A 55,140-nucleotide genomic window follows, 5' to 3' on the forward strand; every position below is an offset into this window, starting at 1 on the left:
CTGTCGAATACACAAGTTAAATATATTGTCTTACACTGTAACACACCTGTTAAAAAAAGCAACACTTTATTAAACACCATACCCTTCCTCCTATTCTCTTCCCTTCCCTAAAGCATGGCAGTGGCTTGTGTTCTGGCATAGCAAATATGGAGAGTTTGTCAATTTGAATCGTGCGCCCGAAAGTAACAAAGCAACCTCATGAAAAATCACGAACAGCATCCTTGACTTTTTGTAGGTATAGTTCTGATACACCCTGTATAGTCTACTGACCAGTTAACAGTAAATTTATAACTACTTAACTGCAAAAAAGGGAATGAACAGAATGTAGTTCAGACTACAAATGCAGCTTGCAAAGTAGAAGAGTTGCTGACTGATGCTTGACTACATAGAAATGTCTAGTGGCTCTTCAAATGACAAATCATTCTTTGAAAACAAATACTCCCGAAGCAAATATTACAGTCCACTTTATTTTTCCTTAGCATTCTCTTGGAATTCATGCATGTATACTAAAAATATTACATTCAAGAACTTAATAATAATAATAATAATAATAATAATAATAATAATAATAATAATAATAATATTTGATTTTGACTGATGATGGTCTCTAGCAAGATCAAAACTAGTTTCATGAAATATATGTAACTTTTTTAAGGTTGCAATAAATAGTATTGAATAGGTGGAAACCTTTAGCTTTTGTTTCACATTATTTTACCCCTTTCCCAGGTACAACACATTAGTTAGGAAATCATTAGATATTGTAGTAATAGGGAGAGAAGGTAAGGTTTCATGTTTTGTGATCAATTCAGCATAACTTTTTATTACAAAACCGATTTTTACGAGAATAATTTTTCAAGAATGTAATACACACGTTTTCTCAAATCCAACAGTTCCAACTACACCCTTTCGAAAAACAACCTGACACAATCTACCTTAATGTTTACCAATCAGCTCAGTTTGTTTGGCTTCAAGAATTTTGTCCATTTCAGACACATACTGATGCCCAAGACTGACAATCTGATCTTGAGCTTCATGTGAAAGGTCCTCTGAAATGCTACTGTTCCTTTTGACCTGCTTTAGATATTTATTTTGTATATCTCTGATGGAATCCCTATATTTCACAAACAACATTTTTGCATTCTTTGCTAAGTTCTCTCTATGTTCCTTTGTAACTTTAGGCACTGGGATGAAAATAGTTGTACCATCTTGTTGAGGATTCAAGTTCATGCCCGACTTTTGTATGGACTCAAGAACAGCGGGAATGGCCTGAGGAAATGAAGTCATATTAATGATAACAGTCTTAGGATTTTTCCTCACAATTTGGGCCAGCTCTTGAAGCATAAATTCTTTACCTTCAAAAGAGACCGAGACTGTTTCAATTGAACCAACAGTTGACCTTAGTGAGAGATTCTTCATAAAGTCATCTTTCATATTATCTACAGCCTTCTGCATCTGGTTCTTCAGGGAGTCAACACTGATTACCTCTGACAGCCTTTCTTCATTTATAATGACAGCTTTTTTCTTTCCTTTATCGCTTTTCTTCTTATCTTTCGCTTTGGAATAGTATCTTGTTCCTACAAATGTAAGTCTCTGGAGTGATGCGGCTGAGCAAAACAATGACGGCTTCTGTAGTACTTGCTGAGCTGCCTTTTGATTCAAGTAACTCAGATCTGTGCACACCTTCCTTAGTAGTATACTAGCTGCTGACTTGTACTGTCCATGTCTGTAAATCTTGTGTGGTAAGGAGAGGGAAGACGGTAGCCTGTACAATGACACAGCAGCTGCCCTGAAAAGAAAGATAAAACTAACATGAATAACAGCTACAACAAGACTGCTTCTTGCAACAGGTATAGCATTTATGCCACACCACAGATATCGCATATCCAAATTATAAGGAAAGAACAAATGGACTGAAAGTATTAACTGACTAAGACAGGAAGCAGCGCTGTGACATCACCTCACTCCACTCGATCCTCCTCCCCACCTGCCTCCCTCGCTGTAGACATGTTTGGAGAGTTTGTGAAATAAAAACAGCAGCTGATAGGAAGGAAGAGAACGTATTAGCATGGGGGCAGTGGAGATTTAACATGTGAATTAACACAATGTCTTTGAGCTCATGATGCAACATACGTCGGTCGAGTCATAAGTTATGGCAACTATTTTTTTTCTCGCGAACAGGAGAAAACACAGAAAATCTAAGATATGCATTTGGAAACGTACGGCATGTACTTGCGAATGATGCCACTAGATGATGTATGTAAATAACAGTGTGGGTCTAAGCATGCCCCAAGTTCAGTGTGTGAGTGAGAGCGTCACAAAATGGAAGTCAACAAGCAGGAGCAACGATCATATATTGAAATAGCAGTTCTCCGCGGCAGAAATGCACGCCAATGCCATGCAGAGCTGTGACTATGATCTAATCCCCAAAGTCAAGAAGCCATTACGTGGACAATGGTTTGCTAACAAAGAGGACATTGTAACAGCATTTTGGAGAGAGGTGTCACACGTTAGCGATACACATGCAGCGAATGGTATTCAGCGCCTGCCCCACCACTGGCAACGCACAGTGGAAACTTTGGGTGATTATTTCGAAGGTCTGTAACCAGTGAAGACCTGTCCTTTGTACATAGTCTTGTGTATTTGCTGTCTACACCATAATAAAACAATGTTTACCAATGGCCTGTGTTCTGTCACTTTTCTACGAGAATCTCCTGAAGTCAGAATTTGTCTTCAGGCACTGTGCATAAGTACATGCCCTATATTTATCAAATGCACATATTAGATTTTCCGTGTTTTCTCCTGTTCGCGGAAAAAAAAAAAATAGTTGCCATGACTTATGACTTATGCAGTATCAAAAGGTTAAGGACTGGACATGGTTGTTGCAATAACTTCAGGTACAAGTGGGGTTGGATCAGTTCACCAATGTGTGATTGTAACCTGGAAGAACAGACGATTGAGCACCTGGTCCAACGCTGTCCTCTTCATTCGTACCCTGGCACTCCTGACGATTTGTTCGCTCTCACACCCGGTTTAACTGAATGGCTGAGAAGGATGGACTTTAAAGTTTGATTTTGCCTTGAATGTATATTGTATAAAATCAAACGATTAAATAAATAAATAAATAAATAAATAATGACTCGACCCTCATATTTTCTAGGTATTCTGCCTCAAACTATTCGCAAATCTATTCAGAGATTGTAACTAATTCATGGTTTGCTATGTATTGTAATACGATTGGGGTAATAAATTACCACACAATTGGCAGCATATAATTCTACAACTAAGTTTTAATTAGCTACCAATACTTGCACACTAACAAACAAGTTCACAATTTACATCTCAACCACTTACACACAAACACAGTCACACTGGTTACACAGATACTACACATTTTTTTACATTGCACGCAGTGCAGCGGTGTGTCTCAATAAACCAATGTCACCCATTTGTCAGTCACACACTCCAACAGTCTTCGTTTGATGTCCCTCGCTGGCCACCGTCAGACTCCACACTGACATACATACAGCAGACACTCAACTGGAGCACAATTCCGCGACTTTGAACACATCTCACAATAGATGATGACAGTCTCTCAGCACTCGAACACGGAACACTCCCTCACAGTACTGTGCTCACGGCAGTATGCATGCACACAGCACTCAGTACTCCACAGCTACACTGACTGTGTCTGCCTGCCTGTCTGCTTTATATGGACCAGGCCTAGCAGCTAAGATTCACCTGGAGCATCCTCGGTCAGAACACACTGGACCAGACACCAGATCATTCCAGGGTGCAATAGAGAGGGAAATGGCATCTCGCTTCATCCTTCCTGAGTGGTCAGCGCGGCTGGGACACACACACACACACACACACACACCAATAACCTGGCAAGACGTTCGTAACCTCAGCACCGAATAGGACGGAGTACTTAGCTCTATTCCTGGCTGCCTTTTCCCTGAAAAACTTGTTACTCATTTTTGGGGCAGGCTGAATGGACCTCATGACCACATGCCTCTGCAGAAGTCGAAATCTTGTTTCAAAACTTTTCAACTTCCTGACAGGGAATCAAATCCACATCCTTCCGGGTGAATCGAGCACCCCTTTACTGATTTCAGACCCATGAGAAAAATTCATTTCAGGCAGTTTAAGCCTCTCTTTCTACATCACGAATATTTTGATCTTTCAACATTTTGGTCAATTAGACATTATGGTTCATCGGCAGTCGGGTAATTAGACGACTTGGTTTCTCTGACATAATGGTCATACGATTGTGTTGCCTATATCATAGCAGTATTCATCACAACTTTTATAAAATCCCAAGTTGTAATGAAATTCCTGCACTGAAATTGGCACAAATAATTCAGTTCACAAAAACAAACTAATGCTTGTAAAAAAATAATTCTGCTACCAATTTCACAGGAATAATGAACAGAAAACCTGTCGTTACTGGCATTGTGAGAACAAAATGTACAGCAAGATGTATTACTGGTACGAGTCTTGTCAAGGAAGATATATTCGCTCATGGAACCATGGTCATTCTGCAGGTGTGAGAGCACAAGTTCATTGAGTAATGCACAATGGTGTCAAATGACACGCCGAGAAACATGTCAATGAGTCTCCGAGTGAAGTACTTCTTTCGACACCATTGCAGATCAATGAAGAGGAATCATAATGATGTTGCCAGAAAAGAACACTCTAAAACAACAAATAAACAGACCAATATACATGGTCCATTAATGGACATTATACATTTTCTAGCTGACTCATTTCTGGTTGCCAGAGTTTCGCTCCAGTGTGCCAATTTGGGTTTGTCAGTAACTAGCACACCTACCAAGATGTATGGCTAGTGCATATTATGGAAGCCACTGTGCAGGCTACTTGGAGTCACAGGCAGTGCCAATGCATTTTTTTTTAAATGCTATTTATTCGGGGCGTCGACCTAAGATCTTTTGCCCCTACTTTGTACCATATGTTGTGAACCTGCATGTATTTGGAAATGGCGGAAGTGTAAAGTGTTGAATCTGAGGAAAGAAACATTAAGGACGACACAAACACTCAGTCCCCAGGCCAGGGATATTAATCATTTACAAGTAAAAAACCCTGACCTGGCTGGGAATCGAACCCGGGGCCGCCGGGTGACAGGCGGACGCGTTGCCCCCTACACTGCGGGGCCAGACTGCCAATGCACTAAATCAGTATCTATATTAATTTATCAAATGAACAGACTACAAAATCAAGGGACACCAGTGAATCCTCGCAATGTAGCACAAATCCAGGTTACAGGGCAATAAACAATCACACGTAATGGTGACAGTTTTCTGCAACACGAATCTGGGAGCAAGGATCCTGACTGCAGCATAATATTTGCCACATTAATCACCTGTCTCAGAGTTCCATGATGTATTATTGTGACGGAACATTGAAAGTTACACCTCACCAATTTCAGCAGTTACCGACACCTCATGGTCGTTTCCGAGAGCAGTTTTTTCCACTTGTATACACTTGAACAGCAAGGAAGAGCGGGTTAACATACACCCATATAAAGGGTGATTCAGCTAAGTAGTCCACCTCAAATATCTTCTGATTCGTTAAAGATATGGACATTATGTTTTCAAATTCTTAAATTGTATAAGGGGCTCATAAAATGTTGTCCTATTCCTCTCAATCACATGAGTAATTACCAAGAAACTGGTAGCAACTTTGTTTTTTTTAAATGGGACAAAAGAAATTTCACCTAATGGAACAATTAAGAACCGCGCGACAAATTTAGTGATGTGCTTATTTTGAAAATCAGACAAGTACTTTTGGAGATACATGTGTGGGTATTAGATAGAAAGCGATGCACCAGTGGCTGTGATGTCCAGTGTACTGTCCGCCTGCATAACTCTTGCTTTGTTGATAAACATACATAGGGGCCTACCAAACGTATTCCATACATAGCCTATTGTGATCCTATTCATCAACACCATCATTGTACAGTTCCAGTTTCCCGGGTACTGTTAATGAGCTTCTTCCACGTCTTCCTGTCCATATACAACTTGTCATGGAGATCATCCACTGTCTATCCTCTGGTAACTAGATCAACCTTGATCATGCCCATCCATCGGGTTTTAGGTCGTCCTGCAGGTCTTTCCCCTCCACCTGTCTTTCCAAATTTATTCTGGCTCTTCTTGTAGGCTCCATCCTCATCACATGCCCGTACCACCGTAGTCTGGGTGTGCCGATTCGGTCTAATAGGAATGTCTTTATTCGGCTTGTGCATTATCAAAATGTGTGATGGTCAGCCAAACTCCATGGGCGAGTTTTGTTTCATTTTAAATTTTAACGTGTAAATGAATTCAATTTTCTCAGGTTTGCCAGTACTGAAGGAAAACAGTACTAATTATTTATCCTATGCAGTCAGATATTTCCGCTAGGATACAAGACGAGGTGGAGTGGGGAAAATCCTTACAGACATAGGCTGCATTTGACACATGCCACCACTGTACGATTACGTTCCATTCTTTCCAATGACCATGTCATTAATTGGATTTTGAAGTTGTTGATTTCATCTCGTGCACTAAGTAGTCACGAGAAGGACAATAAAGCACTTAAATGATTACTATTTCACTGTATTATCTGGACCTTTTTCTGATTCAACGACAATGAAACAAAAGATTTGTAACTCCAAAATGCTGTAGGCCTATTGTACCCTATAGGGCACATTAATACTGCAGGATGATACCTACCTGTTCTTCTGTTCTTGCATACGTGCTCCAGCTCAGCTACAATCGGCAGAAAGGGTCGTTAATTTTGGGTTCTATGACGAGAGGATCATGGGTGACTCAATACTACATTAAACTACGAAATGAGGAACACAAACGCACCTACTGACGTTTTGAGCACAAGTTGTGTATTCTTAACTCAACATTTCCTTTCCTTTATATTACAATTTATTGCACCAATCGTGCTAAAATGGATGCCCAACAGGCTCATATCATGAATAAGATAAACATCAAACAAAGAAAATTATTCGCTATCTGGTTGGTTTGTCGTGTGGAGACTATATAAGTGAACTCAAGAAACAAATGTGCTCTTATACGGAACAGCCACGCTGTACCTGCACATGAAGTATATGATGCTAGGGTGAGAACTTGTCATGCAGAAATAACGCCACTAAAAGATCCCCACATATATTTGGGAAAATACCCACACAAGATAATAAGTTTGAACCTACGACTACAGACATAACCGTTCTAATCTCGCATGAAATATCACTCCATTGTGGATGTGAACCAAGGTCCATTCAAACAAACATTATATTTACAAAAAATTACGGCTTAAGCAAGTTTTCTTAGTGCCTCATTTCCATCTACCGCCCTACCATTATAAACAAAGTTAAACAAAGTATGAGAGAAAGAGGGGATGAATGAATGTACCCTCGCACATGCTTGTCTCGCCTGCGGGAAGGAATTCCAGCCCTCGTCTTGTATTTTAAAAATGGCTGCGAGCCTCCCCACTGTGCAGGCAAGGTAAACGACCTCGAAGGCCTGGTCCGTGAAGCACCCTCACACAAACAAAACAAAAACATAACCCAGTTTCAAACATGCAGAGCTCCACTCCACCTTAACCTTGTCTCAACACATGACGAAAATCGCCACAATAAATGAGTGAGGAAATCAACATACGTGTCTGCACTATCCAACGTCCGTGACAGACCGCCCTGGGTCTCGATTCGACCACCTGGAGTATTACACATGTTATACATATCCATCTCGCCGTCCGCCTAATGCGACGTGTTCCAGTTAACCCTCAAGTCATGGGTTCAAGCCCTAATTTGACATATTACAAAGGGTCGCAAATATATGTGACATCGTCTACGGGTTATACCCATTACCCTCACATTCAATCCAACACCATATAAACATGGAGTAAACAATTAAATCCAGGCCGCATACGTGCTCTACATTGTGCATACGTATTCCCCTCCCAGCATATGGGTACTCTATCATGATTAACCTATAAATACAAGCAGATATCGACAGATGCCGTGCACTAAGAAACATTGATCTAAGCTCATGCCTAAGCTTCCCTACGACTACTATCATATGCTACCTTATTCCTTGCTTACCTATAGACAATAAAAAATACAATTGTGTATACCTAGCCTAAATTATATAAAGGAAATATCTTAATAAATGGCCTAATGGGCCGTAATCCTACTCCTTACTATTTTTACAAACTAATCACCGTATTTCTGCATAACAACCCCCCAACCCTACACATATATATTAATTATTGTTCACTTATCTATCATCTTGGAGACCTCTTTCCTCCCTCCGTCGGGGTTAAGCAGCCCTGCTCAGCCCATCATGGTAGCAATGTGGTCCTGGGTCGATCCTCTGCGTCCAGTCTCCATGGGTTGCTCGTTCATGAAGCCGTCTTCTTGAGGGATGACTCGTTCATGAGGCCTTCTTCTTGAGGTTGTGGTCGGCAGGTCTCGTATCACACGTCTCTTGAAACACAGCACGCGTCTTCACTGGAATGAAATGCCTAATTTATTAACAGCACAGCATTCCCGGTACTTTTATTTAATTTTCGATGCAAAAATCAGTACTGGCGATCTGCGACGTTTCAGTCATCGTTCCCCTTCAACTACTTAACCGCGCACGAAGGTATATAGGCAATATCTATTATCTGAAATCAGCAGCCTACTCAGTCGAACAAATTGTCCCTATCTCATGGTTGACTGATTCATACCCATACGTATATCAGGAATAGCACAAATGACTTTAGTTTATATTTGCACTTCTTCCACACCTCACAATATATTTACGTGGTTACCCGTACCTCTTCATGATGAAGTCTACACGTACTGCATTGTCTACAGTCGGTTAATTAGGCACTTGCGACCTCACTTGTAAAGCGTCTAAATACAATCATGCGATTGAATAGTTACTGGAAAGTTTATGAATCACCGATTCACTGAATAAACCTTAGCACAACCGTATTAAAGTAATCACCATCTTTGTCATAAACAAAGGTTTCTGGCGCGAGCATCAGCAGAACGCGACACACACGGACAGCGGCCTTATCATGGACTGATCACCTCCTTCCACCTTCCTTGCTCTTATAGAATCCAGGAACCCACGCGACTCGCTGGGAAGTCCCGGGTAACAACTTGAGATTGGCATGTGGCCTCGAAACATTTTCTCACGGCAGTCGGCCTCCCACGTAGTTCTTTATTCAACTATATATTGATAGACTTTGAGGTGTCTCTGGCTTCAGAAAATTCTGTCACCGATTCCCAACCTATTATTTTCTTGTAAAACCTTCAAATATAGGAGTTATGACTCAATTTCCATAGCGTGGTGAGCCTGTCAGTTCCCGCTGAAATTCTCTGTTAAGGTGGCACGTCTCTCCCCCAGACAGCACCCATCTCTCTTTCTTTCTTCCTCCTATATTCTTTCTTTATCGCACACGACCACGCCTTGCCTCGGGAATCCCCTTCTCGATTCCCGCTCTCCATATGGCATCACGCCCTCACAGTTAGCGTCCTGTTGCGCATTCTTTTATCAGCGTTAAATATCCATTCTTATAACCAACAGAATGGTACATTTGCTTCCCCACACACTAAAGAAAAATATGAAAAAATCATATTTTTTTGTATTTTTCTTTGCGTCAGATATTTAACGCTCGCGTGGGTATTTCTTTCATTCAGAGCCATCCTGTGGCATTTTCCGAACTTGTTCCAGTAGCTCCTCACGCTCCTTTCGAATTCTATAGTATGTATCCAACAAAGCCAAGAATTTTCTATTATTTCCCGAACATTCAGTGCACTCCACTGCAGCCATTTCTAATATTGCGCTGCTCTGCGGCGAGACTTCGTCTACCCTTCCTACGTTTAGGGATACTTCATTCGGATTGTGATCAAGGTTTTCACTTTCATCGTCTTGCATCTCCGGTACTTCGTCTGCACCTCCCACGTCTTCTTCCTCTTCTTCTTCTTCTTCGTCCTCTTCTCCCTCCATCTCTTCATTCTCGATGTTGTCCTCTATTGGCATTTGTCCTCTGGGAATATAAATTTTAATATTGGCTGCATTGAATACCTTCTCAGTCCTACCGTCCAAGCTTCGTACCCTGTATGCATTGTTATCGTAACACTGAATTATACGATAAGGTCCCACATATAGTTCGGCAAACTTGTGATAAAATCTAGCTGACGGTTGACTGGGAGCAGGGCGACGAATGAGCACTAATTCATTCACTCGCAATGGGCGGTGGAAACGCCTCTTTCTGGTTCGCCTCAATCTACGTTCCGCCTGCGCCCTCAGCTGTTCGGCCGCCCTCCTCACACACATCTCTTGTGACATTCTTGTGTCGGTGGGGCACGGTATAACACTTTGCCACGGGCGACAAGGGAAGATGTTGTGATGCAAAACTGAAGGAATTTGTGCCGTGGATTCGTGTCGTGTCGAATTGATGGACTCGGTTATGATAGGTATCACACTTAACCATTTATAGTGTTCTCGCGGACAGTAGATACGACAGTACTTAGCAATCTCTCGCATTATTCTTTCACTTGGGTTTGCTTCAGGATGCCGTATGCTGGATAGCACGTGTTTGATTCCCAGGCGTTCCAATTCTCTTTTAAAAATCTCAGAAGTGAACTGCGCACCGTGGTCCGATAACAAACTCTCAGGTTTCCCCATGGAAGGAATTATCTTGTTTTTCAACTGATTTAGCGCCGTCCGGGTATTCGCCTTCCGTACTGGACATAGTGTTACGTACTTACTGAAAACATCCATGCATACTAATATGTATTTCAAGCCTCTACTCGCTGCAGGAATTGGCCCATACCAATCTATTGCGAAAAGTTTTCTTGGCTCCGTAGGGAGTAACGGTTTCGGTTTTTGCTTTAATAGGTAGGGGTTTGGTTTCACCCGCTGGCATATATCGCAGGTCTTAAGTAGCTGCTGAACTGTAGTTCTCAACTTAGGCCAAACGAAGGTCTCTTGTAGCGTCGCAGTAACCTTATCTATACCGGCATGTCCTGTGGCATGATGTGTAAGCCAAATTAGTCCTGTCTGTAAATTGGAAGGTACCACTATCCGTAGCCGGGTGTGCTCTTCGTCCACAAATTTGTGCAACATGCCATTAAGGAAATGGTAGGATGCAGCCTTCTTCTCTGCTTCAATGTATTCTGGGGTTCCTTGTTGCAGTTCTTTCTTAAAATACTTCACCATGAGACTAGTGGCAGGGTCTTCTAATTGCTCATGCCCTATGTTTCGCAGCTGGTCTAAGACTTCCTGATCTTCCTGTCCCAGTGTTGTCAAGTTTATTGAGACTTCTGCCGGATTCGGATTACGGCTCAACGCATCTGCCAGTACATTCATTTTCCCCGGGCAGTGCTCAAAGGTTAAGTCAAATTGCTGGACATAAAGCGCCCATCTAGTAACGCGCCCACTCGCTAAATTTGTCTTTAATACAAAAGTAAGAGCCTTATGGTCTGTTCGGATTATGACAGGAAAACCATAAATATATTTCCTCCAATGGTTTAGAGCAGTGACTATTGACAGCATCTCTAGCTCTGTCGTGGTGTACTTTATTTCATGCGACCGTAATTTTCGGCTCATGAAGGAGAGATATGTTATTGAGTTTTCTTTCTCGGGGGTTTCTTGATATAGTACAGCACCTATTCCCACTTCTGATGCATCTGTCTGTATTACGAATTTGCGAGTGTAATCGGGATATCCTAGTTTCACAGACTTTGCCAGCAGTCGTTTAGTATTCTGAAATGCTTGTTCATGCATCTTATCCCATTTCCAACGATTATTTACTTTCAATAGGTCTTGTAGTGGAGCGACCGTTTCCGTGTAACCTGGACAATGATTTGCGAAAAAGAGACATATACCCAAGAACTGTCTAATATGCTTCACACGAGTAGGTGTGGGAAAATTCTGTATCGCGGCTATCTTCGTGGGGTTAGGCCTTACACCTGTTCCATCCACTACATGGCCCAAAAATAAGACACTTCTCTGACAGAAATGAGACTTCTCGAAGTTTATCTTAAAGTTGCTCTTATTGAGGTCTTCCAATAGCATGTCTATCTTCTTTAAGTGTTCATCCAGGGTCTTTGAACCTATTATTAAATCATCCACATATTTGAGAGTAAACGCCTTTACTTCCGGGCTTAGGTTCGCTTCCAGAGCACGGATAAGAGCGGAATTTGAGGTTTTTAACCCGAATGGGAGACAATTAAAGCGATACGTCTGGTTATCGAACATGAAGCCCGTCAGCATGCTTGTTGCAGGGTCTAAGACAATATGGAAGAACGACGAGGTCAAATCGAACGTACTAAAGTACTCCATATCACCGAATTTTGTCAATAAGTCTTTTATGGCCGGGGCACACTCATATTCGGGCACTAAGCGGCCATTTAATATACGCGCATCCAAACACAGGCGTATCGAACCGTTGGCCTTAGGAACCGTACAGATGGGGTTCAGGAACGGCGTGGCCGCCTTTGATATTATGCCGTTTCTCTCCATGTCCTCTATTATAACTTTGACTTGGGAAAAGAATTTTTCCGGTATGGGATATGGTTTCTGCTTATATGGTTCCCAATTTGTTACATTCAAACGGTATTGAAAGTTAGGAATTCTTCCTGGCTTCGAACCAAAAACTGTCGCATGCCGCTCCAAGATATCTTGTAATCTCTTCTTGTCTTCCTCCCCAATTTTAGCTTCCGCGATTTTCTGTGGCTTTATCGCCTCGAAATTTTCTCTCTCTGTTTCGTCCTCTAAGTGGGCTACCATAATCTCACACTTCTGAAAAATCCCTTTATAATCCTCGCATTCGAACGCTGGCCTGTCCTCATATTCACTCATGTTCCCGTCCTCTGCTGCAGTTAGCCAGATTCTTTCCTCCTGGTGGTAATCCTCATTCTGATTCATCTTAACTTCTTCGGGTATCGGACTTAAGTGTAATCTAATAACATTGTTACCCATGTCAATATTTGCCTGATGTTCACGAAGAAAATCTGCTCCTAATATCAGGTTATATTCCATTTTCATGAGCACTACACACGGGTGAGATATGACTGATCTGCCTATTTCAATGTCCACTAAGACTTGTTCCTTGCATACAGTTGTCTTATCTGGTACGATCCCTCTGACTTTCAGCTTAGCGATAGGAATGGAAGGAACACGTGTTCTGGTCTTTATTTCTGACAGCAATGCTTGAGAAATAACACTGATTGATGCGCCTGTGTCTACGAGGATACGTGTCTTTAAACCATGTATACGTGCATATATTATTGGTAATTCTTTAACTGTCTTGACGTCAATTTTAATGTGGTCGTCTAATAAGTCCTCAGGTTTTATTACCCAACTGTCTACTGTCACCGTCATCCATCCTTCTTCACTATTCTCTCCTTCATGGTTTAGGCTATCTCCATTTGTGGACCTTGTAGTTTTTTTTTAGCTCCCGCGCTCCCCCTGCTATATTCAGGCGCGTGAGGGTTCAAGTTACACCCTCGGTTTTCGTTAATGTGTTGTTGCATTTCCAGACTCTGGGCACCGCACTGTATCGGACTCGCCTGCTGAATGGCATTCCTCCATTTCTCTGAATTGTCACGTTCTTGCTCTAGCTTGTTCACATACTGCCTATGTTCTCTCTCACGTTCCGACTCACAAGGTCTGTAATCATTTCTGTGCTGTTGATAGTCCCGCCTTCGATTCTGGTTCCAGTCAGAGTAAGGTTTTCTCGCCACGTTCCTTCCCTCGTACCGTGGACGATATTGTCTCTCTGGCAGTCCAGGGTTATGACCTGCTGGCGAAACGTCTCTCCTTTCTTTGTAGTTTCTATATCTTTGCTGATTATTCCTATACCAGTGTCTTCCATTCGATCCCCTTTGCTGCCGGTCTTGTCCTTCCTCTCTCATCCATCTTGATGTCTGGGTACCCGAGTCCTGAATTTCTTGCCGGCTATTTCTTCCGTGTGTGTGTTCTTCAGGCATCACCTCCAGCGTGTTTATCGCTTCAGTATGCCGAATACGAGGCTGATTCTGTACCGAGGTTTGATCTAATTGCCTTAAAATCGTTTCAGCCTCACTGGCTGTATCGACGTTGGCGGCGATCAAGATTCTTTGCACCTCGACCGGTAGCTGTTTCATGATGGTTGTAATAACTTCTTTCTCTGGAGGTGGGTGGTCTAGTTCCCGCATTTTAATTAGCTGTGAAATAAAAAAATCATTAAAGCGCGTGGGCAGCGTGCTGGCATATCGTCTAGCGTATAGCTCCAGTCTTAAATTCTGTTGGACCGAGAGGCTCCAGTATCTCCTGAGAAAGGCTTCCTTAAAGTCCTCATAAGACTGGAAGGTGTTCTTGAAAGCAGTCATCCACTGAGATACAGTCCCTCCTAAAAACCTCTCTACTGTTCTAAGTCTTTTCTCTTTAGGTATCCGACAATCTTCCATATACTCTTCAATCTCCCTGAGAAATGAACGGGGAGTGCATTCGCCATTAGCTAAGAACTTCTTAGGTTTGTCCTCGTTTGATCTCACTATATTATACACGGGAATGATATTGCCATTCTCCGGCATTGAACTCGGTCTCATTGGCTTCTGTATATTCAAGGATTCGTTAACCGCCGCTGGCTCACTTAGGGGATTGCCCTCTATCTTAATTTCTACCGGCACCTTTATTTCGTTTGATGACATCAGCACCCCTTCTCCTTTTCCTCCTTGATACTCATAAGAATTTTTCTGTTCTAGTTGCTGCTTCATTTGTCCTACTTGAAGTTCTAACCCTGACATTCGGGCAATCACTTTCGTCTCGGTTTGTTCTACTCGATCTTCAAGACTAATCATTTTTGCCTTCGTCTTTTCTTCAATTCGTTCCATCCTGTCAGCTACCTTCTCATTTACTGCTCCTATCCTAGAATCCATCTTCTTTTCCAACAATACCAGGCCAGAGCTAGTTTCATCTATCTCCCTCTTTATTTCATCTATGTCCACAGTGTATGCTTTTAATTTCTTCTCTACCAGAACTTCATTATTAAGGGTCCTTTCCTCTAGCGTCCCCACTACTTTTTTTAATGTAGCAATTTGTTCCCCTGTTACGTTTTCCATGTTTGACACCTGCCTCCTCAATTCCTCTGTGGTTTCCAGGCAGCACATGCGCACGCTTTCTATTTTCTTATCTAATTCCCCGAGCCGTGTCTGCGTCTGCTGATTGTCCGCCATTAACCGGTCTAACTTAGCATTCGTGTGCTCTTCTAAAGCCGTTAATTGTTCTTTCGTACGGGCTTCTAGTCCTATTAACTGCTCCTCAGTTTTATTTATCTGTTTTTCACTTACGTCAGTAACCTGTGATTTTATCGCAGCTACCTGAGTCTCTAACTCGACTTTCTGCTCCTCAATTTTACTCATCTGTTTTTCACTTACGTCGATAACCTGCGATTTTACAGCGGCTATCTGTGTTTCTACCTCGGCCATCTGAGCCTTTAGCTCCACTTTCTGCTCTTCCCTGACTTCAGCGATCTGCGCTTTGACTTGTCCTAACTCCTCCATCAATAACTCCCGAAAACTTTCTAACGTCAGAGACATTTCTATTACACTGAGAATACGCCAACCCTTCCGGAGAGAAATCTGAGGTCTTTCTCCGCACGACACCATAGCTCCAAATTTCATTATATTTCTATCCATCAACTTATGCTCTGTCACTATACATATGAACCACAAATTGACAAATTTTGAATAAATGCAAATAATATGTTGTTTAATTTGACCGAAATAAAGGTGTAATCTGGTAAAAATGGTTTATCTGAAAGAAATCATCCTCACAAAGATCAATAAAACCTATCATTATTTTTGACAACCATCACCTGTACCTATATTCGCCATTACTAAATATGCGCTAAGATTCGGACAGACTCAATGCCAAACTCTAGCTTCTCTGTCCTGGTTCCTCATTTATCAAAGAAAACTCATAATTAATGATCCACACTCATTCAGCCGCGTTTTGTATCCTAACTTGGATATTCGTAGCGTCTGCATCTTATACTCTCGTCACACACAACAAATCAAATTAGTACGTTACCAGCGATATTGTTAACCTCCCTCATGATACTCTCGCCACACGCCTTTGGGGGCCATTTTATATGTACCCTATAGGGCACATTAATACTGCAGGATGATACCTACCTGTTCTTCTGTTCTTGCATACGTGCTCCAGCTCAGCTACAATCGGCAGAAAGGGTCGTTAATTTTGGGTTCTATGACGAGAGGATCATGGGTGACTCAATACTACATTAAACTACGAAATGAGGAACACAAACGCACCTACTGACGTTTTGAGCACAAGTTGTGTATTCTTAACTCAACATTTCCTTTCCTTTATATTACAATTTATTGCACCAATCGTGCTAAAATGGATGCCCAACAGGCTCATATCATGAATAAGATAAACATCAAACAAAGAAAATTATTCGCTATCTGGTTGGTTTGTCGTGTGGAGACTATATAAGTGAACTCAAGAAACAAATGTGCTCTTATACGGAACAGCCACGCTGTACCTGCACATGAAGTATATGATGCTAGGGTGAGAACTTGTCATGCAGAAATAACGCCACTAAAAGATCCCCACATATATTTGGGAAAATACCCACACAAGATAATAAGTTTGAACCTACGACTACAGACATAACCGTTCTAATCTCGCATGAAATATCACTCCATTGTGGATGTGAACCAAGGTCCATTCAAACAAACATTATATTTACAAAAAATTACGGCTTAAGCAAGTTTTCTTAGTGCCTCATTTCCATCTACCGCCCTACCATTATAAACAAAGTTAAACAAAGTATGAGAGAAAGAGGGGATGAATGAATGTACCCTCGCACATGCTTGTCTCGCCTGCGGGAAGGAATTCCAGCCCTCGTCTTGTATTTTAAAAATGGCTGCGAGCCTCCCCACTGTGCAGGCAAGGTAAACGACCTCGAAGGCCTGGTCCGTGAAGCACCCTCACACAAACAAAACAAAAACATAACCCAGTTTCAAACATGCAGAGCTCCACTCCACCTTAACCTTGTCTCAACACATGACGAAAATCGCCACAATAAATGAGTGAGGAAATCAACATACGTGTCTGCACTATCCAACGTCCGTGACAGACCGCCCTGGGTCTCGATTCGACCACCTGGAGTATTACACATGTTATACATATCCATCTCGCCGTCCGCCTAATGCGACGTGTTCCAGTTAACCCTCAAGTCATGGGTTCAAGCCCTAATTTGACATATTACAAAGGGTCGCAAATATATGTGACATCGTCTACGGGTTATACCCATTACCCTCACATTCAATCCAACACCATATAAACATGGAGTAAACAATTAAATCCAGGCCGCATACGTGCTCTACATTGTGCATACGTATTCCCCTCCCAGCATATGGGTACTCTATCATGATTAACCTATAAATACAAGCAGATATCGACAGATGCCGTGCACTAAGAAACATTGATCTAAGCTCATGCCTAAGCTTCCCTACGACTACTATCATACGCTACCTTATTCCTTGCTTACCTATAGACAATAAAAAATACAATTGTGTATACCTAGCCTAAATTATATAAAGGAAATATCTTAATAAATGGCCTAATGGGCCGTAATCCTACTCCTTACTATTTTTACAAACTAATCACCGTATTTCTGCATAACAACCCCCCAACCCTACACATATATATTAATTATTGTTCACTTATCTATCATCTTGGAGACCTCTTTCCTCCCTCCGTCGGGGTTAAGCAGCCCTGCTCAGCCCATCATGGTAGCAATGTGGTCCTGGGTCGATCCTCTGCGTCCAGTCTCCATGGGTTGCTCGTTCATGAAGCCGTCTTCTTGAGGGATGACTCGTTCATGAGGCCTTCTTCTTGAGGTTGTGGTCGGCAGGTCTCGTATCACACGTCTCTTGAAACACAGCACGCGTCTTCACTGGAATGAAATGCCTAATTTATTAACAGCACAGCATTCCCGGTACTTTTATTTAATTTTCGATGCAAAAATCAGTACTGGCGATCTGCGACGTTTCAGTCATCGTTCCCCTTCAACTACTTAACCGCGCACGAAGGTATATAGGCAATATCTATTATCTGAAATCAGCAGCCTACTCAGTCGAACAAATTGTCCCTATCTCATGGTTGACTGATTCATACCCATACGTATATCAGGAATAGCACAAATGACTTTAGTTTATATTTGCACTTCTTCCACACCTCACAATATATTTACGTGGTTACCCGTACCTCTTCATGATGAAGTCTACACGTACTGCATTGTCTACAGTCGGTTAATTAGGCACTTGCGACCTCACTTGTAAAGCGTCTAAATACAATCATGCGATTGAATAGTTACTGGAAAGTTTATGAATCACCGATTCACTGAATAAACCTTAGCACAACCGTATTAAAGTAATCACCATCTTTGTCATAAACAAAGGTTTCTGGCGCGAGCATCAGCAGAACGCGACACACACGGACAGCGGCCTTATCATGGACTGATCACCTCCTTCCACCTTCCTTGCTCTTATAGAATCCAGGAACCCACGCGACTCGCTGGGAAGTCCCGGGTAACAACTTGAGATTGGCATGTGGCCTCGAAACATTTTCTCACGGCAGTCGGCCTCCCACGTAGTTCTTTATTCAACTATATATTGATAGACTTTGAGGTGTCTCTGGCTTCAGAAAATTCTGTCACCGATTCCCAACCTATTATTTTCTTGTAAAACCTTCAAATATAGGAGTTATGACTCAATTTCCATAGCGTGGTGAGCCTGTCAGTTCCCGCTGAAATTCTCTGTTAAGGTGGCACGTCTCTCCCCCAGACAGCACCCATCTCTCTTTCTTTCTTCCTCCTATATTCTTTCTTTATCGCACACGACCACGCCTTGCCTCGGGAATCCCCTTCTCGATTCCCGCTCTCCATATGGCATCACGCCCTCACAGTTAGCGTCCTGTTGCGCATTCTTTTATCAGCGTTAAATATCCATTCTTATAACCAACAGAATGGTACACTATATCGTACTATTCATTTCTGCAACCCTCCTCGAGATAAAGGCGACATATATATGCATTTATCAACAAGCCGTGAGTCAAGCACGAGAAGTATGTGCCTGATATCAAGGGGATTAGCTCATCTCTTTCTAATGCCTACACATTTGAAACCCTTTAATATCTCCAAAAGTACTTGTCAGATTTGCAAAATAAGCACATCAATGTATTTGTCACTCAATTCTTAATTGTTCCATTGGGTGAAGTTGGTATAGTGCCATTTGAAAATACAAAGTTGTTACCAGTTTCTCTTTACTTACTTAGGTGACAGAGGAATACACAGTATTTTATGAGCCCTTTAATACAATTTCAGAATTTGAAAACAGAATGACCATATCTCTTACAGATCAGAAGATAATTGAGGTGGACAACTTAACTGGATCACCCTGCATATTGGACAGTTGTGAAACATGTATGAAAGCATCGTATAAACACTGCACTGTAAAATCATTATGATGAACTTCAAATAGGCAGACATGCAAACTGCAAGAAACATCTTTCATGACATTCGTCTGAAAGGCTGCCTGTTCCATTTTTCCCAAGCAGTGTAGTAATGCATTGCTGCTGTGGGATTGTAGAAACAGTAAAACACAATCGGAAGCCAGGTTAGAAATCAGGCAAGCAAAGTTTGCCCTTTGTTCCAGTGCCCAATATGTGAACGACATCATGGAATTCATAGGGGAAAGGTGCAATCATAAACCGCAAGAGCCTGAGGAACACATAGTGGTAATATGTTTCGGGCATATTAGCTATGGCAAGATGGTGATGTTGACCACCAATGTTTGCCGCACAAATATAGAACGCATGTATCACTGGGAAACAAGCCTACCTTGTGACCACTCTAACCGGTCACCACCCTCTAGGACCCCGGGAATATCCCAGCGGTGATGAGGTTAATAACCTTACCCACCAGTTGAGGGAAAAGAAGGAGATAGGAAAAGAGAGAGAGAGAGAGAGAGAGAAAAAGAGAGAGAGAGAGAGAGAGAGAGAGAGAGACAGACACTGGTGTGAAGGTTGCTATTGTGTCCGCCCCAAGAGGGTAGTTTAAGCGAACACAAGAGAAAACAAGGGCAAAAAAGAAGCAACAAGTCACAGTACATCAAAAAATTCCAAGGATAAAACCGGCACCAGCCAACAACATGATACTAAAATTACCCAAGGGAAGAAAAAGAGACACTTACCCAAACCGTGGAGGAAAAGCGACTTAAGGTCCGTGGACAACCAAACAAAGAAAATAGTTGCAGCGCTGCACCAAATGTGGTAAATGAAAACCAACTTTTAAGTGATATGAAAGGAAACTTTAATAGACATTTAAATGAGAGGTAACATTTCAAGATAATATTAGGAGTGGACCTAGGTTCATTATTAATTCAGAAAATACTTTGAACCATATTGTTTAAAAGAATGTAAATACTTGACTAACAATAATTGGATTAACCTGCAAGAAATTAATATGATTAATAAATAAATACCCAATGAGGCAGCTTTAAATAAGAAAATGCAGACTTCATTTAACAAAATAAAGGAACTAAATCGTAAAAATCAACAGGGAAAAGAAAAAAAACAACAGTGACCTCCATACCGTCAAACAAGATAATTAAATATTGATTTAAATGTGATCGATCACGCGTTTAAGAAAAAAAAACAAATACCATGTTTAGTAAACAAACCCTAGTCCCATGACCTTTAGGCCGGTTGCCTTTTAACTTTACCATAATTCGTTCCAATTTCTACCAAGGGCAATTTCCAAGGGCACACGAAAATAAAGGAAGAAGTTACACATTTCGCCCAGCCAAAAAACGAGACGAAACGACCAAAGGTAGGCCGAAATAAATCACTTTATATGAAATAAATGCCAACGATACCAGGCAACAAAAATATATTCATCCCACAAGAACACATCAACCAACAACAATCGCGGAAAACAAAACCCACCTATTATTACCCAAACACACGTTGCCATAGTAACGGACAAAACAAAGCACGGACTACAAAAGAGAAGTAAAACCAACGGATTTAAGTCAAAAATAAAACACAGATCCCAGAAACAATGCAAAAAGAACAAAAGGAGAAATAAATCCCAGAAGGCAAGGAACCCGAAGGAAAGCTAACCCCGCTACCTTGGAAACTGCGCCTTGGTTCACACCTTATTGTACAATCAAGTGCAAAAAAAACTTTTACAGAATTTTACGATAAACATACAATTTTTTTTCCACCGTGCGAACTGCATTCTAAAATGATTAATTGCCGAAACCGTTTCCTAAGGCTCACAGACGCACACGATATCCAGCACAATTTTCGAAGAGGAAGTCTTAATCCAAATATTATTATTATTATTATTACAGTTATCTTGAAGTACGCCGAAACACATAAATCTTCTTGCTTCCCCAGAAATACTTTAATCCAAAACAGTTACATACCTTTGAGTCCAGAAAAATTGAGAAGTTCAAACCTTGGCCATTGTTATTGAAGGCCGGCAACCACGAGGCCGTGAACTAAAGTTGTTCACCAAGGATCCTGGGGATTATCGTAGCAAAAACATAATCCAGTGAAACAGTAGGAGGCCAGCAACTAATAGAATAAGGGATAATCCCTCTTAAGTTGGTTTCATGGGGGTTTCAGCACCACCATCCGCCGCATAGCGGAACACTCACATACACGTCTATCCATGGCGGCTACAGGACGCCGACTCCCCCGGAAGTAGTTGCTAGGGGTCAAGACTAGACTCGCCTCACCACTCGCTCACGCGCAGTAGGCGCAGACCAAAACTCCGTTCAACAGCGCGCGGCATATCATAACAAGGTAGATATTGGCGAAAGCCGATTGACATAGAATTTCCAAATGGCAACACACATGCCAGTTCGAAAAGGTTATGGGGGGGGGGGGTCACAAACTACATAATACTGTCTCAGTCCTCCCGCCCCGAAAGACGACAAATCTGAAGCATAACACGATGATGATGTGGTGGTCACATATATACTAAATTTGGGCGAAGTAGTCCACCAGGAAACGACCACCAAGATTAACTAATTTTAGTTAGGAGTTCACATGACCAGGTTAATAGTCCAATACACAGTTCCATATCACATAGTTTTTAGAAATAATTGATGGGCTGCGATCAACATCAGTGTCCAGAAACGTTAACCGAGCACACGGAAAGCCACCAGAGTAAAGTTTGTCATCAAATAGAGAGCACAATGACCAGAGTTCACCAAAGTTTCAGGTTCACCTAATACACATTGTTTCAATGCATCACACAATGATATAGTTTATGACACATGACGCAGTTCACCTTGAGGTTTGGCAACTCTCACACTAATCACAGATATACTGACCAAAATTAAACCAAAACCACATGATTATAAGTCCACACATCCAGGTTATTTTCTCAAGCACGGTGGTAAATTAATTTTTAATGCATGAATACCTTTACAAGTCTCCTTTGATATTAAGGAAATGCATGATCTTGTGTTGCAAAGGGAGACTACAGGGGAAATGAAACGCACCGGAAAACCCGAATGGGGGCAAAACCACAAGAAGAGGGAGGAACAAAAAACAAATCAGGAAATTAAAGTAGGTGAGTTTTCAGTTACAGGATCCACAGATCCGCCAATTAACTTTACATAGGCTAGTTACCAACAAACTAGCTGAAGCCCAGAGCTTTCCACTTGGTCCAATATAGTACCGAAGGAAGAGGAGGGCCCATTCAACAACAATTAAGAAATCAAAGGGAAACTACATAAAATATACCATGTTACACTGCCACGAAGGACACTTAGCCATGACACGTAGAGAAACAATGAACAAGAACACATAGAAACATAGGGTACAATCCAACACATAATACCAACTAGGACAAAGACAGATATCCCTAAGGATCAAGAACGTAACGGAAGGGAAATCAGCAATATTACTCAAGCACAAATCACCCACAAGAAAAATATATAAGTAAAGGTACAGGACCACTCCAAAGAATAGACGTCCTTGGAACATATGGTTTAGAATACCAGACGTTAAACTAAGAGGACACATGAATGACCTATCAAATTACACTTTTAGATATTGGAGTGACACACACACAACCACAGAGTGGCGAACTCGTCAATCGGTCCAAGGGTCAAGAACGAGGGGTAGAGCCAGAATACAAACCACACTGGGATCGGCAACTTATCCTAGTTCACCCACAAACACAGGTAAGGACTCAAGCATAGAAACCTAATTTTGAACAAACCAACGGAAAACCATCAAGGAGAAGGGACGCAGAACCTACACGAGTTACAGATAGGTAAGACAGGCAACAGTAGCCTCGATGGGCAATCAGGAGACTCCTATAGGTTACCAGATGGAAAAATCGCGATCAGTCAGTCATCCATGACAGCCACATCAAGGTACAACTACCAAAAATAAATGCCCGGGGCAACGTGGTACAGAATAGTAACCACAAACCTAATTCTGCGTGAGGAAGAACAAGTCGAAAATCCCAGAGCCAACAGATAACTAAGAATTGCCCACCCGAAGGTGTACTTCCACCGAGTAAGGGATACCAAACCAACAGCCAAATCTACCGTGACACAGAGGTAAATTAAAGGACAAATCACATCCCAACCAAGGTGTCTTGACAACCAAACAACGTAATCCGAACACGATTACCTAAATAATGACAAGCTAGCAGCACGGGTTATTCATAGAGATAAAGGATAGCTATCCTCAACGCGTGCTCACAGACCACACAAAACAGCACAATACAAAGCAGAAATTACAACAGCAAACCAGGTACAGATTAAGGACTAGGTCCATCCCACAGAAGCACAAAAGGAGAAATATCCTCAGGAAGGAAGTCCGACAGTACCACCGAAAACTCCACACGCCAACCGGTAGATAAGGAAAATTACACAACGTTACTAACGGTCCACATTTCAAAAGGATCCAAACAACTCACAACAACATTACCAAGTTACAACACAGGAGATACAACCATAATGCTGGCAGGAGTGCACCAACCGAACGCCCACAGGAAAAAATCGGAGACAGATATTCTACATAACCCCAAAACCAAAAGGTTAGGAAGATAAATTCAGCCCAAAAATCCATTACAGGAAAAATAATATAGAGGGTTCACGCATAGAAAACCACCTTTAGAACAGCCGCGAAGAGTGCCCAAAAGTAGGAGAGTCAGATCTCTCAATCATGAATGAATACAAACATCAGTATCCGGAACAGAAACACCTTTAAGACACGGAGTCCATGCAGAAGGCAAACAGGGAACTTATCCGACACCAAGTGATCGAAACACACCACAATCAGAAATCGTACAATGCTAAAATGGCACAAATAGCAACCCAATCATGACTAAGCACCACACATCTTCAGACACACGCACACCATGAAAGGATGACAAAATGGTAAACACTCAGGCACCAGACACACTCCCTTACATTCCATCTCAGGCACACCATAGCTCAGCAATGATTAAGTCACAAGATGATCAAAGGGTTCAGCGGAAGGAATCCGATGCGGAGTCACAGAAGAAACAAAACTTTGAAATTACATACTAAAAGCCTAGAGAAAACAGAGGGACAACAAAGCACAATTTAAGTTAGATGTCATCAGATTTCCCCAATGGAACTTCGTTAGCGCACTACATAAGCATAAGGTTAGATAACGAGGATATCAATTCCAAGGTATTAATACCCCCATCACAAGACAATAAAGGAAAGACAATTTCTAACTACAAGGATCCACACCTAGAAACAGTAACATACAAGAAGTACTAAATTAGAGTCACCAACACGAGGCATAGAAGGACCAGATTGACTCGCTCGCCATCCCACAGTATGTGTGCTAAATTCACTAACAATACAGGTCAGTTACCAAAGGTGCATCCATCCAGCGGAAGATGCGGTACAATTTGCCAGATTAACCGGGTTTAATTTGAGAAACATGAACGCGCCTAATACGCCTTGCTACAGGGTCGCTTACTAAAATAGAAACGGGAGACAAGAACTCCAACACAGTGCACGGGCCTTGGTACCTAGGGGCAAGTTTTGCCGAAAACTTATTCACGGCCTTACTCATTGGGTAGCACTTAACATACACGAGATCACCAACATTGAATTTTGACGGTTTCCTACCTTTATTGTACTGCCTTTTGACCTTTTCGTATGACACAGCTAGATTCCTTTTTGCTTCGTTCCAGATCTTTTGAACATCATTAGGTCTAGATAGGTCTGGGAGAAGATCCTCAATACATAGCAGGTTAGACATAGGGGAGTACGGAGTATAGCCAAACATTAAAGACATAGGCGTCTTACCATGGGACTCATGAGTAGCGGAATTGAAAGCATGGGCCAACCAATGCAGACAGGAGTCCCACTTGGACTGGTTGCCATGATGATACGCTATCAACGCAGATTTTAAGTTCCGATTCAACCTCTCTGCATAAGAAGGATTTGGATAGTATGGAATAGTGGTGACATGTGAAATGCCCAACTCAAACAGATACCTTTTGAAGGAGTTACTGGTGAAAGAACTAGCGTTGTCAGATACTAAGAACTTAGGTGGGCCAAAGGATGCAAAGATGGAATTTAGACAGGAGATAGAGCTACGTGAATTAGTGGACCTGGTGGGAAAGATCCAACAGAACCGGGAGAAGGCATCTATACAGACAAAAATGTGGGTGTTTCCCAAGGAAGATCGGGGGAGGGGTCCTACGAAATCTATGAACAGTCGTTCCATGGGGCGCGACGCTTGTGATGAAGACAATAATCCCACTCGGTTATTCAAATTAGGTTTGCTGATGGCGCAAGATTTACAAGATTTGACCATGTTCCTGATATCACTATCCATTTTCTTCCAAACAAAGAATTGCCTGATTTTCAAACGAGTTTTGAAATTTCCTAGATGACCGCCAAGGGGTGAACAGTGGTAATACTTGAAAATGACAGGTACCAGAACTTTAGGAACGACAATTTTGGAATTATGGTCCTTGCGACCCTTACAACAGAGAACACCCTTAGATAAGGAGTAAGGTTTCACTTCGATCCCGCTACTGATTGTATCAATGATCCTTTTCAGATCCGGATCAGTTTTTTGATGATCTCCAATTTCTTGATACAGCAATGGGGAGTCGGTGAGGATGGCACTAACTCCAACGGTATTGACAGCAAGCTTATCGACACATGGGTTGGCTTCCACACAAGGGTTACCTTCAAACATCCTGCTCAAGCCATCGGCAATGACGTTCTCAGACCCACGAATGTGGCGAACATTGAAATTAAAGGATGAGATCCGTAATGCCCATCTAGTTATTCTACCGGTCCTTTTGGGTCGGTTCAACACCCAAGAAAGAGCCTGATTATCGGTTTCCAGATCAAAGTTGACGTGTTCAATGAAAGATCGAAATTTCTCCAGAGCAAATAGCACAGCTAGACACTAGTTCATAAATGGAGTACTTAGACTCCAGATCATTGAGGACCCTGGATACGTAGGCCACGGGCCTACGCCCATCTTCATGTTCTTGTAACAGAACGCCAGCAATAGCACGCCCGGAGGCATCAGTTTGGACAATGAAACGTTTCTCGAAATCAGGAATAGCTAACAAAGGTGCATTAATCAGTGCGACCTTCAATGAATTGAAAGCTTCCTCCTGGGCTTTACCCCAAGTAAATTTTACATTCTTTTTCCTAAGGTCGTTCAACGGGGCAGCCACTTCAGCAAAGTTAGGGATGAATTTTCTAAAGAAATTGACCATACCAATGAATCGAGCAACGCCCTTGACATCTTTGGGAGGTGGAAATCCCTAATGGCTTGAGTTCTGGAATGATCTATGGAAACGCCTTCAGAAGAAACTACATGTCCCAAGAAAGACATGTTGGGTCTGGCGAAAGCTACCTTTGATAACTTCACTGTAAGGCCGGCTTTCCTTAACCGTAGCAATACTTCCCTAACGTGCACCATATGTTCCTCGAAGGTATTCGAATAAATTAATAAATCGTCCAGGTAATTAAAGACATAGCTGAACTTAATGTCAGAGAGAATGGAATTTAACAACCTTGACAACACAGCTGCTCCACAGCTGAGCCCGAACGGGAGTCTGAGGAACTCATACAAGTTCCAGTCGGTGATGAAGGCAGTGAGGGGAATTGATCTCTTCGATAAGGGCACTTGGTAATAAGCCTGGTTCAAATCCAGGACAGTGAAAAATTTTGCACCTGAGAACCATCCAAAACAAGTATGAAGGTCGGGTAGGGGAATAGATTGGAGTACAATCTTACTATTTAGAGACCTATAGTCAATCACAGCACGATAACCACCAGAAGGTTTGGGTACCAAGAACACAGGGGACGCATACGGGGAAGTCGAAGGTCTGATCACTCCGTCTCTTTCCATTTGCTCAATGATTTTCTTTAATTCCAACATACGGGGTGGGGAAAGGCGATAAGGAGGGGATCGAACAGGCTGCAGGTCAGACAACTCAATGTCATACTCGAGTACGTTGGTCAAGCCTAACTTGCTAGTGAACACATCGGGAAATTCCCTGCAAAGATCACGAACTTGCCGTGCTTCGGCATCTCCTAAATGATTCAGATCAAGCCGATCGATGTCACTAGACTCATCTGACACAGGGTAACCCACACACAAAACTTTAGGCATTGTCAAGGGAACGTTAATCAATTCAAATTTCAGGTCAGGAGAAAATTTAAAAAAGAAATTTCGACACTGAGGATCCAAAACGACACCAGCCCAAGATAGAAAATTGGTACCCAGAATAATGTTACATGATAAATTGGATGTCACCAAGCACTTGATCTTCCAAGTGAAATTCCCAATCCTCAACTTGACCTTCACAGTCCCCAAAATATTTAAGAACTGACAATTAGCCGAAACGCATCTTAAGTTAGTGGGTTTTATTTCCGGAAGTTTACACGAGGATTTCTTTTGACAATACCAGGCATAATTCATCAAGCATACTGCGCTTCCAGTATCAAGAAGAGCATCTACTGGTTCATTGTTGACCTCGACAAATGTGCACGTGCCAGAGGAGGGGGCATGAACAGAAATACTATTGCACCTAGGGGGACACACCGGTTTCTTACGAGATTCAGGGTTTACAAACTTAGAATTGGCAGACTCTGCCCTTTCCCTTTCTAGTCATTGAGTACCATTTCTGTCTACCAAGGGGCAATTTCTTTTAACATGCTGTCTAGAGCCACAGGAATAGCAAGCGCCTGGACCACGCCTAACGTCAGGGCAGGAATTTCTTAGATGACTTCGGGACCCACAGTTGTAACATTTACGGGCATTCACTACTTTAGGTGTTGACGGAAGGACAGGACAATTGGTAGTAGTAGGGGGAGGGAAATTCACAGGTCTGGAGGCATCCCCATGTTTGACATCTTCAGCAAAGGAACAGGCCTCTTCCAATTCTTGAAAGGTAGTAGGGCAACGGGTTAAGGAAAGATAGGAGCGGTACGCAGGAGATATTCCTTTTAAAATTCTAGAGACCATTTCACTTTCTGGCACAGAAATTCTAAAAACCTTACAAAAGAATCGCAGATCCAGCACATAAGTTAGCAAGTTCTCATGCAGGAACTGGGTACGGAAACAGTGTTGGGGCACAAGACTTTGGAGAGCAAGAGAGGGAATAAATTTGGAAAGGACAAGTTCATGAAAGGTACCAATCGATAAATTTTTAGAGATAGCTTCAGAAATTTCTCTCTTTAGAATCCCTTCACAATGAGGGAAGAGGGCGCGGAAAATCCCCAAATCGTCAACTGAGTACACATTACCAGTCTCGGTCAACTCCACCAAAAACCGAAGGAATCGAATACACTCATCGATAGAATTTACAGAAAAGGACTTCACTCCCCGAAAGACTTCCTTTAAACAGTTAGGCGATGACGCCGAATTTAGCTTAGAGACTAAGGTTTCCAGTAAAGGAGCAGTCACACAGCACTGACCTTGGGCATGGGTCGAGGACGCAATTTGGTGGGAAGAGACACTCTGGGTAGGTACAGAAGGGTTAAGTGCAGTCGCAATAGAACAATTCTCCATATCTCTGTTAATCAACAGCAAATCTAAATCAGAGGTGATGCCAGAAACCACCGTTAACAATCTAGCACATTCTGACACAAAAACAGAATCAGGCTTAATAGATAATAAATCTATAATTCGGCCCGAGTAGTGGTCAGCTCTGGCCCTCAGCCGGTTTACTTGGGCTTTAGACGGAGGCAATTCAATAAACTCTTCGCGAATAATATTAATTTCGTTAAGATTGTCACAGATCAGGTTAAGGTACTCACCCACTCGACTCCTGTCAATAGAAAATACATTAATGGGGACCTGGGAGTTGGCCGATAGCAAGGCAGCGCACTCAGCAACAGTACGGGCAGGTTCAAGGCCACGAATGGATAACTCGTACTCCAATTCGGCACGACGCAGGAAGGAGGGGTTCGTAACGGCACGCGCCATGGTAGCAAACATGGAACAAAATAATCAAAAAATTACACAAGATCCTTGCACTCCCTTTTACAATAGTTATTGACAATAACACTTTTAGTTTTTCAATTTTTGGTTTCCATCCACCAACATTCGCCACAGCACTGCACCAAGCAAGGGTAGGAGGGGAGGAAAGTTAGGCTGCACAAGGCAGAAACAACAGAGATTAGGCAGCAGAGCAACAACAGTGGAACAACAAACAACCACCGCTCTGATACCACTCTAACCGGTCACCACCCTCTAGGACCCCGGGAATATCCCAGCGGTGATGAGGTTAATAACCTTACCCACCAGTTGAGGGAAAAGAAGGAGATAGGAAAAGAGAGAGAGAGAGAGAGAGAAAAAGAGAGAGAGAGAGAGAGAGAGAGAGAGAGAGAGAGAGAGAGACAGAGACACTGGTGTGAAGGTTGCTATTGTGTCCGCCCCAAGAGGGTAGTTTAAGCGAACACAAGAGAAAACAAGGGCAAAAAAGAAGCAACAAGTCACAGTACATCAAAAAATTCCAAGGATAAAACCGGCACCAGCCAACAACATGATACTAAAATTACCCAAGGGAAGAAAAAGAGACACTTACCCAAACCGTGGAGGAAAAGCGACTTAAGGTCCGTGGACAACCAAACAAAGAAAATAGTTGCAGCGCTGCACCAAATGTGGTAAATGAAAACCAACTTTTAAGTGATATGAAAGGAAACTTTAATAGACATTTAAATGAGAGGTAACATTTCAAGATAATATTAGGAGTGGACCTAGGTTCATTATTAATTCAGAAAATACTTTGAACCATATTGTTTAAAAGAATGTAAATACTTGACTAACAATAATTGGATTAACCTGCAAGAAATTAATATGATTAATAAATAAATACCCAATGAGGCAGCTTTAAATAAGAAAATGCAGACTTCATTTAACAAAATAAAGGAACTAAATCGTAAAAATCAACAGGGAAAAGAAAAAAAACAACAGTGACCTCCATACCGTCAAACAAGATAATTAAATATTGATTTAAATGTGATCGATCACGCGTTTAAGAAAAAAAAACAAATACCATGTTTAGTAAACAAACCCTAGTCCCATGACCTTTAGGCCGGTTGCCTTTTAACTTAACCATAATTCGTTCCAATTTCTACCAAGGGCAATTTCCAAGGGCACACGAAAATAAAGGAAGAAGTTACACATTTCGCCCAGCCAAAAAACGAGACGAAACGACCAAAGGTAGGCCGAAATAAATCACTTTATATGAAATAAATGCCAACGATACCAGGCAACAAAAATATATTCATCCCACAAGAACACATCAACCAACAACAATCGCGGAAAACAAAACCCACCTATTATTACCCAAACACACGTTGCCATAGTAACGGACAAAACAAAGCACGGACTACAAAAGAGAAGTAAAACCAACGGATTTAAGTCAAAAATAAAACAGAGATCCCAGAAACAATGCAAAAAGAACAAAAGGAGAAATAAATCCCAGAAGGCAAGGAACCCGAAGGAAAGCTAACCCCGCTACCTTGGAAACTGCGCCTTGGTTCACACCTTATTGTACAATCAAGTGCAAAAAAAACTTTTACAGAATTTTACGATAAACATACAATTTTTTTTCCACCGTGCGAACTGCATTCTAAAATGATTAATTGCCGAAACCGTTTCCTAAGGCTCACAGACGCACACGATATCCAGCACAATTTTCGAAGAGGAAGTCTTAATCCAAATATTATTATTATTATTATTATTATTACAGTTATCTTGAAGTACGCCGAAACACATAAATCTTCTTGCTTCCCCAGAAATACTTTAATCCAAAACAGTTACATACCTTTGAGTCCAGAAAAATTGAGAAGTTCAAACCTTGGCCATTGTTATTGAAGGCCGGCAACCACGAGGCCGTGAACTAAAGTTGTTCACCAAGGATCCTGGGGATTATCGTAGCAAAAACATAATCCAGTGAAACAGTAGGAGGCCAGCAACTAATAGAATAAGGGATAATCCCTCTTAAGTTGGTTTCATGGGGGTTTCAGCACCACCATCCGCCGCATAGCGGAACACTCACGTACACGTCTATCCATGGCGGCTACAGGACGCCGACTCCCCCGGAAGTAGTTGCTAGGGGTCAAGACTAGACTCGCCTCACCACTCGCTCACGCGCAGTAGGCGCAGACCAAAACTCCGTTCAACAGCGCGCGGCATATCATAACAAGGTAGATATTGGCGAAAGCCGATTGACATAGAATTTCCAAATGGCAACACACATGCCAGTTCGAAAAGGTTATGGGGGGGGGGGGGTCACAAACTACATAATACTGTCTCACCACGATCACTAAGACGCCAAGTCCTTAAAGTCCGACATCGCAGATAGCTAGTTTGAGTCATGTGGGTACATTTTTTTAAAAATCACCATCAGAATATTTTCTAGTAGGGTAGGAGAGATGGTGGTACACAATTCATAATCACTAGGTTGCGAACCAAAATCCTGGATTCAATTCCAAACCTCTCTGCAGAGTTCATAAGGAGTGAGGGCATCTGATGCTGTTGATGATGATTCATCTGTCAGATGGAGACATTAAGTCTTCAGCAGACTCCTGGTGTTATTCGACACAAGTAGACTATGTTCCGACACCAGGTTTTACCCTCTCCCTACATTATTATCTCCCACCAAGATGTGCAGGTCGCCCAAGGGTGACAAATGAAAGACCTGTGCAAGGCGAGCTGAACATGTCCATGGACACTCTTGGTACTAAAGAGCCACAGGATAAATAAAATAAATATATTGTTTCCGTCTGGCCACGAGTACAAGCTGTGAAGTCCATGCAGCTCCTAGCACGTGCACTGAAACTTGCAATCTACTCACCCGGTATCAATCACTCTCTACTGAAATTAATCAAATATCTACCTTGGTAAATTATTCCAATCCTTAATTCCTCTTCCTATACACAAATATTTGCCCTAATTTGCCCCTAGAACACCCTTATCTTCATATTATGATATTTCCTACCTTTAAAAGCCCCACTCTAACTTGTTCGTCTACTCATGTTATTCCACGTCATCTCGCCACTGTCAGCTCAGAACATACCGCTTGGTTGAGCAGCTCGTCTCCTCACTCCCAAGTCTTTCCAACCAAAAGTTTACAACACTTTTGTTGGAAATCACCCAGAACAAATTGTACTACTTTCCTTGGGATCTTTTCCACTTCTTGAATCAAGTAATCTTTGTCAGGGTCCCATACATTGGAACCATACTGTAACTGAGGTCTCACCAGTGACATACCATCATAGTCGTACGAAGAGATCTGTAACCTTTATTTACAATCCTGTTAATATGATTACTTCAACTGAAGATCTGATCCTTTATTAACATCTAGGTACTTACAGTGATTCCCATCAGGTACGTCCAGCTGGTGAAACACTCTGAGGGGAACCCGATACGCATTGTGAAACAGTCTATTAAAATACTGAAACATGAGAATTACCATCCTTCAACCATCAGCCTTTTCTTTATTTCAAACACAGACAAATTGTCAGTTTTAATTTTTCTGTACAAGTAAGAATATCTCTAGGGTTGGGTTGGTGGGTCCTGGAGAAGCATAAAGGTAGAATCTCTCCTCTCATCAACCTTAAATATAATTTCACATCATTTCTGCATGATTTTCACCTTCCTACAAATGCAAACTACCTTGTAAAGTGTAACCCAGTATACTTTGTACAGGCATAAGGAGTCAGACACACAAACAAAGACTGTAATATGAACTTCATAAATTCTTTAGATTGTTTTGTTCGGTCATATGCTTGGTGCAGAAACTCTTATTAGCCTAAATGATTTATAACGCAATGCAGAATTATATTTTGCAGGCAATACATTCTGGAAGAATATTATGATTACATGGGAATAATTCAGGAAGGAACTGTTGTTCTTTGGTGAGCCTGATGTTTTGAGCCGTGGAGATCAGAGCACTTCATGCCCTTCGCAGCCCATGTCTTTCTTTGGCCAATACCTTCATTTCTCGAAGTGTCGGATCCCTTCCTTTTTTTCTTTCTGATTAGTGTTACATAGAGAATGGTTACCTAGTTGTACTTCCTCTGAAAACAATCACCATAACCACCACTCAAACCTGTTGTTACCTTTTTAAACCTCTTAAGAAGGTTTAGCTTTGGGTTCTATTACAGAGTTCTGAGTACCTAAGACATAGTAGGTACTGGTATGAGTTGAATGCTCAGCCTGGAAGTTGATTTGGACTTCAACAGCTCCACCATCAGCCATCACTGAAGAGGTGTACTAGGGAAATGAGGAGTGAGGTAGTTTCCCATTGCTTTCCTCACCGAGCCAGAAGTTGCCACACCAACCGACCCTATGAGAAACATTTTCACATCATTCATAACAGGGACTGATGCATAAGGAATGGCATTACTCTCATACCTCAGCCACTTTCATATTGTCAAAGCCAAGGATGAGACAGAGAGACAGGTGAATGAAAGTAACTAGGTATGATGGACATTATACACCTAACAGCAATCAATATGAGAACTCAACCTTAGGATTTTCCCTTCCTTACTTCTATTACAACGTTTTGTTATAATTTTTTGGGTCCACCTTATTCAGTACATAAAACGTTTGTTGCGTAGATGTAAATACAACATATTTTTTTCAATCAGTACAAGTTTCGATGCCCTACTGCATCATCATCAACAGAATAGAAGTGAAAAACTGACTATCATATAATTATCAACACCAAATTCATCACAATTTAAAACCATATTAATAACAATGAAACTGTGTTAAAAATAGCCTATACTGTCTCTAAGTTCACAATGAAGTAATTTAAATCACTTCTATTACTGATACACTATGACACAATGGCACCGAAGGGCCTTGACCTACAACGCAGCCGTAGCTCAGCCCGAAGGCCTGCATATTACGAGGTGTAGTGTGTTCAGCATACGAGTCCTCTCGGACATTATTCTTAGCTTTCTAAACTGGGGCCGCTATCTCACTGTTAGACAGCTCCTCAGTTGTAATCACGTAGGCTGAGTGGAACTTGAACCAGCCCTCAGAATCAGGTAAAAAAATCCCCGAACTGGCCGGGAACCAAAACTGGGGCCTCTAGTTAAGCGGCAGGGACACTGCCCCTATACTGCAGGGCCGGCTATTGATTATTCCACCACCCACATTACAGGATAGACCTACTTCAAGGCTATACTCCCAGCATCCCCCTGTGGGTGGAGGCAGTAGAATAACATCCACGAGATCCCCTGCCTGTCGTTAGAGGCAACTAAAAGGGGCCCCAGGGGCTATGAACTATAGAGCCTGGGTTGGCGAACACAGGGCCCACAGCTGAGTCCTGGCACTGCTTCCACTTACTTGTGCCAGGCTCCTCATTGTCATCTATTCTATCTGACCTGCCTTGCTCAACAGCTGTTCTTTTCCGACCCCGACGGTATTAGAGCATTCGAGGCTTAGGGAGTCATTAATTTTCTAGCCCTTCGTAGCCCTTGTCTTTCTTTAGCCGATATCTTCATTTTTCAAAGTGTCGGATCCCTTCTATTTTTTCTCTCTGATTAATGTTGTATATGGGATGACTGCCTAGTTGTAATTCCTCTTAAAATAATTATCACCACCACCAATCTACTTCAAGTAACACGTCATTTCCTAATTTGAAATTTCACCCCATTATCAGATCTCATTTGACAGCATTCCATTACTTTTGATAAACGTTTATTTTTATCTTGACCTCCTCCAACAATTGTCCATACCATTCCTCATTTTCTGAGAATCATCTGTGAACGCAGGTAAAATAACTACATATAACCTGGCAAATCTCAAGAGTTTGGATTTCTGTTCCTTGAAGAGTGATTTCTCTTCTAAATGTATCTTTAATTTCCCTTTACTGTCTATTACATACAAACATTAAAAAGGAGAGAAGAATAACCTGCAACTTAATCTCACTACCCTTTGGAGGGGGTTAAAAGCTTAAATGGTAAGGTGAGGTGGGTTTCGTCAATGGCCTATATTAGGATCTGTCCCACTAGTGCAAGATCATGGAAAACCATGGAAGTCCATTCTCAGGGCAATAAATAGTGGCAATAAGCCCATGTGTCTGCTGAATATAGTGTTGCAAGGCTAGCTAAAACTAGCCACTTTTAAGCCAAAGCTGATTCTTTGGTAGTACTGGGGTGAGTAAAAGTCTTCATTCCTTACCCGGACAGGGTACGGCCGGCCTCCTAGATGGTCAAACTGTCTCTCAGGCCAGGAAGATTTGTGGTGGTCATGTAATTTGCAGAGAAGGAGAGGTGGGTGCGGCCGTGGCCTATAAAAGAACTGTCTCGGCATTCGCCTTAGTGCGGGAGAATCGAAAAGGACGGAAAACCATTCACAGGACAGCCAACTGAATGGACAGCTGCAAGGCTAGCTAAAAGTAGCTGCTGTTAAGTCGAAGCCTATTCCTTTGAGTGGACTTTTTGGATATCTACTTGTATGCCATACACCTCGATTCTGATCGCTGGAATGTGAAGTTAGTAGAAAAATTATCTTCTTTGTATTTGATTCAAATCACCTTCAGAATCTAAAAGAGCTTCGACAACTAAAGTAATCAAATACACGTTTAGGTTAGCTTTTAAGAATATTAAGTCTAACACGATTGAAGAATGTGGTATTGCAATGCAGTCCGACATACGAACCGGCTATCCAAGTGCCACCCACGTAAGAAGAGCTATTGGGAATAAATACACTTACTCTTTTGTTAAACACCAAAACCTTCCCTTTATTTTAGCTTGGACAGCGCTTTTCAGCAACATGATCTCTGGTTCTATAAACCAACATGAACGTGTAAAACGTTTCCACCATGGTCATATGTTAAAAACTATAAAATACAGGCCATAATGCTTACATTGACACTGAAGGGTAACACTCAATGAAAATCCACTCCCTCGTCCACTTCCGACAGCTCACGACTATCCACGACAAGTAAGACAAAAAAAAGTTAGGTTATGTCTGGGTCTAAAGGCGAAAACTATCGGTAGTGCAATTTATGGTTATCGATAAACACCACAATCGTCTGACATCGATAGTCAGTTCAGGACGAATAGAAGTACAGTGTGACGACTTCTGCTGTTTGATATGTTTCTACACTACGCGGCGCTGGTGTAGGTAAACAGGGATCAGCTGTACCTGAACATTTGATTTTAAATGAGATCTGATGTGACTTCATTCGGAATTTATCGTTTAAATAAATTATTTAAAACCGTGTGTTTATTATTGTTATGTTTCAGGAATGTGCATTCTCTTTACTGACCGTTGACTGCGATCCGTGTTTCGTGCAAATTAAGATTATAGTGTTACTTGTTTTGAAAGTAATATGTGACAAATTCATAGGAAATATTTAGTAATGATTTAATGATTTAATGACATTACTTCTGAAATTGGTTCGTCATTGTCTTAACGAATATGTCAAACGGGTATGTGTGTATAGAGCTATTTCATTAATTCACCACAAAAACAAAATCAGTTGCAATTATCAGCTATAACCTTAAAAAAAAACACATGTTCGACTGTTAGTGTATATGCTGCGTAATATAAACACATTAAAACTCTGCAGGCACCCACATGATGTTACGACCGGGATGTCATACATATGTAATTCCTACATAACTACTTAAGTTAAATTATATATTAACATGCTCAAATTCATGAATCTTATCAGCACTTCACCCCATCAGTCAGTTAACTGGACACCTTGAACATTTTCCGGGTATGTTTTGCGCTCGTACAAGCTTACATTCTTCCGTACTTCTTTTGTTCGGAAATAAAAACGGCATCGTATGTAATGAAAAATTAATTTTGGTACCAAGTCCTGAGCATGTTCAGTACAATACCCAAGTCTATAAGAAACAGTAATTGAAGGTAAACTATCCAGGCATTCTTGAAATATTTCACCCCATATGCTTCTTGTACACTAATATTTCTCACAACAACTTCCTCTACATGAGAAAACATCAGTAATAATTCACTCGATGGATAAATAAGATAGTTGGATGCATTAAAATATTCTTCTAGACTTGTTAGGTCCTCCTCTGTATTGTTTTGCATAGAACCAATACATGCTGTACAGCGAATCACTTCGCTTGCATGTTTAACAATATACCTACAGAACTGATGAATTACATTAATTTTTGAACTGGTGAAAGGAGCTATTTGTTCATCTTCCCAACTTGATAATGGTGGACCGAGCTAGTTGGCCATGCGGGGCACGCGGCTGTGAGCTTGCATCCGGAAGATAGTGGGTTCGAATCCCACTGTGGGCAGCCCTGAAGATGGTTTTCCGTGGTTTCCCATTTTCCCACCAGGCAAATTCTGGGGCTGTACATTAATTAAGGCCACGGGCGCTTCCTTCCAACTCCTAGGCCTATCCTATCGTTGCTATAAGACCTATCTGTGTCGGTGCGACGTAAAGCAACTAGCAAAAAAAGAAAAAGATAATTGTGGCTGATCAAAGGTAAGCGTGCTGTAATTTTTTCCTGAGCTGTATGTGATTTTGGCATTCTCTTTGACAACAGCTTTTGCCATGGCTCTAATCTGACTGAAAAATTATGTTAAGGTTACTATCACTTTTAAAAGCAGATGTTGACGTGGGATAGCCTTCGACCACTTTGAGAACAAAGTGGGATCTTTCGGGGGTGAAACAAAAATGACGCTTATCATTCGAATGTTTATTGTAACCCGAATTACAACCCTGGACAATGCAAGTTGTAGGCATATTCACATGCGGTAGTAAATGAAGCATATGTCAAAGTATACGTCCTACTTCTCAAATGCATAATCTTTTTCACTTTTCAGTTCATGAAAAGTTAATGACAGCTATTTTGCACTTATACAACTGGAGAACGTATAAAACTACTGAAAAAGACCACAAACTGTTTGCACACTTCCACAGTAAGCCGACGAAAAGCGCGCGTACTTGGCCTTTTTATCGACAGCAGCGCTACAGGTGGCGGAGAACATGTACACCGTGTCTGTTAACATGTGATTCAGAGGGAGTCGTCACACTATTCATTTCTATTCGTCCTGGTCAGTTCCCTATTATCGATAGTCAACGATAGTTTATTTTCCTCCATTGGCTTATTTTTCGCGCTAAAAGAAATTGAACAGCTGTTTGCAGTCAACTGGTGAGAAGGTTGTTCCAATTCATAGGTGTCCATGTAAGTATCTCTGTGAACCTGCGACCAAACACAGTAGGGAAAATACGCGACAATTCCAGATTGAGCCTTGTTAAAATGAGAGACAATTCGCAAATGGCGCTCCTAGTGGCATGACCTAGAAATTCGCGCTAAATTCAAATATCAATGGAAATGTATACACGGATATGGATAAATAAATTACGCCTAGAAAAAAAGTGTTACTAAAATATTAACTTCAAAGTTGCTAAAGCAATTCTGGATACATGAATGAAGAATTATTTAACAGGTTATTATTTAAAGACTGAAATTAGACATATAATCAAGATGTGAAATGGACTGCTGTGAAAAGGCTTGGTTTTTCATTTATGCATTATTCTTCTAGCTTTAGCATACCTGCCTGAACTTTTACGGCTAGATTTGTCATTCTTCTCATTTAAAAGCATTGTGTCATCACATTAGGACACTTGTCAACAAAAATATCGGCACATTCCTCACACACATGATTCAATGAACTTACATTTAAGAGCTGTAAAATTTTCCTTTCAACTTGAAGCCAACTAACAGAAAGAAAAATCTATAAATTTAGCCGCAAAAACAATCAAAATTTCCCTATAAGCAATACTTGCCATTACATTATGGAAAAGCAAATTTGCATCATCATCACATTTCTTAAATCACCCACATTTTCTTCAGTGCTTGACAACGCATTACGGCATTCCAAATGGGGTAACTTGGAACACAACCAGCCACACACATATGCATATGCATTTTCCTGAATTAAATCAAAACCCACAGATCACACCTACAATAACACATCTGTATTGAATCTTAACTGCTGCACTAATAAAATAAAATAAGCTTATTTTATTTTAAGCCAGTTAAAATATGGGTCGCGCAGGTCAGAAGTTTAGGAAGTAGACATTCTATAAACATATCTTTGTAACTGGAAGAATATACATGCAAACAGATATTTACTTACATTTTCTTGTCACGAGGGAAACGTAAGAAAGACCGCGAATCCTTCTGGACTTCATACTTATTGCACCCAAATGCACCACATATCTTTCCACTCATATTGGCAGAAGATACAAAGGAATGACACGCTATTTAGTTATGTCAACTTAATGCAAACGCATAAATAATCCCAAAAACTTCCCAAACAAATAGACGTACTCTTTTGACAGAATCAGTAATTCTCAGGTCACTACGCTAGACAGAGCTCTAATCGCTGTCCCTCGATATCTACCAGAGTGCCGCGTATTGTCTCTATTGTATTTGTTGCGACATCAGTGTCCGCAGAAAGGCTATTTAGCATTTTGGAAGGTGGGATTCTCCATTCAACCTAACCTTAATTGAGTTAATGCCAATATGGGACAAAAAAATGAAATTTATAAGATATAAGACATTGTATGTAGGCGAGAAAATAAAAGGCATATTTTAGGTCAAAGACTTCATTAAAGCAACTGGAAACTCTCCTGTCATCTGTTGAGGATTCTGTAAAACATTATTCTAAAGATGTTACATTACCCGAGAAAATGTCGGGTGATCGCAAAATGAACATTGCAGCTGAACGAGAATTTCTCGGGACGTCACGTTATGGGCAAGCGCGTGCTGCCCGACAATTTAAGAAATTACATAGCATGAAACAGTTGTGCTTTCTACTGATTTTTTGTGAATTGTGTTCAAAAAATTTTCTACTTTCAGGCGTAGGCTAATGATATAATTCGTTCAATTTTTTAAAACGATCGTTTACCATCGATAGTATAGCTCATAATATGGGAAAATATCGATTGCGATTACTATCGATAGATTGCCGCCTCTTTCTGGAACCGATTCAAAGGTAACAACACCGGTTCAACGCATATAGACACTGACTGACAGTGACAATGCAACACCAAGGAGGAGTGGTTCGAAAGGGATGAAAGTTGGGGAAAAAACAGAGTCGGCACGGAAGAATAATTGATGTTTATTTCAAACCGATATGCAGGTTACACAATGCGCACGGCATCGACTCAGTAGGATGTAGGACCACCGCGAGCGGCGATGCACGCAGAAACACGTCGAGGTACAGAGTCAATAAGAGTGCGGATGGTGTCCTGAGGGATGGTTCTCCATTCTCTGTCAACCATTTGCCACAGTTGGTCGTCCGTACGAGGCTGGGGCAGAGTTTGCAAACGGCGTCCAATTAGATCCCACACGTGTTCGATTGGTGAGAGATCCGGAGAGTACGCTGGCCACGGAAGCATCTGTACACCTCGTAGAGGCTGTTGAGAGATGCGAGCAGTGTGTGGGCGGGCATTATCCTGCTGAAACAGAGCATTGGGCAGCCCCTGAAGGTACGGGAGTGCCACCGGCCGCAGCATATGCTGCACGTAGCGGTGGACATTTAACGTGCCTTGAATACGCACTAGAGGTGACGTGGAATCATACACAATAGCGCCCCAAACCATGATGCCGCGTTGTCTAGCGGTAGGGCGCTCCACAGTTACTGCCGGATTTGACCTTTCTCCACGCCGACGCCACACGCGTCTGCGGTGACTATCACTGACAGAACAGAAGCGTGACTCATCGGAGAACACGACGTTCCGCCATTCCCTCATCCAAGTCGCTCTAGCCCGGCACCATGCCAGGCGTGCACGTCTATGTTGTGGAGTCAATGGTAGTCTTCTGAGCGGACGCCGGGAGTGCAGGCCTCCTTCAACCAATCGACGGGAAATTGTTCTGGTCGATATTGGAACAGCCAGGGTGTCTTGCACATGCTGAAGAATGGCGGTTGACGTGGCGTGCGGGGCTGCCACCGCTTGGCGGCGGATGCCCCGATCCTCGCGTGCTGACGTCACTCGGGCTGCGCCTGGACCCCTCGCACGTGCCACATGTCCCTGCGCCAACCATCTTCGCCACACGCGCTGCACCGTGGACACATCCCTATGGGTATCGGCTGCGATTTGACGAAGCGACCAACCTGCCCTTCTCAGCCCGATCACCATACCCCTCGTAAAGTCGTCTGTCTGCTGGAAATGCCTCCGTTGACGGCGGCCTGGCATTCTTAGCTATACACGTGTCCTGTGGCACACGACAACACGTTCTACAATGACTGTCGGCTGAGAAATCACGGTACGAAGTGGGCCATTCGCCAACGCCGTGTCCCATTTATCGTTCGCTACGTGCGCAGCACAGCGGCGCATTTCACATCATGAGCATACCTCAGTGACGTCAGTCTACCCTGCAATTGGCATAAAGTTCTGACCACTCCTTCTTGGTGTTGCATTTGCTCTGTCAGTCAGTGTACTTATATATAAAAACCAAGAATAATTAAACAGAAGATCCCACAATGTGCTGTTTACATATTATTACAATATTTTAAATTGGAAAGTTGCTGCCATTTCCAATTAAGAGGTTTTCATTCCCCTTCTCGACGGCCGGGGGGGGGGGGTGCACTCAGAAGATGACGCGTTCTCTCTGACCAGGAGATTTGTGGGGGTTTGGTGGGTTCATTACAAGCTAGATAATGGTGTCTGACACGTGTTCCCCACTCCATTCGTATCAACAAGTTCGGATCGTCGAATTTCTTACTTGTACACATTTTAAAGTGAAAATAGACCCATGAAAGACATCCCAAATCCAGAAAAATTATCCTTGAACACCGTAATAAAACAAGTGTAAGCGGAATTAATGCCGGTTCTAACATACGGAATAGAGCATATATGGTATCATTAATAATAAGTGCCTTAGAGAGTAGCGGCGATGAGGGGTGGCAGGTGCACTTTGTGGAGAGTTGTGGAAAGTTGCAGGCTTGCAGTATTGCAAAAAGGATATCAAAATCATTGTGTGACTATGATAAACAAACATAATGCACACTGCGTGCACTTCTTCTTTAATTAAAAAAGTTAAAGTGAAATAGATGCACCGCAAAATGAGTAAATGTGCGTCTCAATTCATAGTTTGTACTTATTCATTCGTTTAATACCATAGTCTAGGTGGCGTAGACGTCTGTAGGGATGTTCCCCTTATTTCACACAGCGTCTGCAATGGTGTTGCTTTGCTGTGAATAGGTCAGCGTGATTTCATATCTTAATTCCTCGATGTAGAAAGGCTCCCTTGCCATCTCGTAAACCAATCTTGCCAGGGAATATTTTAAGACGAAAAGGGCTCTCTTTAAGTAAGTGGATCTTGTTCAAGTTTTATCTGATCGCTCTTGGTTACCTATTAACAAATACACTCTATAGTGCATATGAACTGCAAAACATTCCCCACGGGTCTGGAATATTAAGTTCAGGTATTTGAACTGATTCACTAATTCTAGATTCCTTTCCTTCAAGTAAAAAGCATCTTCCCTACATGGTCCTCCTCCCTCTCCTGAAAAACGTACAGTGTTCTTGTTGTTGATCGTGAGATAATTCTTCTCAGCCCATTCTACATGTCTTTTTCGGCTTGTTGAAATCAGAGTCATATCATCTGAATATAGCCTAAGTGTTAATTCATCAGTTCTAGTAGCTGTTACCATATCGTAGGTTGCGATGTTGAATAATAGAGGACTCGCTGGATCCACTTGATGTACGCCTACTGATGGTAACATGGTGTTATTGTATATAATTAAAGAGTTTTCTGATAGGATGTTTCCGAGTAGTCGGGTGGTATCCCATTTTCCTGCATTTTTACCAGCAATTTATTCCTATTTATGGATTCATACGCTTACAGAAGTCTATAAATTTAGCAAACAGCTTTCCACGTGGATGCCTCAACGTTTCCCTTATCAGCCACAACATTAGTCTCTTCAATTTTTTTCGCAAGAAATATTATCAGCACTGTGCATAGGATATTCTCACCTCAAATTGACTCCAGCAATTTCGGTAGCTGCTCACCGAGAATAAAGTTATGTAAATACTTTTGCCATTGTTTCTAGTAGCATGTTAAATATTGTAATAATGACAGTGAGAGTAAAAGGAAATTGGGAAGGGGCCGATGACCCAAATGTTGGACCCATTCATGTAACACGGATAATTGTCGTCAAGCAATAAAATGCAACGCTATGCAATCGATGATGTTTTCAAACAAAATCTCAAACAGTTTACGTAACCTACTGTATTGTCCGTATGTAATCGCCATCGACCTGTAGATGAAACCATTTGTCCTCTGGTAAGGGTACTGACTTAATCGGTGTGTGTGTAGATATGCCATTAAACGTCATTACATCTACATCTCTCAGCAATGCATCCTTTGCTGCATATATTTCAGTCTCACCAGGCATCCTCCATTGTAGTTCAACGTCATATAATCGTTAAACAACACGATAGCACCCACGTCAATATTGCGGTTGTGAGACATCCATGATAGCTGCGTTGGTCTCCATGGAAAGAGGTTACTGGATCAATGTTTACATGACTGCTTTAAGAAGTGTTCTAGGTTTGCCACCCTGAAGGAAACCTTCAGTAAATAAATTCAAACCACACCATGTGGGTGTAAAGATCTCTCTGCTTATAGTGTAGACCTTCCCATAGAGAACACAAACTTTTCTCTGGAATTTTTGGATCTGCAACTAGCAATATTCGCTTTTCAAGTAGTTTCATCAGGGCTTTAAGCAACACAAATTCCAAGGCTATTACGAATTCGGGTCACTGGAATCGCCTCTACCTTTATATAATAGCCTATTTTGAATGTGGTTTCTCTCCAACTATCTTGTATGTTTTTCCCGAATAAGACATTGATTTAGCGGGCATGATATCACTTCTTTGAGTATGGGCCAACCATATTTGGGCCCACGAAAATTCGAGTCTGACATTTGAGCAGCGAAAGCAGTAACTACGAAGTATGCTCCGTTGTCATGGGTACCTCCATCTGCGGTATATCACCCTTTCATACAGGCTGAATATTTAATCAGATAAGCCTACGTAGGCAAAAAAGCAATTCAATAAACTTTGACCAATTTCTAAGCTCATCTAACAATTTCAGCATTTAAGAAAGAACACGTCACTACCAATAAATATGAGATTTCATAAACATTAGACTGACAATAACATCAACAAATGCACATGTTAAATTGAGAATACAACTGTAAACTAGCCACTGATTAAATTACAAACAAATAACAATAAAATAATATTCAGGAAACAAACACGTAAATAATTACATAAAGCAGCAACAACTAACACAGCTAACAAAGTACCAATCCGAATAACATCACGAAATCGACTTAAAGCAAGCCAACCCTCGAGGAGATAGCATTCTGTTATCGTTGCCCCAGAAACAGACCATTTTCGAGCAGCGTTAGTCAACTTATTCTCACCGGTGACGCTAAACGCCAGACTCCATCTCTCGTGGGCCCATCTATAGCTTTAAGATGTTCAATAAGGATGTCCTCGTGTCCGCCGGCATTCCTTTCCTTACCTTGAGGTATCAAAACATTTCATATATACCGAAGAGGATATATTGATATCGAAACACAGACGCAAACACTGCAGTGTAATGAGCAAGGAGCGTTTCACCAATTGACGAAAAATTTCGGGATGATCCTCTGGGGTGACACATTCGCAACAGTGGTAAATTAATTGTAGTAATCAATCCATGAATATTTTATTATTAATCATGAACGGCTATGATCATGGCCATAATAATCTGGCCATGCTATGATCAATCCCAGTAGTTGCAGAGCGTGTTGATCCCACCCATTAATATTGTTTAATTTAATTTAATTTTGCACAGTGTGCATAAGTAGAGTAGGATGCATTATTTTAAATCTTACACACCTTCACACAATTCCGTCAAAGACATTTATCTGCTCTTATATGTCATTACGTGATAGCTGTCGCATGGGTTACCACGAAGTTTGCACAAGCATAGTTCGTCCAGTTGATTGTAATGTCTCTCGTGCAGATAAGGTGATGAAAACTACGAACCACAGAGCGCGTCATGACGTATCTCAATGCATAATTGGCTCTCATCCATTCTCTATCGATCAGTGCATCTGTAGCGTAAAAAACAGAAAATATTCCCCCTCCCTCATTTTCCCTTGCATTTCTCGCAGTAGACATGATACGGACATGACACGATTCGGAGTAGATATGATTCAGTTGACGGTAGGAATAGTTCATATCTCAAATCATCAATGTAGAAGGATTCTCTGGAGAGTAAAAATTATGCCAGGCGTGACGACGTATACTTTGAAACACATAAGGCCTTTTTCAGGAATCTTGCTTTTAATTTTTCGATTTCCTTGAGGTTATTGTTTTCGAGTTGGTACCCGGTTAATGTCAAACCATATGTCAATATTTGGGTGATTTTTAAATTAATATCATTTACGCAGTTTTCAATGGCAACTTTTGTAAATTTGGTACGGTATTCTGGTCATAGATTCATAAGGCGGCTATAAAACTCTCCCGAACAAGAATACTGTATACATTTCCATGGGTCCGTAATGTGATGCCCAAGTGCTTGTAATGTGTGAAGATCGATAGTGTGTCCAAATACAGTAGAGACAATACGCAACACTCTGCGAGATATCGAGGGACAGCGTTTAGATCTCTGTCTAGCGGAGTGACCTGAGAGTTACTGATTCTGTCATAAGAGCATGCGTATTTGTTTGTGAAGTTTTTGGGGTTATTTATGCGTTTGCATTAAGCTGACGTAAGTAAATAGTAGCGTGTGTCATTCCTTTATATCTCCTGTCAATATGAGTGGAACAATATGTGCTGCGTTTGGCTGCAAACTATGGAGTGCAGAAGGATTCGCGGTCTTTCTTACGTTTCCCTCATGACAAAAAAATGTAAGTAAATACTGTGTTTGCATATATATTCTTCCAGTTACAAGGATATGTTTATAGAAGGCCTACTTCCTAAATTTCTGACCTGCGCGACCCATACTTTAACTCGCTTAAAATATAATAAAAATGTAAATTCATTGAATCTAGCCATGAAAGTTCAGGCAGGTATGCTAAAGCTAAACATGTAATGCATAAATGAAAGATCAAGCCCTTTCACAGCAGTCCATTTTACATCTTGATTATATGTCTAATTTCAGTCTTTTAATAATAACCTGTCAAATAATTCTTCATTCATGTATGAAGAATTACTTTAGCAACTTTGAAGTTAATATTTTAGTATCACTTTCTTTCGAGACGTAATTTATTTATCCATTAACGTATATATATTTCCCTTGATATTTGAATTTAGCGCGAATTTCCAGGTCACGCAAATAGGAGCGCCACTTGCGAATTCTCTCCCATTTTAACAAGGCTAAATCCGGAAGTGTCGCGTCTTGTCTCCACTGTATTTGGTGTGTCTCTTTTATAAAGTATAACATCGTTAGTTTTTCTGAAAGCCATTGACACAGTTTCGTTTTCATTTAATTGAAATTCTTTCTCGGTTGCCCAAACTGTAATTTTGTTAAAGCCTCGTGGAGATTCGTTAACGCAGTGGATACAAGCACTTTGTTCTCTGCGTATGCGTACAATTTGATCTTTTCTGTTGCAGTGTTCTGAGTTATGTCCGCAGTTACTATGTTAAATAGGAGGGAGTTAATTGGATCACCTTATAAAACTCCGTCTGTTTGTTCCATTGGGACTTATAGATAACACTCTCATCTATTCGTATGGAATTTTCGTTCTGAATGTTCCTTAAAAACCTCGTGATGTAATTTTTTACAATGATTTCATTCCATTTTACCGATCGCTATACTTCTATTTACGATGTCGAAGGCCTTAGTGAAGTCTATACAGACAGCGTGTAGTTTACCTCTGGTATTTCAATGCATCATCGTTTACTTTTGCAAACATTTGCTGATTGGAGAGTGGATTTGCCCTTCGTGAATCCAAATTGCTCTTCCGTTATTGATCCATCAACCAAGCTGTATAGACGTTTTGCTATAAGGCTTATCAATATTTTTAGCGCTGTACATTCTAGAGCTATTCTACGATATGAGTTTGAATCTCTAACGCCTCCTTTCCTTTTGTTCAAATCTTTATATTTAGATACCGGTATGTGTTTTTTTCCCTTGTTTTATGAGTTCATTGTACATGTACGTCTATTTTTCTTGAGGTGTGTTGCTGTGTCTTTAAGATTTTCGTAGTATATTCGATCTGGACTACAAGCCTTTTTGTCTTCCATTTTTTTTATTACATGTTCTACGTCTTCTCGGTAAAATGATTAACATTAATTGTAGGATAATCGTCTTCGTTTAGTTCCTTTTGGTCGTGTTTCTTCTGCCTGAAAGACTATGCTAAAATATTCATTCCGTATTTTAGTCGGGATGTTCCCGGAAAATATGGTTTTTTGGGTAGTATTGCTTTGTACCATTGTCGTACTGTCTTTGCTACTCTCTTCTTTGTCTTGAAACATGTCTTTTGCTTTCTGATTGTTGTTTTATAGATTCTTTTCGTGCGCCATTACCGGTTTATTTTCGTAGGGAAATTTTTGTAGGCGTTATTCTTACGCATTTCATTGCCTTCAGTGTGTCTTTCCTTACTTTATAGCAGTTGTGAATGAACCAGCGTTTTCGCCTGTAGATTTTGTTGATTGTTATATATATGACAATATCCATGATACATCTTTCTAAACTGGCAATGGCTTTATCTATATTTCCTTCACGGATCTTTTAAGTTTCGTGTCAATTTCAGCTAATGTATTTTGGTCAACCCTTCTTCCCCTCCTGTTTTTTTCGTTTTCGGACTTTTGCAACTTATCCAGTTTTATCGTAGTGTACACTAGTAGGTGCTTCCTTGCAACTATGTTTTTAGTACCTTTCGTTGCGTTGAATTTTCCTATCTGAAGACTAGATCCATTGTGCTGTAATCTTTTACACGTATGTGTTTTAGGGTCTCTTTTGTTAACCATTATCAAGCCTTCGCTTTCTAAATATTCGACTGCTTTCTCCAATTTGTTTTGATTGGTGTCGACTCTACAGTTTAAATTTCCCATTAGTATGGTTATTTCGTTTCGATGCATCATATTTGTATTCAGGCTGGAAGTATACCATGATTTTTATGCATATTTTCGTTTTTACCATTAGGATGGTATCGGTTTCAATAATGATTTTGAATGAGGACAGATTGACGTTTTAGAGCAAGGTGATGCCGCCTTTAGATCTGCCACGTACACCTTGTGTTGCGAGAGAATGTATGGAGTTGAAGTTTTTAATGTTCCATTCTACGGCGAGGAATGCTTCAGTTAAGAATATTGAAATGATTGAAAAGAATTTGGAAATTAACTGAACATCTTCCTTGGTAAATTATGTATTTATGTTGAGTCCGTCAGCGATGCCGCTGGTGGGATCCTCAACAGCTCTGCCATCAGCTGTCATAGCTAGCGTAGGCATCACTGAAGAGGCGTACTAGGGAAATGAGGTAGTTTCCCGTTGCTTTCCTCACCGAGCCAGAGTTGCTATTATATATCAGTCTGCCAAGCCCACTGAAATGCATACCCTACCCGACCCTATGAGCAACATTTTCACACCATTAATAGCAGGGACTGACTGCATGAGGATTGGCATTACTAGCATCGCTCATACCTCAGTCACTTTCATATTGTCAAAGCCAAGGATAAGACAGAGAGATCTATGAAAGTAACAAAATTGCTTTAGCCTATACCAGAAGACATAGTGCACTGTAAACACTAGGTCCTGTCAGCAAAGGCATAGATTGGTAAATTATTCCAACCCATAAATCCCCTACCTATAAACGAATATTTGCCTGAGTTTCATTTGAATTCCAACTTCATCGTCATATTATGATCTTTCCCACCTTTAAAAACACCTCTCAAACTTATTCGTCTACAAATGTCATTCCATGCCATCTCTCCACTGACAGCTCGGAACATACCACTTAGTCGAGCAGCTTGTCTCCTTTTTTCCAAATTTTCCCAACCCAAACTTAGTGTTATTCCTTGAAAAACTCATTAAACAGTACCGGTATTCAAAATAGGGTTCCCATATAAGCAACGACAGACAACAGATGACACAAAATTTTGGCCCAACGGAGTGATTGTGAGGCCATTTTGTTTCCAACGTCGATACATAAACAGTAAAACATGCCATCTCAGGGAACCAACATTGAAACTTGCATGTGAAGATAAAACCATTGCAAACAAAAATAAGAAGGTCCACTAAAATGCAAAAGATGATACCGTGAAAATTAATATAAGTTGCACACCAGATTTATTAAAGACAGTATTTTGGAATACTGAAGGATTCAAAAATTCCTTAGATTTAGTAACAGAGAACTAATTCCAACAATAAAGGCCGGTCTCCATTGATTAACATTTAACAACAACGAAAAGCCACTACCAAAAAGAAGAAAGATGAAGAGGATTTGGCCTTTGTTATTGCCACTGTTGCTTCCTGTTATGATTTAGAAGTTCAGTTTTATTAGGCAGATTTCCTCCCCTCATCCTGCTCATTGCTTCAAAAGCAAACCACTTTGAAGACTTCAAATTCTTGTTATACTTAGTATTAACTTCGTCCACTCTCGCCCCCGACTTCCGACTTTTCTGAACTTTTTACATTTCTCGACTGTACTGGGAGCGGAGAGACGCAGGTTCTTCTTTGAGGCACTCGCGGGAACAATTATAGATTATTTCGAGTTCCTGGAAACTGTCAGCTGTCTTCGCTTTATCTCTGTATTCCTTTGATGAGACATCCCACAAACAAGGTATTTCTATTATATCATTAATTAAGTCCAGAGTAATATCCTTGCTCCACTCCATTTGCTATTATTATTCACAATTGCTTCCGGTGTGTATGCTTGAACATCTTTGATTGGCGTATGTCTGCCTCGCCAAGGAAGCTATCCTCTTTGGCCCTGTCAGTCACCCAGTGATCGCTGTACGGTACACTACCTTAGTTGTGCGAGTCAGTGGTGCGCGGTAGTGGTAATCAATTGTGTTTTGCTTAAGTGTGGTGAAGGAGTGAGAAGTTATGGAGACCGACAGTGGCGGAACGTTGAAAGTGGCTGGGCATAATCTAAGAGTGGAACGTGAGATTGTCGTACCCATGGATGAGGAATCCATAACTGATTTACCTAGTAATACGACACAACAGCAAGGTTCTCAGTCATCTGAGACTAATGTACAGAGGCGTAGTACGGAAGTGGCAGACCGTTCTAATCCAGAACAACTTAACAATCAATCCGAGGTGTCCCCCGTAGCTTCTCCCCCGGAATATTATAATCGTTTTCATCATGGACCCTTCTTTGTATTCGTTGAATCTATTAACGACCAAAACATAGGCAGTTTACACCCTATGGCACTTGGTCGCCGATTCTATGAAACTAAGCTCAACGTCAAATCTATCCAACGTAAGGGACGCAATAGACTACAAGTCACTCTCCATACGGCTTCTCAAGCCAATGCCTTTTTGAGTAACCCTATTCTTGAAACCCTAAAAATTAAAGCTTATATTCCATCTTCACAAGTGTTACGAGTCGGAATTATTCGTGGAGTTGAAAAAGGTCTATCGAATGATGAAATCTTACAGTATCTGGAATCTGAGGCACCCGTTAAAAGCGCGCAACGTCTTAATCGTCGTGGAATTCTAGATGGAGAAGCCCAATACCTTCCTACAGGTTCTATAAAAATAGTTTTCAGGGCTCAAACGCTCCCATCCCATGTAGCCTTATATAAGGTGTATATGGCAGTTGAACCTTACATCTTTTCACCTATTCGCTGTCGCAAATGCCAGCACTATGGGCATACAATTCGGCAATGTCAAGCCAAAAAACGCACGTTGTGGGAAATGTTCGCAGCAGCATGAAACCCAGGCTTGTACTAAGCAATTCACGCATTGCGCCTACTGTGAGAAAAATCATGTTACGGGTTCCTCAACTTGTCCTGAACACAAGTATCAAGTTAACATTAAAAGATTAATGAGTACTGAATACCTGTCTTTTCCTGAAGCTAAAGCTCGAATTGCCCTTCGAATTTACCATTCCGAACAACAAGAACATCAGTTCCCTCCTCTACCATCGAATCTCCCATCTCCTCCGACACCAAACCCTCGTAAACGTAAGTTTACTCAAGTCATCATGCAAACTCCCCCTCCCACACCCGAGCCCGGCTTTGATAGACAAGGATACATGGCCATCCTGCGAAATGAAACTTCGGTTCCAGTAAATTCATTCCTGTCAACGAGTGCCATGCAACAACCTCTGCATTTATCATACCCATCAAATTCGTCACCATCAAATGGGCAGCAACCTTCCGCAGCCCCCCATGACATAAGCTATCCTCCTAGCAAGGAACGACTTCAACAAGAAATCCAGCAATTGCTGGTAATGTTAATCCAAAAATATGAGCCACGAGCCTCAGATTCACCATGCATTATATAAACTACGAGATTCTATCATGAACATTCTTGCATGATTACATTACTCCAATGGAATTGTCGAAGTGCCACCTCTAAACGACATGAGTTACAAATATTAATAAACGAAACGCAAGCTAATATCATTTGCTTACAAGAAACGTGGTTTCAACCACATTTCATTTTCAGATTAAGAGGTTATCACGTATTCCGATACGATGGTAACGGTTTTGATGGAGTCGCCACATGTGTACAAACTTCATTACCCTGAACACAATTACCTTTGCAATATTTCATCCCACACACTTATGCAGTAGGAATAGTACACCATAATACTTGTTTTTATAAATATCTATTGCCCCCCCCCCCCCACATTTGCATTACTCAGAATCAGTGGACGCAATTTTTCCAACAATTTACAACATTCCAACACCTTTTCATCTTGGTGATTTCAACTGCCATCACACTGAATGGGGGTGTATCATAGATACAATAAAAGGCTCCAATTTATTTGCTACCTCAAATCATCAGAATCTGTTTATTTTAAACGATGGTTCCCCGACCCGTTTAACTCCTCCTGGATCTCCACGAAGTGCCGTAGACCTTACATTATGTCGTCTAACCATGGTCCCTGTCACCACCTGGCACACATTATCTGATACCTACACCAGTGATCACTTCCTCATCATCATAACATATGGTAATCGCCCAATAATTTCCCAGTTTAAGACACCTTCATGTATAAGTAATGTCCGATCTTATAAAAATTTCAATATTTCAAACTATCAATCATATCTCTATCATATCTTGCAGCAGGAACACGAGTCACCTATTACCTTTCCAACCTTATTCCCTTATTTAACCCAATATTTAAATATGTTTCATCCGTGTCGACCGCTTAAGGTGACGACCCACCCACAGGAATATGAAATAAAATGGTGGGATAGAGAATGTCATGATCTCATTCACCAGCGAAAACAATTATTTAAACAATACCGCCAATCAATAACTCAGCAGCATTATTTCCAATTGCGAAATCATATTGCAAAAACAAAGCTTGTCTTTAATGCTAAAAAACGAAAAGCTTGGCAGGCCTTTATTTTTACATTAACTCCTCAATTACCAGCAGCGAAATTCTGGAACGTGATCCGCATGATAACGCGAACATTCCAATGCCAAACTTATTCTTCCTATCCGCGATAAGTTTTAGAAGACTTTTTATTCACCCTCGCCCCAGTATCAGTAAATCCGCCATTTCTACCCACCTCACAGGACAATTCTCGTTCTTTTACTTCGTTATTAAAGTCAATTACATATAACGAACTACAATCTGTATTATGTACCGTTAATAGCTCGTCCCCAGGACCTGATGCATTTACTTATCTCATGCTCAGGGCCCTACCCCCTCACGCCCAAATTTATTTACTACAATATTATAATAGTATTCTTGAGACATTACACGTACCAACAACATGGAACGATTTTTTCATAACTCCTATTTTGAAACCAACAAAACGACCTACCGAACCTGAAAATTTTCGTGGCATAGTTTTGGGATCATGTATACGGAAAGTCTTCTGTAAAATCCTCATGAAACGAATAGCGTGGTTATTGGAATATCACTCGCTGTTACCTAAGTATCAGTTCGCTTTTAGACGTGGTAATAGTACACAGGAACCTATTATTATATTCCTACTCGACATCTTATTGGCAAAATGGTGGAAACAATCTACCGTGGCAGTCTTTTTGGATATTAAAGGTGCCTATGATGCTGTGTTATTACATATTCTCTGGGAGAAATTATTTATTTCTGGATTTCCCATCAAATTCCTTTCTATTTTAAATCAACTATTTACCAATCGCCGGTTAACCATTAAATCAACTCAACACACAATCGAAAGCCGCTATACATCACAAGGATTACCACAGGGTTCGAAACTAAGTGGAATTTTGTTTGCCCTTTATATGAAAGATCTCGAATCTATTGTGACTCCACACGCTCGAATTCTCGCTTACGCGGATGATTATGTTATTTATTGTTCTCACTCCAACATTGACCATTGTAGAGCCACAATATCTCGCGTTTTAGGTTTAGTCCTTCGGTGGCTAACAACCCATGGTCTTTCACTTTCAATCGCTAAATGTGCAGCGATGATCTTTACAAATAAACGAACCTTTGATAAAAGCCCTATTAACTTTGATACCTATAGCATCCCCTTTGTCCCACAACACTTATATTTAGGCATATATATCGACCAAAGACTTACATGGCAACCTCAAATACAGTATTTAATTCGGAAATCTGATCGTTATATTACTATCTTACGAACGGTAACGAAACGTGCATGGGGTGGTGACCCCTTGTCAGCATTACAACTATATCTTGCAACCATTCGTTCCATACTTGATTATAGCGCCCATATTATTGATTTAACCGCTAAACACAGTTTACTAGCTTTGGATCGTCTGCAATTTTCAGCACTACGTATCAGTGTGGGTGCCCTCCGAACAACACCAACTAACGCTTTACTAGTAGAAACTACAGAAGAACCACTGTATATTCGCAGGATAAAAATTTGAAAAAAATCCTACTTAAACATATTAGCAGATCGAACTCCCTTATTGTCCCTAAATTAAAATTATTATATGAATATTATCAACAGCGTCCTCCACCTCATCATCAGTACCCCGCCATATATATGGCGTATGCTGAACTCCACCATCTTACTGAGACTATACTTCGCACACCACTCGTAAATTTGTATTCATATGACTATGATATTCAAACATTCCGTCCTTCCATTATCATTGCCCCTTCTGATTCATTAAAACAATCAATGTATTCACCTCATCCCAAATTATACGCTCTTAAGAAATTGAAAAGTTCAATAACCTCACCAGATTATCACCTTTTTACCGATGGGTCAAAATCGACTACTGGAGTCGGAGCAGCATTTTATGATCCACAAACACAAACTAGCTTTAAATATCCGTTACCTAATAATTTAACTATCTTTACAGCAGAATTATGTGCCATATATCAAGCTCTCTTATATGTCCAACAGTTGCAATCCAAAAAAATAAATATATTCAGCGATTCT

The 55,140-nt window shown here is 41.1% G+C and overlaps 1 protein-coding gene across 1 annotated transcript; it reads right to left on the bottom strand.

The window, feature by feature from the left end:
- Positions 1–446: 446 nt before the first annotated feature.
- Positions 447–36,613, bottom strand: mRRF1 (mitochondrial ribosome recycling factor 1). Its single transcript, XM_067156811.2, has 2 exons — positions 36,469–36,613; positions 447–1,786 (listed from the first exon to the last, which is right to left on the bottom strand). Coding segments are annotated over exons 1-2 (855 nt in total). The 5' UTR covers positions 36,471–36,613; the 3' UTR covers positions 447–933.
- Between the last annotated feature and the right edge of the window lie 18,527 nt (positions 36,614–55,140).

The sequence above is a fragment of the Anabrus simplex genome, chromosome 12 (assembly GCF_040414725.1).
Source record: "Anabrus simplex isolate iqAnaSimp1 chromosome 12, ASM4041472v1, whole genome shotgun sequence".
Classification (NCBI taxonomy): domain Eukaryota; kingdom Metazoa; phylum Arthropoda; class Insecta; order Orthoptera; family Tettigoniidae; genus Anabrus; species Anabrus simplex.